Genomic DNA, 72,089 nt, shown 5'->3' with positions numbered 1-72,089 from the left:
TCCCTTGTTGCAAAGGAGGGTTTTTACCCGAGCAGTGGGAGGCAGGTGAACTGAAGATGCCACTGTGAGAGGTTGGTGACCAGTGTAGGGATCATTTGCCACTGGAAGTCTCACCTCCCAGGCGGCTGCCAGGATCGAGTTAGTGAAGGTTCCAGGTGTGAAGCAGCTGGCAACAGGAGTAACCTCAGTGGCAGCCACAAACCATCATAGCTTGCTGGCCACTGTCCTGGAGGACATGAAACTGATGTTAGCCAGGTTTTCAAAGCAACCATGGCATGAACTACCAGCAGAAGTTTCTCCCGGGTTCTCAAGATTTATGATACAGATGCCATCACTTTTCCTTTTATAGATATATTGTTCCATGTAGAAGTCAAGGTTGGTGCCACCCACATGGCTCCTGCTGCATGCTCCTTCTTCATTCACCATATATCAAGGACTCCACACATTTTGAAAGTTTTCCTTCTAGGGATTATTAAGTCAAAAGGAAAAAGAAAAATACAAAATAAGGGATCAGGGAAAAAAATAACAATCTAAAAAAACACAAAACAAAAATAATCAGACAACTATAAATCAGAGACACTGCAGGGGAAGGAGAAGGATCAAAACAAGGGTGGGAGGAGCTCAAGGGACTAAGATGATAGTGCATGGCTGAACTGGTAGTGGAAATTTTATGGGGACTATACCTGATATAAAATATATACAAATAAAGAAATTAATTATATGAAAAAAAAAGGAAGTTTTCCCTTCTAGTTATGATAGGAGCCCAGAGCAACTACGTATGGACCCTGCTCTGAATAGCTGGGAAAGCACAACTTATCATTTTAAACTAAGTTTAAATAGCTGCTTTTGTGTCCTTGATAGATGTATGACAGTAGTTCTTAACCAGGGGTGGTTTGACAATGTCTGGAGATAACTATGATTTGATAGCTGGGGATATGGGTGCCAGTAGTATCTAGTGGGTTGCCCTGTAGTGTACAAGACAGTGACCCCTCCCCACCAACAGAGAATTATCCAGCCCACACTATCAGTGGCACTGAGGCTGAGAAACCCATGTAATTTATATACATTTTGATAATATTTTTGAAGAGTTAGAATTCCCTACTAGAAACTTGCTAAAATACCAGTAATAATAATAGAACTTATCTAGCACTTATGATATACTACATTCTCTAAAAGTTTTATGTATATTATCTCAATTAATTCTCACAAAGATCCTTTTCTATTCTTATAACTTTTTACAGCAAAGGAAACATAGGTACTAAGACGTGGTAAGAACTGAATTTTGTACCCTTCAAATTCATAAGTGAAACCCTAACTCCAATATGATGATATTTGGAGGTCAGGCTTTTAGGAGGTAAGATTAAATGAAGTCATAAGGACAGGGTCCTAATCTGATAGGATTAGTGGCCTTTACGGAGAAAAGATTTCACTCTCTATATTTACTAATAAAGACATGTGAGGATTTTCTAGCCACCAGAACTATGGGAAAATAAATTTCTTTCTCTAAGTCACCCAGCATATTGTTATGGCCATCAGAGCTAAGATACATGACCAAGGTTACAAACTAGTGAATGGAAAACACAACACGAACCAGGCAGGGTGGTTCTAGAATCTATGCTCCTCACCACTAGCTTGTGCTGTTTCAATAGAATGCCTAATTTGAATAAATTTTTGTCCAAAATTGCTTTTCTAAAGTTTGCTCACATATTTCCATTTTCAGCACCATAATACTCCAAGCTAACCTCTTTATTTACAGTTGTGTTTTAGAGCTGTATGTTGTTTTCAACTTCTAAGCCATTTCACTGTATTCTCGTATATTGCTTCCGTATCTGTTCTAAATTCAAATCTTCACATAATGCAATGAGAGTTTATGTTTGTTTTAAAAGAATAAGAGCATATGAAGAGATCATTGGTTAAAATATATATATGTTGTAAAATGTTTGGTGCATTTTTCATGAATGTAACAATATTGGAACAGGTTATTACAGGATTTATCAATGTTTTTTAATTTGGGTCATAAAGTTGATAATAGTGAAAATGTTAGGACTTTCTGCTCACAGAACAGTATAATTATGTGTCAATACTTGGAATTTCTTGGCAAATCAATTATGCACTTAATAAAGGCATAATAAAGAGATAATGGTGGATAATATAGTTAATTTCGTATTTGATACAATATATTCTCAAATGCTAGTGACTCCACTGACAGTACATTTGTCAGCAAATATCAGAAAGCCTGACCACACTCAATTAAGCTGATAGAAGTCCATAACCTCACACAATAAGAAGTCCAAGGCTAGTGCAACTGCCAGGGGCATGAAGACCTGGCCTCTCTCCTTTCTGCTCTTGACATCATCAGCAGGAAGTCTCATTCTCATAATCTCTCCCTCATGGTCCCAAGATGGCTGCTCTATTTTCAGACTTCACAGTCGCATTCTTGGGGAAAAGTGAAGGACAAAAGCACGATTTTGACTTTTCCTTGGGAAAGGTTCCAACCTCCCCGTGTGTTTAGTCTATACCTCATTGGCCAAAATTAAATCACGAAGCCACTTCTAGGTGCAAAGGGAAATAGAAGCTGAAGTATTTGGCTCCCCAACTTTTACAGTAGAGGAAGAAGGGGGGGAATGTATTTAGGAGTCAATGTCGAACGAATCAACCTATATTATCTGGCACAATTAGTATTAACAACAATTGCTAATATGTGTGGAGTTGCTACTCTGTGTACTTTCTTACATGCTCATAGAATTGGAAAAGATCTTAGAGATAATTTTATCTCTGATAATGATATGAAATGATATCTTTGTGTCTCTTTTTAAAATGCTGATTTGTAAAGCAAAAAAAATTAATGGATTTTAAGCACAGGTCTATTATGATACAAATTTGGGTAATCTGAATAAAGGTATTTGTTTCAAAATCTAACTGCATAAAGAAAAAATTATATTTCATAGCTATCACACCATTTTTAGATATTTTCCCCATCTCCACTTTTTTGCAAAAGTTATAGAGTAATTGTTTTTTGTATCTTGAAACGGAACTGAAATAACACATGGAAACTTCTACAAATAAATGGCTGCTTCTACAATTGTCCTGAAAATTCAATCTGTTGGAAAGCTCTAAATTTAATGCTCTTATCTAGCTATCTAACTACTGTCCATTTGCTATCTCAAGGTCTACACGACAGGTAGCTTCTCTGTAAAAGAACATGGTCAGTCAACAGACTCCTGCCTGATAAGGTATCATCCTCAATAAAAGCTTAATTAAAGAGCTGCATATTGGGGAAAAGGATTGAAAGGATACACAACAGGAGACAAAGAGGCAGATAGTTCATGAAAAGGTGCCTGATGTTTATCATCAAAAATAGGTTAAATGGGCCTCCATGGTGACACAGCATGTTGAGCACAGTGCTGTGAAACTGTCTGCAGCCGCTGATTCGCTGGTTTGATTCCCTGCCAGCCGGCGAGGGTCCCACATGGCGTGGCAGACCTCTCCTGCCTCACCCGCTGCTCCCCTCAGCAGTGTACTTCGGTCCTTCTGCCTGTTCTGCTCCCTGCTCTGTCTCTGGTGAAATCTCTCACCCTCCCGTGCCTCTAGCCTGTACCCCAGTGCTTGTATGTATGTATGTATGTATGTATGTATGTATGTATGTATAAATAAATAAATAAATAAATAAATAAATAAATAAATAAATAAATAAAACGGTTAAATGATGATGAAATACCATCACATGTCCCCTAGACTAGCTCCAGATAAGGAGACTGGTAACAGTAGGTCTTAGTGAAGTCGTGGAGGACCTGGAACGCTCATACATTGCTGCTGAGAATGAAGAGTGGGACAGTTACATTGGACAGTATTCCAATAGCTCCCAAGTGGAAACAACCCAAACATCAATCAACAGAAAAATAATGGAATATTCATAGACTGGAATGCAACTCAGCAGTGAAAAAAGGAACAAATTACTGATCCATGCCACAGTGTGGATGTATCTCAAAACATTGTGTTGAACAAAGAATCCATGCACAAAAGAGCACTTAACTGTGTGGTCCTGTTTATATGAAGTTCATGAATTGGCAAGACTAATCTGTAGTGATAGAAGTCAGAAGAATTATCCCAAATAAATGGGGTTATTGAAAGGGGCACAAGAAAATTTTCAGTGGTGACAAAAATGTATGCATTGATTTTGGTGATGGTTACATGAGTGTATACATTTGTCAAAACTCATACAGTGCACGTAAGAGCTAAACATTTTCCTCTTTAAAAAATAAACATTTTTTATAAAAGAGATGTATGTTATTATTTAAGACCATGGCCAAAACCCTTTTACATTTGCTACTAAGTGGAAAATACAAGGAAGTGCAGCAATGGTTCTTCCATTTGTTTTACTGTTCAACTCTTCAAGAAAGCACTCAAATCAAAATAATTGTGTTTCTCATCTTGTTCTGGTCCCCTATGGAGGTAACCTGAGAAAGCTCCTTGGAGTTCATTACAATTGCTCCATTTTCAAGAAGTTTATCAAACTGCAGCAGAAGTGAGTCTTGGAAGATTTTTAAGGGATAATGTTCTATTCATTCCAACTCTCCTAACATTTTTCAGGGTTTCAAATGTACAAAACCTTGGAGCTGTCCCCAATTACTAGATGGAAATTTTAGTTTAGCCTAAAGTTCCTCCCTGAACTCTGACATAACTCTGAACTTTTTTAACAGGCTTAGATCTTCTTTAAGGATAAAAGATAAAGATTTGAGTCCTTTCCATATTTTATGCTTAAAATAGCCCTTGACAGTCTGGTCCTGAGGCCCTCGTGCTGGGTTTCTGTCTGACAATTGACCCAGAACTGCCTTTTATGAATGCTCACAGGCACTGTAACTGATGCTAAATGGTTAAATTGGTCTCAGACCCTAAGAGCACACACACACACACAAAAAAAAAAAGCGAGAGAGAGTAAAAACTTTACAAAACTTTTCTCTGAGACTTGCTTTTATAGACACATCAGAGCCTGAAGGCTTATGGACTAAGCTGAGATCCAAGGTCAGTCAGTTAGTGTTGGGAGACAAAATACACAGAATGTAGGTTGGGGGGTTGGGTAGGGTGTTGTACCTAGAGCCAAGGGGCCCCCAGAAATTCAAGCCTCCAGTTATGTAAAGAAAAGTTTCTTCACATGTGAACTGCCCTGTCTCTAGCAATGAACCTCAGTCAAGTCTATGGGCCATTCCTTAGCCAATAAAATTTAACTCCTTTGTTCTCAATCCCCATGCCCAAAACCTATATAATCTCATTCCCTTTTTTAGTCAGGGAGATAAATTAAAATTTGTCTCCCACCTTCTTGCTGATCAATTTGCAATAAAACTTTTCTTCTTTTTTCAGACCCTCCCATCATAACCTGTTCTATGCACATCAGGTGGTAAGCCCATGCCGCAGTAATAAAATCCTAGCACAGCTTAGAGTTCCACTACCCCCAAAACCCTGCTGTTAGGGCCTTTGTAAAAGTAAAAGGAATCACTCTTGAAACTCTTACGCCCTTAACCCCCTATCTAACTAGGCAGACACCCCAGATACTCCCAGCTCAGGTCCAGCTGGCCCTCTGCTAGCTCCATTCACCTGGACCAAGGAAGGAAGGACCTGAGTCTGGGCACCACATCTCTCCCAACACAGGCACGCTGACCCCTGTGAGCACTGGCACCCCTCTCTCCCTGTCCCCACACTCAGGGCCTGGCCACCACCTTCTGCCTTGAGTCCGTCAATCTCATCCACCCTCCCTCGCTCGGTAGGTCAGTCAGCCCAAGAAACCCAGGCTTCCCAGGTGACCCCACATTTTATTTTTTCCAATCCCAAGCAGTATTCGTGCATTTGCATTCCCTTTCACTGCTCCACCCCCCACTCTTTCCCAATTTCTGAAATTCTTCTGCTGTGCCTTCTCATATTTACACCAACAAAATGGCCTTTAGCCTCATCCTTCTTAGAAGTTCCCCTTACATCCTTATTCTCACTAAAGCCTGATCCTCCTCTGAGGAGATTGTTGTTTTGTCGTCCTCTGACTTCTGGGATACCAAGGACCTGGCAGTGCTGGAGATGCCGTCACTTTGCCCTCCCTAAAAACACCAACTCTGACTCCCATGTCATTAGACGACCACTCGGTCTTCTAGTGACCTCATCAGTCACCCCCTTAGTCTTTGAAAGATGCTAGCTCCTGGCTCTGTGTCAGTCTCTTCGTAACTACTCCTGGGATAATTCTTTCAGTATTCGCATGGGTGACTTCTACCACCGTTTCCTGTCAATCCCCTAACCTCTCAGTGATCTCATGCTCTCCACCCCACCGCAGCCTTTACTTCCGAAGCCACACCTGAGGCCTTCACTTCCGAGGCCACATCTGAGGCCTTCATTTCCAAGGGCACAACCGTGGCCACACCCGAGACCTCACTTCCGAGGGCACATCTGAGGCCTTCACTTCCGAGGGCCCAACCATGGCCACACCCGAGGACTCACTTCCGAGGGCACAACCGTTGCCACACCTGAGGCCTCACTTCTGAGGGTACACCCGAGGCCACATCTGAGGCCACACCCGGGGCCTCACTTCCAAGGGCACACCCAGGCCACACCCGAGGCTTTCACTTCCGAGGGCACACCCCAAGCCACACCCAAGGTTTTCACTTTCGAGGGCACACCCAAGGCCACACCCGAGGTTTTCACTTCCCGAGGGCACAACCAAGGCCACACCCGAATCCTCACTTCCAAGGGCACACCCGAGGCCACACCCGAGGTTTTCACTTCCCAGGGCACAACCAAGGCCACACCCGAATCCTCACTTCCAAGGGCACACCGGAGGCCACACCCAAGGCCTTCACTTCCGAGGGCACAACCAAGGCCACACCTGAATCCTCACTTCCAAGGGCACACCCGAGGCCTTCACTTCTAAGGGCACAACCAGGCCACACCCTTGAGCAAAACTCCACTGAGTAGCTTCTACTCACTGCCTCCAATTTTAACTGCCCTTAACAATGTTGTAAGAAAAAAAAACTTTTTCTTAATATCTCTTGTCATGCTCCCTGCTGACCTCTAAGTTGCTAAAATTTTTATTCAATATTTTATTAAAATGGCATATTTAATGACTATTCAGCAAGAATTGGTTAACTTTATCTCCCTCTGCAACCCCACCCCAGAATTTGTCACACAACACGCTAGTGATTTCAGGTATCCTTGATCACGAAAACCAACAGAAATATTTCAATGTCAAGTTTGCAACTAAAATCTAGACCATGGGAAAATTCAAAATTAAAAGAAGTATAAAATTCTCAAACAGAATTCCTTTGTGCACCCAATGAATAAATGCTGGTGTGTTGCCCGTCTGGTAATTCCTTTGGGCCTTTTCCTTTATGCAGTGTCACATTTATAAGTACCCACTTGTATAAATAAAGCCAATATTTTCACTCTATTTAATGTTCTTTTTCAGCACCACAAGGAAACCAGTAAATACAATTGTCAACAATAGTCAATTCTCAGACCTCAGAGGACTGAGAGGTTTGGGGATTGAGCTTGACCTACCAGTGGTGCACGCCACACCGGAGCACTCTTTCCTGACACCATTCTTCATTCGGTTTCTAGAATACCCTTCTCCACTTGCTTTGCTTCTACCCTAAAGGTTTTCCCACTTCCTGAACCTCTAAGACTCAGTTTTTAGGTTTCTTCTCTGCTCTTCACAATACCCCACGCTGTTGCATCCTGTCCATTTATATAATGGGTGACCCTCAGTGACTGTCTCCAGTGAGGCTGTAAACCCCTGACCGAGCAGACAGCTTCCAATCCCCACTTTCTGGACTCATGGGCAGTTCAAGTGTAACAGGTACAAAACTGAGTTCTTTGTCTTCCCCTTAGCCTGCTCCTCTAGAGGATTCCCAACTGAGATGACAAGACATTCATCCTTCCAGTTACTCAGGCCTCAAACCCTGGAGTCAGCCTTTTCTTTTGTCTTTTTGCCACATTATCTTATCACCAAACTCACGTACCTTCTCCACTGATCTCACACCAGGGTTAGTGCCATAGTTTCCAAATTGGTTTTTCTGTTTTCACTCTTGTCCCTTTCAGGCTTTGATCCTGTTGAAATGTCCAGCCCATACCATTACAACAGTCCTCTGCTGAAAATCTCCAGTGTTTCCCAGCTGAGCTCAGCCGTCTAGTGCCCCACCCCCACCCCAGCTAAATGCAGCCACATGAGACCAGGGAAGAGGAACCCAATCAACAGATAATAAACCATTGCTTTCGCCATATATGATAAGCCAACAGCCAGTATCATTCTCAATGGTGAAAAGCTGAAAACATTTCCATTAAGATCTGGAACAAGACAAGGATGTCCACTCTCACCACTGCTTTTCAATATAATACTGGAAGTCCTAGCCAGAGCAATAAGACAAGAGAAAGACATACAAGGAATCCAAATAGGAAAAGAAGAAGTTAAACTATCACTATTTGCAGATGATATGATAATATACATAGGGAACCCCAAAAACTCCACAGAAAAACTAATTCAACTCCTCAATCAGTTCAGTAAAGTGGCAGGATACAAAATCAACATGCAAAAGTCAGTAGCCTTCCTATACACAAACAATAAATCTGAAGAAGAAGAAATCAAAAAAAAACCATCCCCTTTATTATCAAAACAAAAAAAATCAAATACTTGGGAATAAATCTAAAAAAAGAGGTAAAGGACCTATACAAAGAAAGCTATAAAATACTGTTAAAAGAAATAGAAGAAAACACAAAGAAATGGAAAGACATCCCCTGCTCATGGATTAGAAGAATAAACATTATTAAAATGGCCATCCTACCAAAAGCAATCTACAGATTCAATGCTATTCCAATAAAAATTTCAATGTCATTCTTCAAAGAAATAGAACAAATATTGATGAAATTCATATGGAATGACCAAAAACCCCGAATAGCCAAAGCTCTCCTGAAAAAAAAAAAGAAGGGAATGGAGGCATCACACGCCCAGACTTCAAACTATACTACAAAGCCATAATCATCAAAACTGCATGGTATTAGAACAAGAACAGACACACAGACCAATGGAATCAAATAGAAAATCCAGAAATAAACCCACAGATTTATGGTCAACTAATCTTTGACAAAGGAGCAAAGACTATGCATTGGAGCAAAGAAACTTTGTTCAATAAATGGTGCTGGGAAAACTGGGTTGCTACATGCAAAAGAATGAAGCTTGACCACTACCTCACACCATACACAAAAATCAACTCAAAATGGATTAAAGAACTAGACATAAGACCTGAAACCATAAAATACATAGAAGGAAATATAGGCGAAACACTACGGGATTTGCACATCAAAGACATCTTTACAGACACATCACCCAAAGCAGTGATAGTGAAGGCAAAGATCAACAGCTGGGACTCCATCAAATTAAAGAGCTTCTGCACAGCAAAAGAGACAATAACAAAAACTAAGAGAAACCCCACTGACTGGGAGAACATTTTGCACACAACACTAATGATAAAGGACTGATCACAAAAATCTGCAAAGAGCTGATGAGACTCAACAACAACAAAGAAAATAATCCAGTCATAAAATGGGCAGAAGAGCTAAAAAGAAACTTCTCTGAAGAGGAAATGCAAATGGCCAACAGACATATGAAAAAATGTTCAACATCACTTGTAATCAGGGAAATGCAAATCAAAACTACCATGAGATACCATCTTACACCAGTGAGAATGGCACATATTAAAAAAACTAGCAACAACAAATGTTGGCGAGGGTGTGGAGAAAAAGGAACTCTCCTGCACTGTTGGTGGGAGTGCAAACTGGTCCAACCACTATGGAGAGCTGTGTGGAGATTTCTGGACCTACTAAACATAGAGCTTCCATATGATCCAGCAATTCCACTCCTAGGTATTTACCCAAAGGACACAGAAACATCAATTCCAAACAACACCTGCACCCCTATGTTTATAGCAGCACTGTTTACAATAGCTAAGCTTTGGAAACAACCCAAATGCCCAAAAATAGATGACTGGATCAAGAAGAAGTGGTACATATACACCATGGAATATTACTCAGCATTCAAAAAAGATAAACACATGCAATTTGCAGCAACATGGATGGCGCTGGAAGGGATCATGCTCAGCAAAATAAGCCAGAAAGAAAAAGAAAAATACCGGATGGTCTCACTCATAGCAGGAATCTAGAAAACTTAAATACGGGACCAGGAAAATGAATAATTATAAGAAAGTGAAAAGCAAAATCAACAAAAAACTATGAACCAGAGACACTCTATGGGGGGTGGGTGGCGGGGAGGGGAGGGATTGGGGTCAAAATAAGGGGGTTGCAATTGTATGGGGAATATAAAAATAAAATTTATTTAAAAAAAATAAAACCTGACCTTTTGTAATGTAAAAATAAATAAATAAATAAAATGACTTGACATAGAAAAAAAAAAATTAACCATTGCTTTCCGCTGTGAAGCTCTTGGTATGGTAATACCACAATTTAATACACTAAATACTTTATTCTTTGGTTTAATGACAGTTTCACCTGCTAAAAAGTAATCTCCATAACGAGAGGGATTTTGGTCTACTTTGTATACTCTGCACACCCAGTGCCTAGAAAAGTTCCTGACACATGATAGGCACCCCCTCTGCCTCTCTGTATATATGACAACTAAAAAGCATGCCCAGAACTTTATGTGAGAATTTCAGCTGATATTGCTTAGGATTCAATTCTACCTTTATTATTATAATTTCCTCTCCTACATTAAGATCATTATGTGTAATACAATTATCAGGTATGAGGTGTTTAAGCCTCACTAACTGAATGTGGTGTTGCATTTTCTTTAGCATAGCACATGTCAGAGTCCAGTCTTCTATTACGGCCTCTTATATATGGAAATAAGACTTTCATCTCATCCGCTATTATCAAATGTCCCCAGGACATTATTGCTTCTTAAACTTGATGGTGTATTCATACATTAAAATATTTTTTAACATATCCCCCACTCCACCAATGAACATTAGGTGGAATCTAACACTTAACTTGCTCATCTTCTCTTATATTTCCCTTATTCTCTCAATTTCCAATTATTTTTATTCTTCAGTGAATGTGAAAAAAAAAAGAAAATTTTTAGAAACAGACTTGCCAAATTTGTAGCAATTAGGACCTTTCCATACCAGAAGAACAAGATTTTTTTTTTTGTTCTACTAAAAATAACTTTGACTTTTATCTTCTTCTTTCATTCTTGATTATAACCACAGGATCTTTTTCCAACTAATTCCCACATTTTCCTCACATATCAAATAAATCTTTTGCACAGTTTGTTTTGCTTTTTTTGGTTAGCTTTGTATTTTTTGTCTTCTCTAATAATCTCTTAGTAGTTTTTAATATAATCTTTTACTTACCAGAGTTGTGTGTGAGATTTTGAAAATCTCAAAATGAATACACACAGTTCATTTTCCTTGATATATCTGCCACAATTCATTGCCAAATTCAACCTCTATTTCCTTCAATTATACCAATTACTTGATTTTCTCCATTACTGTCTCTTTATTTAAGAAGAATATCTTCTGTTGTGGGTTAGTAGTCATCGTTAAAACAATTAGAGTCTTGTTTAGGAAAGAAACTGTTATGCCAGATAACAGATTATAAATTTCAATATTTATGAATTTAATTTATGATAAAAATAAGAAAATTTAAACATATCTACAGATTCTTTTGCCTTAATGAAAGCATTTACAACCTCTTCTATCTTAAGTAGCCACAAAAGCAAAATATTTTACCATCCATTCATGATATGTGTTTGAGGAAGCTCAGGATTTCTGCTGATTAAAAGATTTTTCCTTCAGGGCCTCCCTGGTGGCGCAGTGGTTGAGCGCTGGGTTGGGAAGTGGCCCGCAGCCTCTGCGGCGCCAGTTCGATCCCCGGCTGCTCCCCGGCCACCGGAGGAGGGTCCCACATGGCGCGCAGACCTCTCCTGCCGCCCGCTGCTCCCCTCAGCAGTGTACCTCGGTCCTTCTGCCTGCTCTGCTCCCCGCTCTGGCTCTGGTGAATTCTCTCACCCTCCCGCATTTCTGACTGTACCCAGTGCTTGTATAAATAAATAAATAAGTCTTTAAAAAAAAAAAAAAAAAAAAGATTTTTCCTTCAGATCCACAGTAATTTTTCATGGACTAGAACTGAATAAGATGCTTAGTATTGGACCAGGACACCAGGTAAGACTTACAAGTAGAAAATCTACCATTTTGATAGAAAACAAAGCACAAGAGTTATGTCTAAATAAATCCAACTTCTTCTAGTCCAGACTGGACTCTTTAACCCAGAGCTTCTCTGCCACAGGACAGTATGGAATGACAACAGACCTTGCCTGGAAAGTGAGACCAAGAATTCCTAGGCCAAATCCAGCAGGATTTGTTTTTTTCTGATCTTGGTTTCCTTCATGTACAATAACAGCTTATTGGTAGTGCAAGGGTTAAGCACAGCACTGAGAAGCTATCCGGAGTTAGATCCCCTGCCAGCCAGGGAGGTGACCCACATGGCGCAGCAGACCTCTCCTGACTCTCCCGCTGTTCCCCTCAGCAGTGTATTTCAGTCAATCTGCCTGATTCTGTTCCCCACTCTGTCTCTGGTGAATCCTCTCACCCCCACACCTCTGGCCTGTACCCCAGTTCTTGTACGCATAAATAAATCTTTTAAAAAAAGAGCTTATATCATGTCAGCACTAAGGTTACTTATATATAAATTCTGTATAACTCAATATGTGACTGTTGGATAATGTTTGTAATTAATGAGAAAATGCTTGGTTTACAATGCTATTTCCTGAAAGCTGGAAAATTAGTCACTCCCTCCTCCATGTTTCCGTAGGTTTTGGCGTCTACCTCTATGATGGCCTGTGACTTTATGGCATGAGGTTTATGATGTTGAATAGAGCTACCAACATAAAATCCTGGTGCCCAGGCCCGCCTTCTTCTCTCATTATGATTGAAGAGTGGCTCTTCACCCTAAAATACGTCACCTGTGTTTTGAACTCCTGTCTTCTCAGGAATCTATTGCGTTTATCCTCATGCTGTGACCTTGCACTCTATACTGCATCTGTCCTATCAGTTGTTCGCATGCGTTAAGATACTACCATTATTTTATTCTCTCTTCCCCATTATTCCCTCCCAACATTTACCTGTTCTTCTCCTCAAAGGCAATGTTCTGTTGCATTCCCACTTTTTCATCTTCCTCCCTAGCCCCCTCCAGTCAGGATCACAACCCCGCAATGCCTCCAAAACAAAGCTGCCAGGACCCCATGAGTGCCTTCTTTACCCACTCTTTGTCTTCATTCTCTTGATGTTTCAGAGCAGTTGGCCACTGTCCCTTGGTGACAGTATTTTTGAGATACTCCCCTTCCCAGGTTTTCCCCAACTTCTCTGGCCAATCTTTTTCAGTCTCCTGAAATGTTCATCCTCCTCCCCCTGCTTGTTAAATGTTGAAGATCTTCAAGTTTCAGTCCTTGTCAGTCTTAAGTCTCAATCACTCCTGCACCAGTTTCTTCAATAATTGAGTCAATTATAACCTACCCCACTGTAACTTGCACATGTGTCTCTCCCAAGACTTCTCCAAACTCCAAACCCTTGTATCCAGCTTCACACCTGACGGTTTGACTGTCTCAGGAGCACCCCAACTCCGGACACCTCAAATCCAACTCAAATGCAGCCTTCTTCCAGGTTTTCCTTATCTCGGTGAATGATATAACCTTCTGACCAGTTTCCTCAAGCCCAAACCCTAGAATCACCCCTTCATCTCCTTCTTCTTCATCTTCCATGCCACCATCCATTTTACCTTCTGAATGGGCTGACAATCACTCTGCTTTGCTCCAACTCTACTGTCACCATCATTATTCATAAGGCTGCCATTGTTGTCTCCCTCCTGGACTTCCTACTCCCTCTCTTCAACATACAGCAGCCAGTGGGATCTCCCTGAAAACAAAGACAGCCCTGCTATATCTCTAAACACTCTGTGGCCTCCTGTTGTTCTCAGTACAGAGACCAAATCCTGGCTGTCCCTGCTGCCTCACCTGCTACCACATGCCCTTCCCCACACTCATGGCCCTCCAGATACTTGGTCTTTGGCATTGTAGGAGCTGTTCCCTCTTCTAGAAATGCTCCTCCCCTCCCCTTACTCTTCCTTCAGAGCAAAGGTCAGACTTCCCTGACCTGCCCAGTCAATTCCCCGACCATGCCTTGTCATGGTATCACATGGTTCCCTGCTGGATCCCTTCACACAGATGGAAAAATCACATGGTTCATTCTGTCATCTTACAAGATAGTAAGTTCCATGAGTGCAGGCATCAATCTGCTTAGCTCCCCACTGTGGCCACAACCTCAACTCAATGCAAAACACAATCTAGACCCCAAGTGAGGAAGAAAGCAAGCAGGTGCTCATTCAGTATTCTGAATAAATGAATGCATGCATAAGTGTTTGGGGATAACACTGGGCAATGAGCAAGTAGTAATATATAACACGCTAATAAACAATTTTTTTTTAAATAGAGGCATGTTTTATTTATTTATTTACTTGTTTGTTTGTTTTGTTTATACATGCACTGGGTACAGTCAGAAGTGTGGGAGGGTGAGAGAATTCACCAGAGCCAGAGCGGGGAGCAGAGCAGGCAGAAGGACCGAAGTACACTGCTGAGGGGAGCAGCGGGCGGCAGGAGAGGTCTGCGCGCCATGTGGGACCCTCCTCCAGTGGCCGGGGAGCAGCCCGGGATCAAACCGGTGCTGCAGAGGCTGCGGGCAGCTTCACAACCCAGCGCTCAACCGCTGCGCCACTGGGGAGGCCCAACTAATAAACAATTTTAAGATAAGCTAAACTGGATGGGGTATTAAAGAAGTGCTTAAATCTCAAGGCTTATCACATGAAAGTTTATTTCTGGGTATTAGATAATACTAAGGAATTATTGGTAATTGTGTTAGGGTGAAAATGGTCTGATGGTTATGCTATTTGTTTTCAGATATTTCCTCTGACTTTGCCCTCTGTGTTGTAACGCAGGGCACTCACTTCCCTGCATCCCTGACAGTACAAGTTGGCTCAGGCTGCCATCACAAAACATCATAGACTGAGCAGTTTAAATGACAGAAATTTGTTTTCTCAGAGTTCTGGAGACTGGGAGTGATATCAATTTCAGCATGGTGGGGCTCTGATGAGAGCTCCTTCCTGGCTTGGAGATGGCCACCCTCTTGCTATGTCCTCACATGGGGAGGGAGTGGGAAAGAGAGCGTCCTCTTTTTATACGGCCATTGACCCTTTCAGGGCCCACCCTTATGATTCCACTTGACCTTAATTACCTTATAACACTCCATCTCCAAATACTGTAACACTGGGGTTAGGGCTTCAACATGTGGATTTGGAGAGTGGAGGTGGAGAGGGGACACAATTCAGCCCATAGCACTTGCCTTCTGGTTTCTAGGGAGCTTCTGCCAATGGATACAGGAGGTCAGGACACTCCTCCCCTCCACTGCGTGTGGTATCTGGCAGTTCTCCCATGCTTCAGCTCCCACTAGATGACTTCTCCTGCCCTTGCTCCAGCTACTGCCAAACAAGTCTGAAATTATATTTTGTGGCAAAATTTAGGGTCCACCCCAGTGGAGTATGACCTCATCTTAACTTGATTATGTCTGCAATGTCCTTATTTCCAAATAAGGTCACATCACAGGTACTGGGGTTTAGGACTTGAACCAACTATTGACCCCATCATGGCACAATACTGGTTCCACCTGACCACAAGCTAGGTGACTTAAAACTGTGACATATTCTTTCACAGTTCAGGCAGCCAGAAGTCCAAAGTCAAGGTGACAGCAGAGTTGTTACTTCTGTAGGCTCTGAGGGAGCGTCTGTTTCATGTCTCTCTCCCAACCACTGGGGTGTTGGTTGTGAGAATCCTTGATATTCCCTGGTTGCTGGATGCCTCACCGCAATCTCCATTTCCATCTTCACATCACCTGCTTTCTGTGTCTTCCGTATCTCTGCATTCAAATCTCTCCTTTTTCTCATAAAGACACGCCAGTCTTGGGCCTCCCTGGTGGTGCAAGGGGTTAAGTCTCAGCACTATGAAGCTATCAGTAGCCACTGAAACATGAGTTCGATCCCCCATCAGAGAGGTGACCCACATGGTGCAGCAGACCTCTCCTGTCTCGCTCACTGTGCCCCTCAGCAATGTATTTCAGTAGATCCATCTGTCCTGCCCCTGACTCTGTCTCTGGCAAATCCTTTCATCCCCTGAATCTCTGGCCTGCACCCTAACTCTTGTATGTATAAATAAATAAATAAATCTTAAAAAAAAAGACACACCAGTCTTTATCATTGGATTTAGGGTCCACCCCAGTGGAGTATGACCTCATCTTAACTTGATTATGTCTGCAAAGTCCTTATATCAAAATAAGTTCACCTTACAGGCACTGGGGTTTAGGACTTGAACATAACACTCAACCAACTACAGGCCCCATCATGACAACATAATGGCTCTGCCTGACCATACACCTCCTTCTCCCTCTGTCCCTCCAACCCAAGGGATGGGAGCAACATTCTGCTACAGCTAATCTCGCTGCCTCACTAACCCATTTGTTTATATTATATAAAATATAAAAGTGGGGCCTCCCCGGTGTCGCAGCAGGTTGAGCACAGTGCTGTGAAGCTGTCCACAGCCTCTGCAGCACCGGTTCAATTCCCGGCCAGCCAGGGAGATTCCCACATGGCGTGGCAGACCTCTCCTGTCTTACCTGCTGCTCCCCTCAGCAGTGCATTTCAGTCCTTCTGCCTGTTCTGCTCCCTACTCTGTCTCTGGTGAATTCTCTCACCCTCCTGCGCCTCTGGCCTGCACGCCAGTGTTTGTATAAATAAATATATCTTTAAAATTTTTTTTAAATAAAATATAAATGTGCATGTATGTATGTGTATCTATGAATATTTGTAATGCCAAAGTAATTATAGATGCAATAACATGGGATTTTCTTTAAAATACTACAATAGGGAGTCCGGGAATATGGTGGCAGAGTGAAGATGCCAGACTCAACCCTTCCAGATACAACTATATGGTAGTAAAACAAAGAGGAAAAAAAAAACTCCTGAGGGAGAAACAGACAATCACAGCACACACTAGGAGCAACAGCCTGGTGAAAAGGGGTAGGGAAAGCTTTATGTGAACTTTGCTTGTAGTGATAAATGGGTAGTGTAACCACACAGCAGGGGGCGGCTGCTGTGCATGGTCCTTTCCAGCTGTTGACTCAGGACATCAGGACCCCTGGGACCTGGCACTGTACTGGATAAGGGGATGCATGAGTTGACAGCCAGGATGGAGGGTGCATAGTTGGAGTGTTGCAAGGGTGGGCTACAGAGTAAGGATTACTGGCTCGAGCCTGAGGCTTTCAGTGTATAATAGCTGGAGCCTCCATCAGCCAGAAGCAAGTCAAATCACCTGGATCTCCTCACAGGGGAGGTTATAATTCAATATCATTTGATAAAATTCAGGATCCTTTTATGATTAAAACCTGTAAACAAGATGGGACTAGAAGGAAATTCCTTCAGTACAATAAAGCTTGTCATATATCACGAGCCAATAGCCAATGCTCAATGTTGAAGGACTGAAAGCTCTCCCCTTAAGATCAGGAATGAGACGAAGATGCCCACTCTTATCATTCATATTTAACTTAATATTAGTGGTTTTGGCCAGAGCTATCAGACAAAAACAGGAAATACAGGGATCCCAAGTCAGAAAAAAGTGAAACTATCACTATTTGCAGGTGATGTATATAGCAAAGCTTAAAGATACCTTTAAAAGTTTACTAGAGGGCCTCCCCTGGTGGCACAGCGGTTGAGCTCTGGGCTGCAAAGCTGCCCGCAGCCTCTGCAGCGCCCGTTGGATCCCCGGCCCCCAGTGAGGGTTCCCACATGGCGCGCAGACCTCTCCTGCCGCGCCCGCTGCTCCCCTCGGCAGTGTATTTCGTCGGTCTGCCTGTTCCATTCCCGCTCTGGCTCTAGTGAATTCTCTCACCCTCCCATGCTTCTGACTATACCCAGTGCTTGTATAAATGAATAAATAAATCTTTAAAAAAAAAAATGTCCTATAAATTATTATTATTAAAAAGGTTACTAGAAGCAATAAATGATACAATCCCTATGGCAAGGGAATTAAAAACAGAAATAAACAATTGGGATTACCTCAAGTCAAAAAGCTTCTATACAAAGAAAGAAAATACAAGATGATTAAAAAGTGACCCTATTGAACTGGAAAAAAATATACAATGTGTAACTGATAAGAGATTAATATCCAAAATATATAAACAATTCATACAATTCAATGAATTGAAAAATAAAGGACCCAATTAATAAATGGGTAGCAAATATAAACAGACAATTCACCAAACATCATATCCAGAGGGTCAAAAGTTGTAATGAGAAAATATTCATTTTTGCTTCGAATAAAGGAGATGCAGGTTAAAACCACAATGAGATACTCATATTCATGAGAATGGCACATATTAAAAAGAGCTTCAACAAGTGTGGGGGGGATATGGAAAAAATGAACCCTAGTACACTGCTTGCTGGGGGGAAGGTAAACTTATGCAACCATATAGAAAGCAATCTGGATTTGTGTTAAAAAAAGGTGGGATAAAATTCCAAATGACCCCCCAATCCCCATCTTGGGCACATATTCAAAGTTATGAAACCATCAACAGAAAAATCCATATGTTCCACAATTTTCATAGCAGCATTATTTATAATAACTAAGACATGGAAGCAGCCTAAATGCCCATCATCAAACAACTGGACACCATGGAGTATTCCACAGCTATAAAAAAGGATGAAATACAGTCATTTTTGAGAAAATTATGTGTAGCAAAGAAGTCAGAATAATAAAAACAAATACCGCACATTTACATAGCAGACAATTTGATAACTTAAAATATTGTTTTAAAATAGTGGATATCAATAAACATCCTCTGAAGTTAAGGTAGATGAAAGAGTAGATAAAAATGAAAGAAAATTGGCAAAATGATGATAATGTTGATAATAAAATTGGGTGATGAACATATATGTAGAAGCTCATTTTATTATTCTCTCTACTTGTACGTATGTCTGAGATTTTTCATAAGAGAAAGAAATCTCAAAAGGGTATAATAAAATGGTGAGCTTTACCCCCTGTATGATTTTTTTTAAATAATAAATTTTATTTTTATATTCCCCATATAATTGCAACCCCCCCATTCTGACCCCAATCCCTCCCCTCCCGCCCCCCACCCCCCAAAAAGTGTCTCTGGTTCATAGTTTTTTGTTGATCTTGATTTTCACATTCTTATAGTTATTCATTTTCCTGGTCCCTTATTTAAGTTTTCTAGATTCCTGCTATGAGTGAGACCATCCGGTATTTTTCTTTTTCTTTCTGGCTTATTTCACTGAGCATGATCCCTTCCAGCTCCATCCATGTTGCTGCAAATTGCATGTGTTTATCTTTTTTGAATGCTGAGTAATATTCCATGGTATATATGTACCACATCTTCTTGATCCTGTATGATTTTTATACTTACATCTCTTAAAATATCCAGGATAGCATTCTTTTCTAATTTCACTCAGAAAACCTCAATGGTCTCTAGGACGCTATTGAAATATATTGACAGAACCACCCATTGGTCTCAATATCCAGTATTTCAATAATAAAGACAAAGTGCTTGTAAACTAAATTTTTGTGGGGAAGTTCTGTGACTAAGTTGAAACAATAGTGTAAAATTTATCCAGCTCCATCTCTTTTCTCTGTTTAGTATTAAACAAATTTTAGCCAACAAAACATCCTTGATGTCTTCAAATTATTAAAATGAAGTGTGGCCAGCTATTGTTGGAAAGAAAGCTCCTTGTATTCTTCCTTTCAGTCGAGGGCTTGTACTAAAGGAAAAACGCAAAATCTTCAATCAGGAGCTGAAAAATAAATTGGGTTTGCTAATGCTAAGATATTTTTTACTTCAGATCTTCCACTGCTCAAAGTATCTTGTTTTTAAGCCATATAATATCAATTGTATTACTCATAATTTCTGATCCTCAAAGAGGTGTGCTATTGGAGCATGCACAGAATTGTGTATTGTAAAGGAAGATCATGTTCTTACTAGGAATATTTTTCTTATCCTAGGATCTATTTTCAAATTAAAAATCCTTAGAGAAGCAAACCAAGGATACTCTATTATTAATCATTTAGCCTAAACTTTTTTTGTTGTTGTGTTTCAAGTGTGTCACATCAGAGCATTTTGAAATTTAAGACCATTAACACCATCAATAATGTTTTAAACTACATGATGAAAACTGTAATGGACCTGGATAAAGAACATTTTTTCTTTTCTCTAGGTTACAAAATTAGTCTAAAAAAACTCCTTTGATGTTTATTCCTATCAGAAAGTTGATGTTTCTTTTAAAATGAAATATTTCCTCCTTCCACATGACAGCGCTTAGTCTACTTTTTTATGGCAGGATAGTGTAAACCATTTAGCTGCAGTAGTTTATTATTAGAGATCCTGCATATCACTTAATAAATCTGATCTAGGGCCTCTCTGGTGGTACAGCGGTTGAGTGCTGGGTTGCGAAGCTGCCCGCGGCCTCTGCAGCGCTGGTTCAATCCCCGGCTGCCCAGCGAGGATCCCGCATGGGGCGCAGACCTCTCCTGCCGCCCGCTGCTCCCTCAGCGGTGTCTTTCGTCAATCTGCCCGTTCTGCTCTCCGCTCTGGCTCTGGTGAATTCTCTCACCCTCCTGTGCTTCTGACTGTACCCCAGTGCTTATATAAATAAATAAATAAATAAATCTTTAAAAATAAATAAATAAATAAATAAATAAATCTGATCTACCTGTCTTCAAGTTCCAGCAGACTCAGTGGCTTTCCAAGGTCATATGAAACCCTGAATTTGTTGCTCAGTGCCCAGAGGGCACTGTACACAGGAAGCCACCTTCTTCTACATCCTTTCAATCTCTCCTGCCTCCAGTCTACATATTAGAAAAGCATAATTTTGGATCAGATTTTTATATTGCTAGTCATCATTTAAAAGCTGTGCTTTTTGATGACTTCTTTGTGTCAGGCACTATTTGGCATTTAATTCTCTCAAACTTATGCAAGAATCCACATTTATTATCTCTGTTTCCAGATAATGAAACTAAGTCTCAGAAAGGTTAAGTAACCCGCTGAAGTCACACCGCTAGGATTTGCTAGAGCCAGGATTCAGTTTTCTCAAGTGGTGTTGGAAAATGCACGTAATCATTAGGCCACATTCCTTCCAAACTCTCTGGTGTATTCCTTCCTTGGCTAAGGGTATCCTGTATGTGTCCAGCACTTGGCTTTGCTTCTAAGTTAAGGATTCAGCGCTATTTTTTAATTGGATATTCAATTATTATTTCATCAAACTGGGAAAAACTCCAGACTCTGTTAGACCATAAAGTGTTCCATTTTAAATAAATTTTTCATGCTGGTAAAACTTTTTTAAAAATTATATTCTCCTTGGCATTGTCAGTAGGCAATGTAGAGTGGTTTGATAACTTCTAAACTTTGTGTTCATCTAAATTCTGTTCTCATTAGTCAGATAATTTTTAATTAACAAGAGAGTGTTGTTGTTTTTTTTATCCCAGATAGTCTATTGTATTGATAAGGAAAAAAATATGTTTTCACTTCCTCTTACTTATGAATGACAAAATTACCTCAAGAAGGGTCAGTTTTGAGCTGTCCAGTAAGGTAGTCACTGGCCAAAGGTAGTTACTGAGTATTTGAAATGTGGCTAGTTTGAATTGAGTATAAAATACACATCAGATTATTAAAACTCAGAAGACAAAAGGATGTAAAATTAGCATTTTATATCAATTACAGATTGAAATGAATGTTTTTGAGATATTGAAGTTAATAAAAGATATTGTTAAACTTAATTTCATTGCTTTCTTTTTACTTCTTAAATGCAGCTGCTCAAAAATCTTACATTACACGTGACTTTGTATATTTCATTGGACAATCCTGGGCTTCGTGATAACTCGGGGGTAAAAGAAAGTATTAGAATGAAGGAAATCAAGCAGTTCACAGCATATATAGTTATCAGCGAAAAGCATTCTTTTTTCAATATCAATGTGACGACAATTCTACCATTTTCTCAGAGCTCTGCCCTGTTAGATTGCTACTGTTTTCATAAGACCCATGGGGAAAGGCATTTCCTCTTCAGGAGAGATTTATTCTCAGACTGATTTTTCACTCTCAGAAATCTGGATGCAGGATGACATAACAAGGACAAAAAAAAAAAGCACCAACGTTTCTTGCATGGTTTTCAGAGCAGAAGGCTTGGTTCCCGGCAGCGGGCCCACGTGCAGCGCACCCCTCTCTGACATAGGGGTGATGGTTTACAGCACAGCAGTGCAAAGGCAAAGGGCACCCACGAGTTCCTTACATAATTCTTGGTAGCGTGAAGCCAAGTGTGTATCTGCTCTGGGGAATGGTCGGCAAGCTCTGACAGGCAGACCGAGGCCATCCTGACGATGTTTTGACAGTGTGTGCTAAAGGTTGTTTGTTTGGAAAAAGCCTAACCAGCCTTGTCCTCCCTCCTCCACCCTCTCTCTCTTTTCTCTTTTAAACACTCTGACATATTACTGAATGGCTTTGTTTTTAAACTGCCTTTGCCTTGCTTTGTGAAGAAAAAGCTTGAGTATTCTTTCCCTGTAGGACACAAGTATTATTTTTGGAGCAGAGGTTCTTAGCCTGATTTCTGTCTAAATCAATTTCTGTTTGCTGTGAGGTCGTGGTCTGGAGGGCTCTGAGTGAGCTCTGTGGGGGAAGGCTTCCTAGCCACCTGAGGGAGCGTGGGCAAAGATGTAAGGGCCACACCTAAAACTTCTCTGCTTGGGTCTCAATACAAGCATCCTTTGCATTCAGATTCTACTTGTTCAATTGTGCCCTTGGAGCAGCGCCACTTGCTGTGAAGTGGTGTGTTTTCACTGCTCTTATCACCTCCTGGGATGTCCAGAATCAAGCTGACGTCTCCCCCCGCCCCCCGTTCCCCCGCGCCCCCCCCCCTCCACTTTCTTAACCTAAGTATTTTAGGTCAGCCTCCTCCAAGCTATGAAAGCCGTATCTGAAGGATCTCTGCTAGCTGCACGGGGTACAGCTCGCTGTGGGAAGTCACAGCCCCCCGAGGACAACTGCTTGAGTCCTAAGGGCCTCTGTGAAAGTGTCTCAGAACTCAAAATTCAGAGCATCCCCTCCTGTAACTTACTCTGTTGTCAGGTTGCTAGACTCAAGGAAGAAAACCTCACCAGCTTCTCACAGTTCCTCTTTCTGTTCTGTTATTCCCTCAGAGTTTATATAGCTTGATCTTGTAGGAAATGTAAAATTAGAATAGTTTATAATTTAAACAGTTTTTTAAAAATTCCTTTTTTTTTTTTTTAATTTTCTATGTGTTTGGGGGAGCAGGAATGTGTGGAGAAAGACCCTGGTGGTGAACAAGTAGACCTGCAGGTGGCCCAGGCAGGTTTCCCTTTGGTGACCTTTGGTGTGCCCTTCCCTGGCTGGCTATACATAGCCAGCAAAGCTTCTTACAAGAGAAACCTCCTTCTGCCCCCTCCAACAATCTCACCCTTGGGCGAAGGGACTCCCTGTAAATCCCCGGGAAGTTACTGAATCTTTAGAAGAGCATCAGCCAGCTGGCCCTGAACCTGACCGCGTCCCTGTCAGGCTGCAGCCCTCCCATTCATCCTTTTCTTGCCCTGGGGTGTACCTCTGTGCTCAGGCATGGTTGACATGGGGGGCCTCGACAACCTGATCGCCAACACGGCCTACCTGCAAGCCCGACAGTCTTCAGATGGAGACAGCAGGGATCTGCAGCGCCGGTGCAGGGGCCTGAAGCTGCCTGGGCTGCAGTGCTGCGCCCAGCTCCGCCAGGCCCTACCCCAGGACTTCGACAGCCTGTGTGAGCAGCAGCCCATCGGTCGCCGCCTCTTCCGGGACTTCCTAGCAACTGTACCCACTTATGGAGAGGCCGTGGCCTTTCTTGAGGAGGTGCAGAGCTGGGAGCTGGCTGAGGAGGGCCTGGACAAAAGCAGTGTGCTGCAGGGACTCATGGCCACCTGTGTGGCCACCCCAGCCCCGGGGCACCCACACACTTTCCTCAGCCCTGCTCTGGTCACCAAATGTCAAGCAGCCACCACTGAGGAAGAGCAAGTGGCCCTGGTGGCACTGGCCAAAACTGAGGCCATGGCCTTCTTGCAGGACCAGCCCTTCCAGGATTTCCTAGCCAGCCCCTTCTATGACAAGTTTCTGCAGTGGAAAGTGTTTGAGATGCAACCGGTGTCAGACAAGTACTTTACCGAGTTCCGGGTGTTGGGGAAAGGCGGCTTTGGAGAGGTAAGTGTCTCTGAACGGCCAGGTTGAGGGGTGAAGTATACACCATGAAAGAATTTTGTTTTGCCTCTTTCCCCTCTTAAACTCAAGGGAACTAATTTATGTAGAAATAATTTCGGTGCCAATGTTCATTCCTCCCTCCTGTCACAGTGAGAATTGAAATGAGGATGGCACAGCGGAGTAAGTGTGGGAGTCACTAAGCACTTTCATCGTGGGGTCTACACCGGGAACACACTGAGATGTTCTGGGAACTTTGGACTATGATAACAACATAGATGGGGGACCTCCCGTTCCTCTTATTTGTGGTAATGGAGGAAATTTGAGAAAAACTTCAGATGTTTAAGAAAAAACTCTTCTTGACTGACGTTTTACACTACTGCTATGCCCAGGTCTTTGTTTCTCTAAGTAGAAAAAATATTTTTTGAGGTAAAAGTCACATAAAATTATCCATTAAGCATTTAAAGTGTCCATACTGTTTTGGAGGTTCGTCCACATTGCAATAGATACCAGGACTTCATTTCTTTTTATGACTGAATAATATTCTATTTTATGACTGTTCTATATGTCATTTATCCGTTCATCTTTTGATGGACCCAGGGTGTTTCCACTTTTGACTATTGTGAATAGTGCAGCTATGAACGAACATTCATGTACAAGTATTTGTTTGAAGACCTGTTTTCTCATTCTCTTTTAAATGCTCAAGAGTGGAATTGCTGGGTCATATGGCAATTCTCTTTTAAACTTTTTGAGGAACCACCACATTCTTCCACATTTTACATTCCCCACCAAGAAATGCATGAAGGTTTGAGATCTCCACTTCCTTGCCAACAATTTTCTTTTGTAATACTGCACCTTGTGAGAACAGAGTGGTACCTTGTTGTGATCCTAGCTTCTTCTTGAGAATCTTTCCTTCTTAGAACATCTCTTTTCTCAGAAGCTGTGTCTTTTAGGCCTCCTTGGTGGCCTAGGGTTAAGTCTCAGCACTATCACTGCTATGGCATGAGTTTAAAGCCCAGGCAGGGAGCTAAACCACATATGGTGCAGCAGACCTCTCCTGTCTCAAATGCTGCTCCCCTCAGCAGTGTATTTCAGCAAATCCATCTGTTCTGCTCCCCACCCTGTCTCTGATGAATCCTGTCACTCCCTCCCTACACCTCTGTCCTATACCCCAATTCTTCTACTCAAAAAAAAAAGCCTGCGTGTTTTTCCCCTTGCCTGATTTCTCCCCCTTTTACCCCCTTTATCATCCACTCTTCACCTCCTTTCCAGTGCATTCTACTTCAGTCTTCCTCTCCCTTTCTTTCTTTCCTAAGGTATGTGCCGTCCAAGTGAAAAACACTGGTAAGATGTATGCCTGTAAGAAATTGGACAAAAAACGACTGAAGAAGAAAAATGGTGAGAAAATGGCTCTCTCTGAAAAGGAAATCTTGGAGAAAATCAGCAGTCCGTTCATTGTCTCTCTGGCCTATGCCTTCGAAAGCAAGTCCCATCTCTGCCTGGTCATGAGCTTGATGAATGGGGGTGACCTCAAGTTCCACATCTACCATGTGGGTGTGCGGGGCCTGACCATGAGCAGGGTGGTCTTCTACTCGGCCCAGATGACCTGCGGTGTGCTGCACCTCCACTCCCTTGGCATTGTCTACAGGGATCTGAAGCCAGAGAATGTGCTTCTGGATGATGTCGGCAACTGCAGGCTGTCTGATCTGGGGCTGGCTGTGCAGGTGCAGGAAGACAAGCCCATCAACCAGAGGGTAAGTGACTCTATCTGCCTCAAGTGTGAGAGAAGGGAAGGGCTGTTCTATTCCCCGGGCGAACAGAGCCTTACATGCAATTCCTCTACGTTCTTTTTCCTAAAGCCCTTAAGTTGTCATCTTGCCTTCAGTGGAGTGGTGTAAGAGGATTACCTTAGTCAGTTATTTGGGGGCTAATTTGCTCTTCTCTCATTGGAGCCTTCTTTGTGAGCTGGAAATGGTCTGTGCTGAGCCACAGTCAAGGTCTAGGCAGCTTCCGCTAATAACCATCTCCTAGGTGCCATGTTCCTGAGGCAGTAAAGCCTTAATTGGATAAGAAAAAGAAGTAAGCCTTAACACTTAGCATATTAAAGTAAATATCTCCTGTTGAATGTGGAATGGGAATTAATATTGGATAAAGCTGAAATTTCAAAAGAAAATATATAAAAAAAATACAAAGGCAACTAATGTTAATTTGATTAATTTGTCCCCAAGTGACTTGTAGAGAATTCTTTTTTTTTTAAAGCGAATTATTAAAGTAGGGAGGGAACTCAATGGATTATAGTGGAAGGTTATTTGTGCTTTGGTTGTGTGATTTGGTAATAATATCTGAAAGGGATCATGATTTTATACTTCTAAAACACAAAGTTATAAAGCAGAGTTACTTCAGTTAAAAAATTTTTAAAAATCATAATTTCTCAATTATGTTAAGTGAACAACACAAAAACTTTGGAATTCTGACAGTTCATTACTATGAGTTTCTGTACACAAAATTGAGAGCTTCCCCAGGAAGACAAAGGCCCAAGTCAGGTTCTTAAATATTCACATAAAACTTTATTTTTATACTGTTTTGAAACTTGCAAGGCAAAAAGAACAGTCAGAAAAGGAAGTGAGAAAATTCATGGCAAATTTGGGAAATGTAAGAATTTTAGACAGCTGTAATGTAAAGGATGTTGACAAGATTTGTGGCAGGCAGATCATGTGAAGGCATGGAATACTTTCTTGTGGGGGACAAGGAGCCCTTGAAGGGTTTTAAGAATAGGACTGACATGAGTAAATTTGCGTTTTGAAGGTAGATGGGAGGCAGAGAAGCTAGTTAGTAGGCTAAGGAGTAGTCCAGTGTCATATGATGATGGTGGCCCATCACATCAAACAGCAGGATTGAAGAAATAGGAGTAAATTAGAGCATTTGAAAGGAGATTTGATGGGACTTCAGGACAGCTGGGTATGAGGTTAAAGGAAAGAGAAGGTCTCTAGCTCCAGTGCCCTGAAGGAGGAACAGAAATTGGCAAGTGATTGTATTGTACATGAAGATCCTGAACAACAAACAGGTAGAGATGGTGAGTGGACTTTTAAACTTATTGTTCCAGTGCCATGGAGAAAGGTCTGGGTTACACAAAGGGAGTTGCAATCATCATGACTTGGGGAAGCAGTCGGTAGCATTGAGTCCCTTGGAAAGCTGTGTTAAGAAACATCAAGCTTGGTCTCACTCATAGCAGGAATCTAGAAAACTTAAATAAGGGACCAGGAAAATGAATATAAGAAAGTGAAAATCAAAATCAACAAAAAACTATGAACCAGAGACACTTTTTGGGGGGTGGGGGGCGGGAGGGGAAGGATTGGGGTCAGAATGGGGCGTTTGCAATTGTATGGGGGAATATAAAAATAAAATTTAATATTTAAAAAAAAAAAAAAAAAAAAAGAAACATCAAGCTGGAGGCATGTGCCTTGAAGAGGTTAAAAAAGTAGAATGAGGGACAGGAGTGGCATAGTCATAGGGGTTGCATCAGCTAAGGGTTGATTTCAGCAGCATATCATAGAAAACCCAAATTACAGTGGATCAAGACAAACATTTATTCCTGTTGAGTAGTGAGTAGTGTAAAAATAAGCAGTGGCCAGCAGTGGCCAGCAGTGGGGAGGATGGTCACGAGAAGTGAAACCAGGGAAGAAAATGGAGTGAAATAAATTTGGTGCTGAGGCCAAAAACAAGAGGGAGAGTATTGATTCTCTAGGAAAGAAAGAGGGTAACAGATGGGGCAGTAACCAAGGAAGAGGGGCAACCAGATGGAGGACTTCAGTAACACGATCTCCTAAGTGGGTGGACAAGTAGGTTGGGAAGGAGGCAGAGTGTTTACCTCCTTGGGACATCACTGTGGAGCAGGAGTCTTGTGAATCCATGCCTGTTTATGCATGGATTCATGCTGTTTAGGTTTTACATTGTCAACTATGCAGAATAAAAATGTTTCTCCTAAAGTGTCCCTTATGCTAATTAGTGATATAGCACCACCTTGATGGTGGCTGAGGAGACATAGGGTCATCTCTCCTTTATAAATCCCTTCTCAGAGAAAATTTTTAAGGACATTTCTTCCTGTGCTGTTTAAGAGCAGGTGCCTGTGTGTACCTGTTTTGGAACCTGCGGGAATCTTTCAGGAGTCTTGATATTGTCCACTCTAACAAATGTGTTTGGTAGAGAAGTTTATTGTTTAGAAACTTCTGGCCTTTTCGCCTTTCCTGAGTCCCTCTCATCCCCTGAGACCAAACTTCAGGGTTTAGACCAATTGCCCCAATTCAAGAAGTTTTATCAGTCCCCGGGCCTGCCACTATAACCCAGGGGACCAGCAGGAATAGTTGGGGGAGAGGGAGTAGAGTCAAAGAGCAAGATTGGAAGCCATGAAAAGAAAGACAATTGAAAGGAAAGCTTCTCTTGACTGCTTACCCCTCCACAAAGCTAAAGAATTCCCTACTTACTGTAGCTACCACATAAAAAATTGGGTTCAAAAGTGGATTTAAGGTTAATATATTCACAGTATTTCATAGAAGAAATGAAAAATGACATATTCACAGGACTTCTGTAACCCCTAACATTCATTTCTGGTGTCAAGACACAGGCACACCTCACAAATTTTGCAGGTTTGTTTCCAGACCACCCCAGCAAAGCAGTGCCACAAGAAAATGAATTTTTTGGTCTCCTGGTGTGTATGTTTATATTGTACTATAGTCTATTAAGTATAATAAATGTGATAGCATTATGTGAAGGAAAAAAATTTATTTACCTTAATTTAAAAATACCCTATTGCTAAAAAAAAAAAATGCCAACCATCGTCTGAGGCTTCAATAAGTCATAATCTTTTTGCTGGTGGAGGGTCTTGCCTCAGTGGTGATAATAGCTGAGTAGTCAGGCTGGTAGTTGCTGAAAGTTGGGGAGGATGTGGCAATTTCTTAAAATAAAGACAGTGATGAAGTTTGCCAAGTCCACTGGCTCTTTCTTTTACTACAGATTTCTCTAAAGCATGTGATGGTGTTTGATAGTATTTTAGCCACAGTAAAGATTCAGTATTAGAGTGAAATTTCTCCACCCTTGCTCTAATCAATTAAATTTATGTAATATCCTAATCCCCTTGTTGTCATTTCCACAATGCTCACAGCATATTCACCAGGAGTAGATTCCATGTCGAAAAACCACTTTCTTTACTCATCCATAAGGAACAATTCCTCATTTGTTAAAATTTTTGATGAGATTACAGCAATTCAGTTACCTCTATAGGCTGCACTTCTAAATTCTAGTTGTCTTGCTGTTTCCACCAGCTCTGCAATTACTCCCTCACTGAAGTCCTGAACCCCTCAAAGTCATCCAGGAGGGTGGAATCAACTTCTTCCAAACTGTTGTTAATGATGATACTTTGACTTCCTCTCATGAATCAGAAAAGTCTTTACGGGCTTCTAGAATGGTGAATCCTTTCCAGAAGGGTTTCAATAGACTTTGCCCAGGTCCATAGGAAGGATCACTACCTATGGCAGCTACGTCTAACAAAAAAATGCATTTCTTAAATAAGTCTTCAAAATTGAAATTATTTCCTGATTTTTGTGCTGCAGGATGGCAGTTGGATTAGCAGGCAGGAAAACGACATTCATCTCCTCACACATCTCCATCAGATCTCTTGAGTGAACAAGTGCATTTTCAATGAGCAGTAATATTTTGAAAGGAATCTTGTTTTATGAATGGATTGTCTCAACAATGGGCTTAAGCTGTTCAGCAAACCATGTGGTAGACAACTGTACTCCCATTCAGGCTTTGTTTTCCCTTTTAAAGAGTACAGGCAGAGAAGATTAGCATAGCTCTCAAGGGACCTAGGATTTCCAGAGTGTACATAAGTTTTGGACTCAACTTAAAGTCACAAGGTGCATTAGCCCCTCACAAGAGAGTCAGCCTGCCCTTTGAGGTTTTATTTTATTTTTTTTTATTTTTTTTTTTTTTAATAGAGGCATGTTTTCTTTCTTTCTTTCTTTGTTTTTGTTTATACATGCACTGGGTACAGTCAGAAGTGCGGGAGGGTGAGAGAATTCACCAGAGCCAGAGCAGGCAGAAGGACCGAAGTACACTGCTGAGGGGAGCAGTGGGCGGCAGGAGAGGTCTGCTAGCCATGTGGGACCCTCCTCCGGTGGCCGGGGAGCAGCCGGGGATCGAACCGGCGCCGCAGAGGCTGTGGGCAGCCTCGCAACCCAGCGCTCAACCGCTGCGCCACCGGGGAGGCCCCCCTTTGAGGTTTTAAAGTCAAACACTAACATCTCCTCCTTAGCTATGAAAGTCCTAGATGGCATCTTCTTCTATTATGAAGTTGTTTGGTCTACACTGAGAATGATAGTTCAGTGTAGCCACCTTCACCATCATAATACTAGATCTTCTGGAAATCTTGCTGTAGCTTCTCCACCAGCATTTGCTGCTTCACCTTGAACTTTTATGTTATGGAGATGACTTCTTTTCTCAAACTTCATGAACCAATCTCTGCTAGCTTCAAACTTTTCTTCTACAGCTTCCTCATCTCTCTCAGCTTTCATGTAGTTGAAGAAAATTGGGGTCTTGCTCTGGTTCAGATTTTAAGGGAATGTTGTAGCTGCTTTGATCTTCTCTCCAGACCACTAAGACTGTCTCCATATCAGCAATAATGCTGCTTCATTTTCTTAACACTCCTGTGTTCATTGGAATAGTATATCTAAGTCCCTTCTAGAACTTTTTCTTTGCTAACTTTTTGGAATGAGAAGTCTAGCTTTCATTTTATCTCAGCCTCTGACACACATTCTTCACTAAACTAAGTCATTTTTTTTTAATTTTATATATTTTTACATCATTTTTCATTGTTGTACAATGTATATGCATTTTCATCTTGGTTATAGTCCCCATAAAATTCCCACCACCCGTGTTTTGAATCTACTCCCTTTTCTACCCCCACCCCTTGCAGTGTGTCTCTGGTTTATAGTTGCCTATTGATTTTGATTTTTACTTTATTATAATTAATCTTTTTCCTGATCCCTTATTTGGGTTTTCTAAATTCCTGCTGTGAGTGAGACCATCCAGTATGTTTCTTTTTCTTTCTGGCTTATTTCACTGAGCATGATCCCTTCCAGCTCCATCCATGTTGCTGCAAATGGCATGAGTTTATCTTTTCTGATTGCTGAGTAATATTCCATTGTGTGTATTTACCACATCTTCTTGATCCAGTCATCTATTTTTGGGCATTTGGGTTGTTTCCATAGCTTAGCTATTGTAAATAGTGCTGCAATAAACATTGGGGTGCAGGTGTCCTTTTGAATTAATGTTTTTGTGTCCTTTGGGTAGATACCTAGTTGTGGAGTTGCTGGATCAGATGGAAGCTCCATTTTTAGCAGATTGAGGAACCTCCACACAGCTTTCCGTAGTGGTTGGACCAATTTGCACTCCCACCAGCAGTGCAGGAGAGTTCCTTTTTCTCCACATCTTCCCCAACATTTCTTGTTGTTAGTTTTTTTTTTAAGATGTGCCATTCTCACTGGTGTAAGATGGTATCTCATTATAGTTTTGATTTGCATTTCCCTGATTACAAGTGATGTTGAACATTTTTTCATACGCCTGTTGGCCATTTGCATTTCCTCTTTGGAGAAGTTTCTTTTTAGCTCTTCTGCCCATTTTTTTTTTTTAAGATTGTTATTTATTTATACAAGCACTGAGTACAGTCAGAAGCATGGGAGGGTGAGAGAATTCACCAGAGCCAGAGTGGAGAGCAGGACAGGCAGACTGATGAAGTACACTGTTGAGGGGAGCAGCGGGCACGGCAGGAGAGTTCTGCGCACCATGTGGGACCCTTGCCAGGGGCTTGGGATCAAACCAGCGCTGCAGAGGCTGCGGGCAGCTTTGCAGCCCAGAGTTCAACTGCTGCGCCACCAGGGGAGGCCCTCTTCTGCCCATTTTTTGACTGGGTTATTTACTTTGCTTTTGTTGAGTCACCTCAGCTCTTTGTAGATTTTTATGATCAATCCTTTATCATTAGTGTTGTGTGCAAAAATTTTCTCCCAATCAGTGGGGTGTAACACTAAGTCATTTCTAACTTTTGATTTAAAGTGAGAAAGGGGCAACTCTACCTTTCACTTAGAGACCACTGAGGCATTACTAATTGGCCTAATTTAAATATTGCCTTATCTCAAGGGATAGAGAGATTCTTGGAGAGGGAGAGAGACAGGGGATTTGCTAATCGGTGTCAGAAATTATTTCTTGATAATAACAGCTATTAAGTGTTCCCCAAACAATTACAACAGCAACATGAATGGTCACTAATCACAGATTATCATAAAATAGTGAAAAAGTCTGGAATATTATAAGAATTACCAAAACATGACACAAAAACACAAAGTATGTGGTGCTGGGGAAATGACACCAAAAGACTTGCTCGACATGGGGTTATCACAAATTTTCAATTTGTAAAAAACAAAATATCTGCAAATCACAATAAAGCAGGAGCAGCAAAACAAGGTGTGCCTCCAAAGAATTACAGTGAACTTTCTGAAGACGTTAAAAAGGAAACCCGGCTGATCATGAGTTTGCTATCGGCAATGACTTTGTGCAGTCCTTCCAAAGGAGACACAGCGACATGGCTTTGTAGACTTGGCTTGATTCTTATTCAGCTACTCATCAAATCTTGTGTAAGTTAGGATTGCTTTCTGTTACACATAACAGAAAACTAGATTTTGATAAGGATTCAGCAGCTCCACAATTTTAGGGCCAAAATTCTCTTGACCTCTTCCTCCTGTGACAAAAAGATTTTGCAACTCTAAACATCAAGTCTGCATCACAGGAGAAAAGAAATTGGGGAAAAGGAGCAATGTCAACAGAATCTGCTTCCTCCCCATTGGCCAGGACCCTGGAGCATGTTCACCTCTAGCTGCAAAAGAATGAAAAATAGAAATTTTCATTTCTAGCCTCTGTTTTAGGGGATGGTAAAGGAAAAGGGGAGTGAGATTTGGTATTGGGAATGCCCACAGAACTATCACACCAGCTCCCAGGAAAAGAGGAATATTGATAAGGACTAGGAAATCTGATTCAGCTTCTTAACTCATGCAAGCATTAAAAATAGGAAATAAGACCTCCTTGATGGTGCAAGGGGTTAAGACACAACCTATGAAGCTATCTGCAGCCACTGCAACATGAGTTTGATCCCCTGCCAGGGAACAACCCACATGGTACAGCAGACCTCTTCTCTCTCTCCTGTTGCTCCCCTTAGCAGTGTATTTCAGTCACTCTTCCTGTTCTGTTCCCCAGTTCGTCTCTGGAATCCTCTCAACCCCCACAACTCTGACCTGTACCTAGTTCTTGTAAGTATAAATAAATAAATCTTTAAAAAAACAACTAGGAAATAATTATTTCAATGGAATGGTAGGCAGAATTCTAAGATAATTCCAATGACCCTTTCTCCTGTATTTGGGGACATATGTGAATATGATGAAAGGTCACTCCTCTACTTATATGACTTTATAGAGCAAAAAGGATTTTTAAGATAAGGTTATTATGCAGTAATTAACTTTGAGTTCATCAAAAGAGAAATTATCCAGATGGACCTAACTGAATCACAAGAGTGATGGGTATATGGGTTAGAGATCACAGATGAATAAGTTTAGCGAGAAAGGTCTGTAGAAGGCTGAGATAAAATGAAAGCTAGACTTCTCATACCAAAGCATAAGACGGCTTCAACACATCTTCACTGTTTTGTGGATAGAGGAAGTCATGTGATAAGGATTGTGGGTGGTCTCTAGGAACTGAGAACTCCCAGTGGCAGATAGCCAGCAAACAAGTGGGCACCTCAGTCCTACAACCACAATGATCTAAGTTCTGCCATAACCATATGAATTTGGAAGAGGATCCTGAACTTCAAATGAGAATGCAGTTTGGCAGAATTCTTGACTTTAGTCTTTTGAGCTCCTGACCACAGAACCCACCATGAGAGTTTATCCAAGAGGATTATTTTAAACTACTAAATTTGTAGCAATTTTTTGCATTGCAATAAAACACTCATACAAATTGCTAATTATTAATGAAGGAAGGTAGCTGGGGAAAGATTTTTTGCATCAAAAATTAATGGGAAAGCAACAAAGTGCTGGATATTGTTAGAAGGACAATGTTTTCCTTTTCGACAGGATTCAAAACACCTACCACCTTTTATAATAGAAATTGAGAATTCATGCTTCTTCCAAGTAGGTAACACTTCTCAAGGTATGAGCTGGAGTATCACAAGCCCTTTCAAACTACTGGGGAAACACTAGGTGAAGATTGCTCTACAGACAATAGGGAGCCACTGAAGGTTTATCAACAGAAAAGTGGCATGACCAGAGTGATTTTTGGGATGATGACTCTGACACTATTAAGATGAATTGAAGGATAAAGCTACTGAGATTGAGGAGGATTGGGGACAAACAAAGAACTATTGAAATGAGCCACACATGAGGCAATGAGACTTGAGATAGGCCTTGAACAGTGTTATGTGCTGAGTTCATCCCCTAATCTCTCACTTAGGCTTCAGCAAGACCCAGATCTGTACTTACTTAAAATGTGACTGTCCTCAGTGAAGGAATGAGGGGGGCACAGAATCACTCCTGGACTGTGGTGACTGAGGACAACACCCCAGAGGAAGAAAGACAAGGGCACCTCAGCCCAGATTTAGAAAGTCTGAGGCAGACATGTGAGGAGAGGCAGAACACTGGTCTGGGAGATGGAAAACCTGGATTGCTGTCCCCCAATATCGCTGGTTCACTGCCTCTCAGACTGACCTCAGAACATATTTAATCTCTGAGATTTTATGAGTCTATGAGATCGTCTTTGAATTATTAGGAGGAAAAAGACTTGTAAATGCAAAAGATTAACATGGAATAAATTACTATGATTTGCTTGACTAACAGTCAGAGTTTTTATGGGGAAAAAAGAATGTTACTTAAGAAAGTGAAACTAAGGGTTCACACAATAAAAAGTCCAGGTGTTTGAAGAACCCCAACTCTGCCTTCCTCAGCAGAGAATGGCCACATTCTCAGGGTTCTGGCATGGAGGCTCCCTGCACCTCCACACATACCCTGCCACTGATACTTACCCCTCTCTCTTTATGGAAACTTCTTTATAAATAGTTCCTTCATAATTCCTGGGGAAAACTCTTAGTGGACAACTCTGGTCATGTGCACAACTACAGCCAGTGCCATTGGTCACGGCATTGTCCTTTGTGGGATCATGGGGAGGATCGACCCCACCTAAATCTCAGGACTGAGAGGAATGTGTTCTCCAGAGGAACACAGGGTAGGAAAAGATATTAAGCCAAAATAGTGGATGCCCCTAGTACCCGCTGTGACCTCAATGGTTTGGAAAATTCAGAAGATTTTTAGGCCCTTAATCAAGGGATGGTGGGATCTAGAACCTTTACAAAAAGATTCTGTAAAGTAGTGACTATTATTAATTCCATTTTGTATATAGAGAAATTGAGACTCAGAGGTTAAGTCACCCATCCAAAGTCACCTTGCTAGTATGTAATAGGAATCCAGGCTCATCAGATTCAAGAGCACTTACACTTTCAGCTCCACCTTGTTGTGGTCACAAGGGGAGGAGAATGTCACCTTTGGTTTTTAATGTTATATAAGGCTCTCCACTAGGTAAAACTCAGATTTAGTGCATGTGATGGTATTAGCGTATCTTTCTCAGTCTGGTTTGATATGAACACCAGCCACAAGCCTGGTTGAACCTCTGACAGAGTTAAGACTTCAAAAAATAAGTACACGCCCCCCACCCCCCCGCCCACACATACACACACAACTACACAGGGGTTAATGTGGCTAATATCTCAGAGCTAGGACCCCACATAGACATGAGGTGATTAAATGTGGTCCCAGCTACTGTTCACATTCACTTATAAAAACGTGGTCAATGAGATGACAAGCAGACAAACACTTCCGCTTGTTCTTGGCTAATATCAACATGCACCAAATAAAACCAACTCATCACTTTTTAAAGACTCTGGGAAAATATTATAGTAAAATCTGGCAACGGGGTTCATATCAGGACGTCTCAAATTCAGCATTTTATGTGAAAACAGTGACCTTCAGATTTATGTACCATCAATCCTTAAAACTTGCTATATTTTTAGAACGGAAATGAGGTTGTCAACAGTGACCATAGGTTTGTGATATGTTTGGTCATCTTGTCTGCCTTGAAGCTTCTGGCCAACTCCTCCCATTCAGAGGGACAATGGATGACAGAGGTTGGGCATTGAGCCTTTATTGTACTGAATGTAACCTAGAGACATACCAAATAAGTGATGTTTAAAAGATCTCTGAAAGTATTTCATTGGAAGTTAACACCTATATATATCTCACACATCTTGACCCTTTCCCCAGTTTTTGAGAAAAAAAAAACCTAATTTTTGAGAAATTAGTTCTGAGAACAAATTTAAAAGCTATTCTGGTTACTTTCTGGTCTTACATTGGTCTCCCCTAAAATTATTACCACTATCACTGATTAGATTTAGTTCTTAGTAACTTTTCACCATTACAAAGCTTTCAAGTTTATTTTCAAAATATTTATCACTACTGAGGACATTCAAAAATATTCATACAGTCTTGGCATTGTTTTTAACATCCCTTTAATCAAAAAGTATTTATTCATTCAACATGTTTATTGGCTTTTCACATGCTGACTATGCTAAAGCTGAGAAATAGAATGATGGACAAAAATGGGCATCATTTCTACCCTCATGGAGTTTACAGTCTAGTGGGGATGACAGTACTTACTTAATAAGAATGTAAAATTTCAGTTATGAGAAAAGCTGTGAAGACATGGTACATAAGGCTCTCTAAGGAAGATTTGACTTCACATGTGAGGATCGCATGTCTTTCACAGGGGAAATACAACTTATTTAATATCAGAAAGACAGACAGGAATTCACTCAGCAAAATAGCTGGGGTATTGCCTTAGGCTGGGTTCCCAGAAAACAGACTGAAACAGATTTACATGTGGAAGATTTCCGAGGAGCACTCTCAAGAGCTACATGCATGAAGAAGGCAGGGTTGGCCAGAAGGAGCCACTGACTCACAAGGCGGTGAAACTAAGACCTCAGGCGATCCTTCAGGCAGTTCTGGAGCTGGGCTGGCCCTCAGAGTTGCCCAAATGAAGGGGGCAGTTTGAGCAAGGCATTTCCCTGCAGCAGAGGGCAAGTCTCAGAGGGGGTGCAGCTGTGAGTCATCAGTCAATGTTGCCAGCCAAAGCTGGTTACATAATTCTTGGGGCTCATTGCAAAATGAAATGTGGGGTCTCTTATTCAAACATCAAACAAAAGCTTCCTCCTTTCTTCTATGCTCAAGTCAAGGTGTTTTGTTTTTTGTTTGTTATTAATGTTGTGCCCCTTTACCCTCAGAGTTAGTGGAGCCCCTCACAGACACCCAGGGCCCCACTCCACCACAGGACCTGAGGAAGAGTGTGCCTGACCCCTACCCTGTCTGCACCGGGGTAGAGCAGATATATGGAGTAGGGGGCAGGGTGGGTGGACAGACAAGCACCCATCTCTGGGAGGCAGGAAGGTGGCCAGAGACGGCACTGTGACTGACCCTGGGCTCAAAGCCCCTGGCACATGTTCATCGCTTCACTGGACTTAACTGACAAAGCACAAAGTTTGGCATTTGTCAAGACAGCCTGCACACAGCATTAAATGCCAGCACCGGCTGCACTGAGCACAGGGCTCTGTTCAACTGCCTTGGAGGTCAGCCTGGTCCCAGCAGCTGGGGAGTGAAGGCCAGAACCCCGAGAAGTGTCTGGGCTGAGTACCCCACAGCCACTGCAGGGCAGGGTGTTTCAGACAGTGGGAAGCGCCAGTGCAAAGCACCTGCTGCTGTGGGGAAATGAAGAGAAGCCAGCATATGAAAGCTCAAAGCCAGAGGAAATGTGGTTCACATGAAGCCAGAGAGGTGGGAGGGGTCAGACCAAACCCAGATGACAGACCATAAGAAGGACTTTGAACAGATTTTACCAAGGGGGCAATATGCTTAGGTTTCTGTTTTGAAAAACTTTCTCCCTCTGAAGTGAGCACAGGTCAGGTGGATGATGGTCATTTGTCATCTGGGTGAGAGGTGGTGGCAGCTCAGCCCACGGAACAAGCAGGGGAGCCAGAGAGCGCACACTGGATGAATTGAGACTTCAGAATGACTTGGGCCTACACATGGTTTGGGTAAGGGAGAGAAAGGTGTCTGGAGTGACTTATTAGTGAGGTTTCTCAGGAACAGACTTGGCCTTGAGTTCGACAGGAAACTGGGCAAATAAATGCCTGCCTTCCTGAAGCCCCAGGACAGGGAAGAGACCAACACGGTAAAAAGGCAGTGAGAACATAGTGAGAGCAGGGTTGTGGAGTTGGATGCATAGGCAGGGCACCCAGTCCACCGGGTCAGGGGGTCAGGAAGCGCTTCCAGTAGGAGATGGCAGCCAAATGAACTCACAAGGCAAATAGAAGGTAGCCCGGGGAAGAGGAGAGGGAGTAGGCCATCAAAAGGATCAGCATTAGTCAATGATCTCCACTGAGGGTGAATTTGCCACTCCCAAAGCCACCCAGGAATGTTTGCTAGTGTCTGGAGACATTTTGGTTGTCATGGATGGGGAAGCACTACTGGCACCTGTCGGGTAGGAGTCAGAGATGTTACTAAACATCTTACAATGCACAGCACAACCCTCTCACCACAAAGAATGATCTGGCCCATGTGTCCCTAACGCTGCAGTTGACAAACCCTAGCCTAGAGCAAGAGACCTAGGGCCTCAGTCATAGAATGGGGGGCTCTGTGGCTGTCTGGAGTGTGGGGTCATGGGATGGGTAGTGACAGAGGTGCAGCTGGAGAGTTTAGCAGATGTCAGGCCTTAGGGGACTGGAGGAGAAAGACGAGGGCATTTGAATCTGATGCTAAGAACACTGGGACCATTGATGGCCTTGAGGCAGGGAAGGGACCAAGTCAGCATTAGAAGGATGGCCAGAAAGAGGAGTTGAGATGAGGGTAAAAGGGGAGAGAAGCAGAGGATCTGGGAACTGGGCAACCCAGGGACCAGAAGGTTGCTGCCTATATCAACCTTTCGTTGTGTGTCAAGCTATCTGACATCTCATGTTGGAAGATCCAAGTTTCTGTTCAGATTAAGTGCCACTAATAAAATATGTCCTTTGGGGAATCCACGAAATGGAAGGAGCTCATGTGACAATCCTGCTTCTGCTTCTGCATAGGTTCACCCCTGGCTTGGAGTGTTGGCCATGGGGACAGTGAGGACCGAGGACAACCTGCACTCATTGCATCAAGCCATGTGGCTACCTTCTTCTGATTGGCACATATATCCACATAAGCTGGTCCTAGACCTGTACTTGACCCCAAACAAGTCATGTTTCATCTCTGAGCCTTGTTAATACCGCCTGGCTCTTAAGATTGATGAGAAGATTAAGAAACAAGGTAGAAAAATGACTTTTTTTTAAGCAGACAATCACTTGGTTTGCTCTCCAGAAGTGGTTGCTGATAGTTATTATATCGGAAGCTGAGCACCAGCCCTCCCCACTGTTGCTTGGCTTCCGCCTCACCTGACAAGCATAATGGCTGAGCCATGAGCCTTGTGGCTGCACTCTGTGCTCTAAAGAGGCACCAGAAACCCAAGGCTGCAGCCAGTGGGCAGTGGGCGAGGGCATAACTAGCTTCTGGGCTGAGTCAAATAGCCACGTGCAATTGTCTTGCTTCCTCACAGTCACAAGGAGCTACATTTGTGGTCTTATTCCCAGCATCTTGGAGGCATTATGGAAAAAAAGGCCTTAAAGGGCTACAGATAGATTCAGAGGGTCATGAAAGCATTGAGGAGCACACCCCAGTGAAAGAGTCACAGCTATTGCTCTTTGACCAGGTGCCAGGCCCATCTTTCAATCTGATGTAGTCTTAGTGGCTTCTGAGTTTTTCTTTTTTGTGTAGCCGCCTATGAGACAGCCAGTGCTAGGTTCACACCTATTGAGTTATATGCCAGGCTTTTGAGAGCCACTCAGTGTGTCTAACACTTGAATCTTTATGGGTCCTATGAGGTAAGAGCTGTGAGATTCAGAAAGGCTGAGTAACTGGCAGGAAGGCAGCCAGTTAATAATTGGTAAAACTGAGATCTGTCCCCCAGCAAAATGACCAGACTGTATAGCTGCAGAATGCATTATTGCCAGAATCTCTCTTTTGAATCCCCTGTGGGGCTCTCTGAAACAGGTGTCCTCCCAGGGATGTCAGGGAGAGCAGGAAGCCACTCTGGTGAAGCTCACTCTCCCTGCCCAGGAAGTGGCTGGCAGAACGAGATAGGTTAGGCAGCAAAAGCAGGCCCTGGTGCGGCCAAGCACTTGTAGTTGGGGAGGTTGCAGCCTGGGGCCCAGCACATGGGCGGAGCCTCTGGAGCTAAGTCCCCTGGGGTCTCAGGCTGCATTCCTCCGAGGTCTGCAAAGGCCACCACTTAAAGGCGCAGAGAAGCAGCTGGGAATGAGAACAAAGCGGCCAGGCCCCCCTCGGAGGAAGGAAGGAGCGAGCCCCAGGAAACAGCTGATAGCGCTAAGCTCAGCTTGTTTTTTTCCTCTGCTCAACAGTTCTCCTGCCACGGCAAACAAAAGATGTACATTCTGATTCCCTCTTCTGTTTGGATTGTGCTGTCGAGTGGATCTGGTTTGTGATGAGCCAGAGGGAAGAGGCATCCGCGGGCGGTTTCTTGCTCTGCTGGCCAGTGTGTTGGGCCTCTGCCACCAGGAAATGAACAGAGTTTCCTTTTCTACTTCTTTTTCTCCCACCGGGATCTTCAAGTCCAACCTAGCCTGGCCACACCAAGAGCAGACAAGATGCATATCTTTTAATGATAGAACTTAAGGTTGCCAACTTTTCAGAGTCAATAGGTGCTGGATATTTACCAGTGACCTTGACCTAGAAGGACCTGCAGGCGCATGCCACACACTCTTTCTTGTGGACATGTGGAACTATTAAGATGTGAGCTGTGCCTGCTCAGCTCACTGAAAGGCCCTTCCCTGTTCTCATCACTGCCAAGGTCACGGTTCACTGCCCTTCAGAGACACATGGGAGTTCTCAGAGTGCAGGATCCCTCAGCCTGGGCTCTGTCACGTGGCCCCACAAGGACAGGAGTGAGTGACAACTATAGGGTAGTGGAAGCCAGAATCTAACAGCTAGTGCAGTGCAGTGCAGTATCTGCACAGGGCCCCACAGATTGGCTCTGATCCTGCTCCCACTTAAGTGTGTCTACTTTCTTCAATGTCTACACAGCTATAGGTGACAGGTGGCTCTGAGCCTACAGTGACTAATAAGTCTCATGTACTGATTTTGGGTCATGGACTCTTGCTGCCCCCAGGGGGTGTGTGAGGGGTGGGGGAGTCAGTGAGGAGTGCAACCACTGCCTAGCTTCCTAAACCCTGTGAGGTCTGATGCTGGATGCCCTGCCCTGCTGGGTATACTTGTTTTGCCCGACCAGATGTTGACTATGCGGGTCTGCCAAAGGGCACTATAAAGCCAAAAGCAAACAAAATGAAGGAAAAAAAAAACCTCCACTAAGAGTTCCGCGGATGACGGCTGGGTGTTCCCTAAAGCCCCGAGGATGGCAGTGTTGGAGGTTCTGGTCACAGGAACTGAAAGTGACTGTTTTGATGGCCCCCGAGACTGATGTTCCAGGGCCCTTTGTGACCGCAGGAGTTACTGTGCCCTCGAGAGGTCAGCGTGGCCCGACCCTGCCTTATGCAGCTTGGCCGGCTCTCTCCTCCCACCCCGCTCTGAGGAGGCAGTTCATATGCAGAAGACAAATGGCATAAAGGGCAGGCAATTAATTTTTTCAGCTGGAGGCTGCAATGGAATTTGGGCGCTCCGACTCTGGCGTGCACTTTTAATTCCATTCTTCTCCTCTGTGAAATACCTCCACTCTTCAAGGAGGTTGTGGCCTTCAAAATTCCATCACTGACATTTTCTGTCTTTAGGGCCAAGAGGTAAAGTCAGTCCTGAAAATTATTTGGACTGAATCTAAGGCTGCCGTGCATGCTGTCTCCTGCTCTTTCCACTGCACCAAAGGGCTATAATGTTGTAAAGATTGCAAACCAATTCTTCATTTATTTCTGTGGGGAGGGAACAAGGTGGTCCCAGAGCATGGTGCAGGATCTGGTCACCACCTCCCAGCAGCCTCTGTGGGCAAAACAGCCCAAACAGCCCAGTGAGAAGCAATACATGGAGAACTTCTTGGGACAGGAAGGGGAGCCGTAGAACCAAGAATGGACCAAGACAAGAACTTAGTTCTTGGCGGATGGGGAGAAAGAAGGAGGGAATTTAGTCCTGAAGGGAACTTGGAGGGTAAGAAAAAGCCACTTCACCTACTTCCATAGATGCAGTGTAATGTAGTACTCAATGCACAGGTTTGTAGGTGAATGTGGAATGGGTAACCTGGAGCAAGATTTTAACCTCTCTGTGGTTCAGTTTTCAATTTGCCAAAATGGGGGATAATAAAATCTCTGTCACATGGGGTTATTAGCAAGATTAAACAAGAAATTCACATATAACACTTAAGAAAAAGTTTAGCATGTAATAATCAATAAGTATTGTCCATTGTTATTTTCAACTTTTCTCCCAGCATAACATAAAATCCTCTGCTCAAGACAAAGCATGTTCTCCACCCCTTCCCTCTTTTACTGAGCTACTGATATTTATCCAGTGTCCTGATTAGTGATTTGAATCCTTAACGTCACTCACCCCTGAAACTTGTTCATTGGAAGAATGCCACATAAGGAGCAAGCTCACAATAAATGTTAGTGACTAGAGCTTACCAATCACCACTGTCTGAATTAAATTATTTGGATGTTGTTTATAGTCTTGCGTCAAACCTCTCCCATCACAGCAGAAGAGACTGAACCAGGAAGAAGCTTTTCTGGTAACATATGGCCCAACTAAGAGTTTTGGAATAAAAGCCTACATGCAGAGAAACTTCAGCCCCTTCCTCACCTCACCTCCCAGAATGAGAACAAGCAGGCTGTCATGCTGAGGTGAGATAAGGATCTCCTTCTGGGGAAATTGAGCATCCTACTAGAAAAGGCTTCCAGATACTTGCTGGTAGTGTCCCCACTGAAATCACTTGGCAGTGTCACCCCACAGCAAAGACCAGCAGTTGACAAGCTTCTAGTCAAGTTTTGGTGCTGTACACTTATATTTCAACAAATCGTCAAACAGCATTTGTCATTTGAAAACAACCATCCAAAATTAAAGACAATGCCAAAACAAACAGAAGAAATAAATTTATAGAAAACAGAAATAATGCTGGAGTAGAAAAGTTTGGTTTTTTTTTTTTATGTAAGATTAATATCTTTTGAGACTTAAGGGAGGATATTACTTCCGTGAAACAAAAGCCCATAAAACAAAGGCCACTGTGAGAAGAGCAAGGACATTTAGGATTAACAAATGCATAAATACGTTTGCAAAGCAGCATGGATTAATCTCAAAAACATTGCATTAAAAGAAGTCACCCAAAAAGAATACCTATCATGCAATTTCTCTTGTATGAATTCCAAGAACAGACAAAACTAATCTCTTATAACAGAAATCAGAAAGTGATTGCCTGCGAAGTGGAGAGAATTGGCTAGAAAGAGCCACAAGGGAACTTCCTGAGTAGATGGGACTGTTCTAAATTTGTTTGGCATAGTATTTACTTGGATTTGTTAGATTGTCAAAATTTATCAAACTGAATATCTAAGATCTAGCTCCATTATTCTATGTTAATCATATGTCAATATAAGACATATTTGCAGAAATGAAAAAGTTCAGTAGAAGGATTGAGCCATCAGGTTCAGCTGTCAGTTTACAGAAAACACAAAGAACAGAAGAACATGTTAAATGACACCACAGGGATGGTCTTAGCAAAATCGGACTGTGGGAAGCTTGACAGTTTAGCTTGACAGTTTAAGTGGGTACTGAGGAGGGGAGAGGGGAGACAAAGAAGGAATTTACATATTCAAAGAGATTTAAGAGACATATCAATCAGTCATTTATCATATTGTATGAACCTTATTTACATCCAGATTTAAAGAAACTGTTTAGAGGACAAGTGTTTTTTTTATATATATTTTTTAAATGTCACATACATAGTGAGCATTATATTTTTATTTTGTAAAGATTTATTTATTTATGCATTGTATTAATTACTGATCATTAATTGCATTAATATAATTAATATATTAATATGTATTAATATGATTAATAAAGTACTGGTCATGAATTATATTAAATATTGGTCATTTTATTAATTAGCTTATACTCAATCATCAGAGAGCTAACCCTCTTGGAACTGGTGGCAATATCTTTTATATATTTCAAAGTAAACTCACTCCCCTTTGCCTCAGTCCTCAGCACCTTCACCTTGTAAGCCTCAAATCTCATATTTATGGCCAATCTATGTGCAAAGGAGATTGGTAGGTGGAGCACTTAGCCTTCTAGTCTCTATAGCAGAGGGATACAAGGGAAAAGAGAACCTGGGGGTAGGTTTTGCTACCTTGTCATACAGTGCTTCTTGATCTCATCCACATATCCCTTGCCAGCCTCTCCTGCCACCATTTCATCCCAACATATCTTAGATTCCAGAAAAGTCAAATCCCTTAAAGTTCCCCGATTCCATCTGCACATGCTCATTAACCTTCTGTGTGACATTAACCTTCTGTGCTCATTAACCTTCTGATTCAGCCCAGCTGTCACTGTTCAGTGAAGTATCCCCAATACACACACACACACACACACACACCCTCCAGCACCCCTATGCTTATTTCACACTCCCATTATGATGCCTTTTACCCTACTTTATTAAATTAACACTTTGACACATGTCTACCAGGCTGTTTATCATCAAGGGCAGGGGTCCAGGAGTTATATGTCTTGTTATCCCTAGAACTCACTACAGGACATGGCTCAATATTTATTGAATTGTGGACAGAAAATATCTAGTTACCATCTTTGCTGTTCTTTATTTAGCAAATGTTTGTTGGACATGCACCAAGGCTCTGGTGTCAGTTCCTGGTTTGGAGACTAAGGTGAGTTAAGACTATATCCTGGGTCTCAGGTCACTTTTGTCTGGCAACTGTAAAGCTGGACCCGTCGCCAAGACAACAGATATAACCAGGACAGTCCCAGGCAAACCGGAACATTTGGTCACCCAAATTATATATCAGCTTCTATGAAAACAGTAGTGCCGTGCTGACTCATGCTCAGCCAGTCAGACCCCAGTCACTTCCAGAATTTTCTTGCACTGGCCAATTACTACTCATTAGTGCTTGTTTTTCATTGTTGTTAACATCAAAAATTATCCACAAAATTAAATGTTCTTAAGAGTTTACATATATTATACCCACATGAAAAAACATAACTTAAGCAATTAGACATAAAATAATCATCTATGATCAACTAAAATACTTTCCTACCCATTTTGAAACTGAAATGCATATTTGGTGGGTTTTTTTATTTCCAAATTTATTTTTGATTCATGTTTTGTTTTTAATTTTTAATTTTTTACATAATTTTTCTATTTTTAAACAATATTTGTTTCCCTCAACCTCCTCAGGGAAATGCGTATTTGTAATCAGTGTGTAAAGTCCTTTACATATATAAATTTCTCAATGATAACAATAGACTATGGTCTATTGTCTTTATTGATGGGCGTTTGAGTACTCCCAGCTTGTGACCATTATGAATAATGGAGCTGTGGGCATCTGGATACAGGTTCCTTTTTCTTTCCTCTGAGCAATGTATTTGAGGTACAGACTCCAAAATAAAATAAATGGTTGAAGGGCAGGAGCAGTTGACAAGTCATATTTTCTATTGCTCTATGTCTTACTCTAAAAATCTCGGTCAATTACAAAGCACATCTGTTTCTCACATCTCTGTCAATAATTTATATTTTCATTTTAATGTGCAAACAGAAATTTATTGTCACTTTAGGGTGTTACATGGTTTGCATTTTTTCACTACTGCAGAGACTACATATTAAACTTTTTTTTTTTTTAAAGATTTTTTTAATTATTTATACAAGCCTGTGCACAGGCAGAAGCGCGGGAGGGTGAGAGAATTCACCAGAGCCAGAGCGGGGAGCAGAACAGGCAGACAGACGGAGGACACTGCTGAGGGGAGCAGCGGGCACGGCAGGAGAGGTCTGCACGCCATGTGGGACCCTTGCCGGTGGCCGGGGATTGAACCAGCGCTGCAGAGGCTTCGGGCAGCTTCGAAGCCCAACGCTCAACTGCTGCACCACCAGGGAGGCCCTACATATCAAACTTTAATCAAGAGACACTTAGTTTTTGTGGAAACATTGTAATGTAATTATAATGCATGCTTTAGATAGTCATTAAATACTTGTTGAATGAATGAATGTATCAATTCATATAAACAAAAATACAAACTGAAAGAATTCCTTAAATTTATATGAATGATCACAAAAAGAAAAATATGGCACGATTCCACTTATATGAAGTATCTAGAATAGTCAAACTCAGAGAGACAGAAGATAGAATGGTGGTTGCCAGGAGCTGTGGAGGGAAGTCAGTGAGGAGGTGTCCTAAAACAATAGCTTAAGTTTTGCAGAATGAAGAGTTCTGGAGATTGATTGCACAATGTAGATGTATTAAATGTGCTTGAACTTTACACTTAAAAATTAAGATGGTAAATTTTATGTGGTGTTTATTGTACCACAATTAAATATGTACACATAAGTATATCTATATCTAGCTAGCTAACTATAAACTTCTTTTAAAAACCTAGTGGTCACTTGAGTCAAGCTTAAGAAAAAATTCTATGCACTATTCCTTTTGGTTGGACTGGATTTCTCTTTACTGGATTTATCTAGCAGTAAATTCCCAAAACAACCAGCCCAAAGTGAAAGAGGAGAGGCACCCATTGTAAGTTCTCTGGGCCTTTTCTTTTTTTAAAAGATTTATTTATTTATGCATACAACAATTGGGGTGTAGGCTAGAGGTGCAGGGGTGGGGTGTGAAAGGTTTCACCAGAGACAGAGTCGGGAGCAGAACAGGCAGATCTACTGAAATACACTGCTGAGGGGAGCAGCGGGCAAGAAAAGAGGGATCTGCTGCACCATGTGGGTCAGCTCGCTGGCTGGGGATTGAACTCATACTGAAGTGGCTGGCCACAGCTTAAGAGCTTGATAGTGCTCTGTCTTTAACCCCTGCACCACCAGGAAGGCCCAGTTCTCTGAGCCCCTTAGAAAACTTGGAATTGTTCCTTTGGCCACATCCATGCCAATGAAGGGGATGTAGCCATCAAGGGGATGTTCAAAATGGAATGTACCACAAATGCTGCCACGGCAACATTATGTTACCCTGCATACAGTGGGCATTGTTGTAAACAAACAAGTAAAAGCCAAGATTCTTGCCCAGAGAATTAATGTTACATATTGAACAAACTAAGCACCTTAAGAACCAAGACAGCTCCCTGAAATGTGTGCAAGAAAAGGAGCAGAAATAAAGGAAGCTAACGAGAAAGATACTTGGCTCAGCTGAAGTGCCAGCCTGTTCCACCCAGAGCGACACACTGTGTGAGAACCCACAGGAGGAGCCTGAGCTGGGGGAACCCATGCCCTATAAATTCATGGCATGATAGGTATGAAAGCAAAATAAAGTAAAAGACGTCTGGACTATAAAAGAATCCTATCCACCCAATTTTCAATAATCCGTAAATAAAAAGCAGAGCCAGAATTTATGGGATCTTAGAGATAGCCACTTGAACTCTTCACATTAGGTAAGGTGAACAGACTTAGGAGAGGTGACTGTCCTGCAGGGCCGCCATGACCATCTTTTTTGTAATACGCTCCAGCCAAATCCTCTTTCTGTCCATTAATCGTAATGGATCATATGGCCCACGTGGATTGCACCAGAAACGTCTGGGAAAGTGAGGAATAGAATAGGCCAAACACAATAGGTTAACAGCATTGCCATCCCAACCTAATTAGAGTTCACGTAACAAGATACGAAAAGGAGAATGGTTATTGGAAGTCCATCCTCAACATCTGTTCCACTCACATTAATGTTTTTGTTTGGCTTTGCTTTTTGTTTGGGGTATTGCAGGCTGGAACCCATGGTTATATGGCACCTGAAATCCTTATGGAAAAAGCGAATTATTCCTATCCCGTGGACTGGTTTGCAATGGGATGCAGTATCTATGAAATGGTTGCTGGACGAACACCATTCAAAGATTACAAGGAAAAGGTCAGTAAAGAGGATTTAAAGCAAAGAACCCTGAAAGAAGAGGTCAGATTCCAGCACGATAACTTCACAGAAGAAGCAAAAGATATTTGTCGACTGTTCTTGGCTAAGAATGCAGAGCAACGCTTGGGAAGCAGGTAAATCACCACGTGATGCAGATAATTACTGATGTCAGCATTATCCAGAGGGATTTGGAGACTATCTTGAATTAATGATAAAGCCTTGGGATTAAGTAGTAGCATTATTTTTCTTTTATTATTTGCCTGTTGTATAGGTCAGTATTGCCGATATCTTCAAACATTATGAATACTTGATACAATTTATAAGATATATTTCAAACTGAAAAAGCAAAGTACAAAACAATATACATTAAAAGAAGAAAGAGAATACATGATTCAAATACTGGTGTAGACTATTTCAAGGAAAATAAATAAGGAATGTATATGATTGTTGCCGCTATGAAAGGAAATTATAGGCTGGTGACAGGGATGCAAATGAGGATTTCATTATATAACCTGATTATCTTTTGAATTTTGAACCATGTGAATAAATTATTTTTAAAAAGTTATCAATACTGATTGTCCCAGAGCTAGAAAATTCTTCCCCTTTTAAACATCTTCATAAAATATCACCAGTCAACAGATATCTAGTGAGTACAGATGATTTTGCCAACTATATATAGAGTAGAAATTAGTTTTGAGAACCTTCATGTTTTACTGCTTGCAATGAAATAGTAAGATAAAGATATTTTGGAAGGGAAAAAAAAAGCAAAGTTAACCTGTGAAATGACCCTTAGCAGTGGGACACTGTGTTACTTAGGGAGAAAACCAAAAGTTTTAGAGCCACAAACATAGCCACATTCCAGCTCTGCTATATACTAGTCATTTTACCTCAAGCAATTGAATTTACTGAGTCTCAGTATCCTTATATCTGTAATGGGCTTCTATGTATGATCGTTTATGTATTAACCTGACTAGGCCACAGTACTCACATATATCATAAAACTTTATGTTAGATATTTCTGTGCAGGTTTTTCTGAGGTGAAGAACATATAAATTCATAGGCTCTGAGTAAAGCAGATTACAGTCCATAATGTGGGTGGGCCTTATCCAATCAGTTGAAGGTGGAGAAAAAGACTGACCTCTCAGGAAGAAGAGGGACTTCTGCCAGTAGACCCCCTCTGAACTTAAACTTCAACTCTTCTGTCTCCAGCCTAACAGCCTACCTTGTGGAATTTGGACTTGCCATACCACTACAATGGCTTGAGCCAATTCCTTAAAATATGTAAACCTCCCTCTCTATTTCTGTGTTTGTGTGTCTGTGTCTCTCCATATATGTATACATACACACACACACACACACACACACACACGAGCTGTCAGAGAAGAAAAACCTTTCCTCTACTCTCTTAGGTTTGGGAATGAAAGCCTGCAGGTTAAAGCAAAAAAGAGATTAGCAAGAGAAAAGACAGATTTTTATTTGTTCCCATGCATAGGAGGTCACAGAAAACTGTGACTAGGAGATGGTTAGAACTGGAGGCTTCTATACTATCATAATAAAGGAGGAGGTGGGGAAGAAAAGCACACTTACAGGATAACAAATGACTTCTTAGGTATGGTGGGGAGGAAGGACGCCTATGCGGAAATAAATTACTTTTAGGAAAGATAAATGGATCCTTGGGAGAACAGATAGGAGATGTGATAGCTTTGTAACAACTCTATTTAGATGTGGCAGTGCTAATTTCTGTCCCTGGTGGTAAGAGGCCATCGTCCCTGTTTCTAAAACTGAACCTTCCTGGGAGATGATTCATCTATGGAGTTCTTTTGGGAAGCTCTGATTTTAAGCAAATAAAGGGAGGTCAAAATTTACATCTTGGACTCTCAAATGTCATCAGCACAAAATGAATTTAAATCCATGGGGTCCACGTTGTGCTTTCTGGACCCCTTCAATATTCGGTAGGTTCTGTTTCTCTGGGAAACACTAACTAATACAGAGGGATATTTTGGGGTTTAGATACAGTTTGTAAATTTATATGTAATATATGTTAGGAATCATTCAATAGGTGAGAGCAATTATTATTAATGTTCTAAGGGGAATATCATATAATTTCACTAAGCTATGGCTTGAATGTCTTAAATTACTTGGATAAAATCTTCAAAATCTAAAAACATCTACACATATAGAAGTTAGAACCATAGAGTAGTATAACTGATTTTTAATGTCACACCAGAACTAAGACAGCTCAGTCACTAACTCTTCCAGGCGGTCACAGTGGAGGCTCTAGAACAGGCTGTCTTAGCTCAAAATATTTGAGCATGGAGCTTTTCATTTCTGACCTGACTTTTTAAAGGAACCAAAAAATGCACTGGTAATAACTTTCAAAGCTTGGCAGATAACCAAACTATGTAATGAGTATTTGAAAGTATAGGGTACTCTACATTTATGTGAATTAAAATGTGAAACTGATTTTTCTGTGTAGATTCCAACATTGCTGTATTAATATGTTCAGAATAAAATGTTATGGTAACAATTGAAAGGATATAAAGAAAATCATCCCATACCTCTCTGGGTTCTTCAAAGCTGGCAAATCATCACATGCGCATCAGAAAGACTGATAAGAGAAAATGCCAAAAAGAAGTTTCATAACAACATGTGCACTTCCTCTATACATGGGAGAGACCCAGGAAGGCCAAGTAACCCACCTATATGGCTTCAGACACCTTCTTAAATAACCTCAGCTAAGACAAATGTCTTGAGGGGAGGGGAAAAGTTAGTTATGGGAGGTTATCAGAGAAGACAGGGTGAGCAAAGGTAAAACTACTAAGCAGATTTAAGTTCTGCCTTCTCCAGCGAAAAGAGTGAAGGAGATCAGGTCTTCCCAATACAGTGAGGGAGAAGCCTTTACAGAGAGAGATTTTCCCCTGCATAAGTAAATGTCTCCTTCAAAAAGTCCTTTCTATGAAACAAACCTTCTTCCATAGAAGACCTTCTTTCGGGGTGCTAGATTTTTGCTCCCCTACACAAACAAACCCCAAAGTGTCCATGACTCAAAGCTAAGGAATTATTTCTCATTCATACTAAGTCCAGTGTGGGATCACCTACTCTGCAGGGTATCTTCCTCTGAGCACAGATTCAGACACTTAGGCTGCTTCCATGGTACAGCTTCATTGGCGCCAGTGCCTTCCAGCTGTCATGGTAAGAGAAAGCTCAGAGAACCTAAGTTTTTCAGAAGTGACCCACTTCACACATGACTTCATACACACTCAGGCCCTGCCCCGCACGCAGGGTGCTGGCCAATGGTGTACCCAGGAAGGAGAGAACTGGATACAGTGACCACAGACCATCTCTGCCATCCAGGCTGTCGAGGGCAGGGGGTATAAGAGGGCACAGCAACAGTGGCCGAGAGTGGGAGAAGTGAACTGTCTCTCTGGACAGTTCCCAAAAGGGAATGTCATCCACATGGTGTGCTTGCTCAGTTGTTTATAAGTACACTTTAGGTATATAAAATTAAATATTGGGGACCTCCCTGATGTTACAGGGGGTCTCAGCACTATGGAGCTATCGGCAGCCACTGAAGCACAAGTTGGATCCCCAGCCAGGGAGCTACCCACCTGACACAGCAGACCTCTCCTGGCTCTCCTACTGCTCCCCTCAGCAGTGTATTTCAGTCAATCTGCCTGTTCTGATCCCCACTCTGTCTCTGGTGAATCCTCTTGCCCCCTGCACCTCTGGCCTGCACCCCAGCTCTTAAATGCATAACTAAATAAATCTTAAAGAAAAAAAGTTAAATATTGACAAACTTCTTCAGGAAAAGCCATCTTCAAGCCCTGGATCTTTGCTTGAAGCTAATCCATCAAGCAAAACCTTTTTATAAGGCATCTGTTGTGATGACTGTTTTGAATAAAATTGTTTACAACATTAGTGAAAAGGCATATAAAAACCAGCTGTTCCATGAAATAGAAAACCTTCCAACATTTTCATTCCAACTCTCTGTGTTTTTAAAAAATTCATTCATATACGATAACGTTTGATTAATATAGCGGGTGTCCTCCAGAGCTGCACCATGGCCCCGTGTGTCCTACAGCCGAAAGGCCAGGTCCCCGCCCCTCCAGCTGTTTTCACAAGCATTTGAAATAAATTAAAACTCTTTCTTCTTTTACACATCCCTGCAGAGGATTTTCTCTTTGCCCTCCTGGGTCTGTGAGCTAATTTTGCAGAGAAGTCAAAAGCTTTCCAGAGCATCTCACGGGAGCTCCAGGTAGTCAACTGTGGTGTTTCCGATAAAATGAAAGATAAAGACCTCTTGGGTATGTTGCAAGTTTTATTCTGATTAGTCAATGCAGCAGAATGAGAACAAATAATCACAAGTTTCTGACTGAAGTGCTTCGCCAACACCCAATTTCAGGCCAAGACCCACTGTTCCAGGCAGACCAAACCCCACATGTCATCTCGTGTATGGGCAGGTAGTACATTTTCTTCATTATAAGAAAATCATTGTACTTCGGTGTGTGTTTTAACACAAGAGCCTCTGTTCATGCACTGACAAATATCCTGCTCCTGCAAGCAGGAGTCTTCCTGCTGCTGCTAGTTTGGCCAAAGATGCTTAATTAAGCAATCACCTCTCCTATTTGTCCCAAGTGCACTGGGTGTTAATGGGCAAATGAGCCCTGCTGGGGAAAGATTCAGGAGCAAAATAAGTTTCATGCTATTTTTATTTATGGAACTGTAGTCACTAATGCAGAAGATCAAAGTGATCAGCTCTGGATGGCCCAGAAATAAGAATAGGGGCCTCCCTGTGGTGCAAGGGGTTAAGACACAACCTATAAAGCTATTTGCAGCCATGCAGCATGAGTTCGATCCCCAGCCAGGGAGCAACCCACATGGCGCAACCCACAGACCTCTCCTGACTCACCTGCTGCTCCCCTCAGCAGTGTATTTCAGTCAGTCTGCCTGTTCTTTCCCCACTTTGTCTCTGGTGAATCCTCTCACCCTCTGCACCTCTGGCCTGTACCTCAGTTCTTGTATGCATAAATAAATTAATCTTTTAAAAAAAAAGAAATAAGAATAGAAGGAATCGTGGTTGGAAAGCCTAGCCTTTTGAGGTTAGCTCAGCAACGCCAACATTTATTGGGAAACGGCATAAGGAACATCTAGTTGGGGATGTTAAGGAACACAAAGACGGTTTTACAATAGACCACGGTTCCCTTGCTATTAGTAACGAGTTGCAAAAGGGCTGTGGTCAGCCCTCCCGATGGACAAGGTGAGGCCATCCAGGCCTGGCTGCTTGAGATGTTAACTTGGAAACTGTTCATCCTGATATGAAGACTGGCCTGGCAAGTTTCCTGGTCTAACAGAGTCCCCAGGTGCTCTCTGTTTATTAAAGCTGCACAGAGTCACTTTAAGGTGTCCTCCTGACCTCTGGGACAGGGTGTTCATGCTTGCCAGCAGCAGCATCAAGGTAGCACTGGCACCTGGGCCCAGTCCAATTCCTTTGTTCTCTTGGAGACACAGGTCTGACATTCATTCTTGATCTACTTGGATGGAATGGTAACTCAATCTTTGTTCTACCACATTTACAAATATCTCTGATTCTTCCTCCTTCCCCCAACCCCAAGAAAATCCCTCTGATACCTTTAAATAGTGAATGTTGCCATGTAAGTTGTTATGCCTCAATAAGCCTAACTTGTTTTAAAAATCCATCCTCAAAGCTTCAACTTTGAAGGAACCCTCCCCAAGGCTTGCACTCTACAGGATGGAAGGCATGGAGACATTGGTCAGTAAGTTCTAGTGGATGGCAGACCTACATTTTCCTTTTGTTACCTGTTGGAGGCTTGGTGGCTTTTGGAAGAGAAGAGACACATGTAGTATCTCATGATGTCCCTCTTCATATCTGTCTTTTATTTGGGTCCTAATAGGAAAAATCCAGGAATTCTGGAAGGGGTAGAACTGAATCAGAACAATCTAGGGAATGGCTGGATCACACAGGCCTCCAACTGAGTTTCTATTTAATATAGTTATATTTGATTATGATTCTTTCCTTTGAAAAATATAGCTGTATTTTCTGGCTTTCTCAGATGCATAGCTATTTATAAACATGTGGTTCAAGATGCAGTTAAAACAAGGTTGTTGTGATAGTTGAATATGGTCACATAAATGAAGAACTTAAAGTGTTAGGCTGAGAGAAGATTCTGAATAACCGTAAGTTATTCTCATTATTGTTATTATACTGCATTTTTGTCTCTAATCATCTTACTGGGTGGAGTCAGCCACTGTCATCACCTGACATAAGGGAAGTCTCTGAAGGGGATGTATGAGAGAATATCTTCAATCCTTTTCTTAGAACCTTTTTGATTACAAGAACAGAAAAAAAGAAATATCAAGAATGTGATTCATTTTTATTGAGATGGATTTATGGCAGAAATAGACTTCTTCCAAAAAGAAGACATTTCTTACTCAGACCACTGTAGTTATTTACATAAAAGAAAAAGGAAAAAATCACTTGAATTTGATGTGACAAAACAGCCACCTCTTTATTTTTTTAAACCTGGAATTACAAAGAATAAAGAAGTGGTTCCCAAAGATCCCCACCTCCAGGCTTCCATGTAATCCCTTTCCTTAAGGGTGGTCTGGACTTACTGACTTGCTTTTAACCAATAGAAAGTAAGTGATGAAATGTCACTTCCACTATGGGCAGCCACTGCAACACAAGTTTGATCCCCAGCCAGGGAGGTGACCCACACGGCACAGCAGACCTCTCCCGACTTGCCCGCTGCTCCCCTCAGCAGTGTATTTCAGTCAATCTGTCTAGACTGCTCCCCATTCTGTCTCTGGTGAATCTTCTTACCAGCCCCCTGTACCTCTGGCCTACACCCCAAGTCTTGTATGCATAAATAAATAAATCTCTAAAAGAAAAAAAAAAGAATGTGCCTTTTGTAACTAGATGTCTCCCCCCCATGCCACCCCCACCCCCACGCACATCATTTGCCTTGGGGGAGCCAGCTATAATTTTATATGGCAAGTGCATTGTGAGAGGCTATGACCTGCCAATAACCGCATGAGTGAACTCTCAAGCAGATTTCCAGCCCTCCTACAATCCCACTCAAACTTCAGATGAGACCACAACCCTCACCAACATCTCTACTGCAACATCTTAAGCAAGACCTTAAGCCAGAAGGAGCATCCAGTTAAGCTATGTCTATTTTCTTGACCCACAGAAACTGTGAGAGAACAAATGTTGTTTTAAGCCGATAAATGTTGGAGCTGTTTGTTCATAGCAATAGGTAATTAATACAAGAAGTTACACAATTGGGAACATACAGTTTCCCCCTAATTGTAAGGTAAATATTGAAATAATTTCTAGCATAGGAAGGAAAGGTTGATAACAAATAACATTGAGCACTGAATGTATTATACTCATTAGTGCGACTGAAAATTACTGATGAATTTTTTTTTAAGTCTTTAAAGATTATTGTGGCAGGTAGATGAGAACCCTTAGAAATCCTAAAATATGCCTACCTTATTCTATGTGACCAGAAGTCAGAGCAAGAGGTAGTGACTGGAAGTCACAGGCAAGTAGGTTCTGGCCTCACTGAATTTTCCTGGTGTTTGGATGAAACACCGAGAATAAAAGTCATGTCAACTACCTAACTCAGTAAAAATTACAGTTACATGAGAAGGTTGTCTATGAACAGTGAAAATGCCACTGTCTGTTAATGGTAGAGTTTGGGTATGTTTTTTAAGTTGCTGTTTTTCAAAATTATTCTTTAAGTCAACACATTGTCTTTGCAATTAAGATGAAACACAATGTAGGAGAGAATGCTACATGCTACTTATAGTTCAAACATTTCCTATTTTGGTTGGTTACTGTGGCTCAGGCTGACAATCTCCTTTCTTCACAGAGAAAAGTCTGATGATCCCAGGAAACATCCTTTCTTCAAAACCATTAACTTTCCTCGCCTGGAAGCTGGCTTAATTGAACCCCCATTTGTGCCTAATCCTTCAGTGGTTTATGCTAAAGACATAGATGAAATTGAAGACTTCTCTGAGGTTCAGGGGGTCGAATTTGATGACAAAGATAAGAAGTTCTTCGAAAGGTTCGCAACAGGCGCTGTCCCCATAGCGTGGCAGGAAGAGATTATAGAAACGGACTGTTTGAAGAACTTAATAACTCCAACAGGCCTGCAGGTTGTAGGGGAGGTAACTCACCCAAGTCCAGCGTGTGTTTGTTGTTGTAAGTTGTTCTCTCTACCAGACAGACAGCCGGAGTCTCAGCTGACAATTTCTCTGTTGTTCCGAACATGAACATCTGTTGAAAGAGACCGGACCAACCAATTACAGAACAGTCCAAAGGACAGGAGAGCGCTCTGCTGGTAAACCCTTCCTTCCTTCCATCCTTTCTTCCCTCCTTTCCCTTCCTTCCTCTCTCCTTTTATAAAGATGAATAAAGTCTCCATTTTCACTGAGAACTTAGAAAAGGAACACTTAGGTTTATTTTGATAAACTAAAAAGAAGGAGCCCTCCACCATCATGTCCCTGAAAATTACGCAGTCTTAGGAACAGAGATTGGAACTTTGTGGTGTACTAAGAAAATGAGCCTTTGCAATTCTTAGTAAATAATCATTTCCGTTTTTCTTTGTTTATATCCTTTCTTCCTTTTATCTTTCTGTATCTCCTGTGCTTCTAGACTTATGAAAAGGATGTTTGAAGATGGAAATAAATGTCTTGATTTTCCTCCCCTACAAAGGAATGAGTTATAATGGTTTGGCAATATTTGAGATAACGGGATACTTTTTAATTTACTGAAATTTTCTTTTTCGTATTTTGAAATAGTCTATTATTATAATGCTGAAGGATTTTAAATGGAAACATACATGAGATATGTGAGTTAAAGTATTCTGTAAGTTGAGTCCTTTTAGTAATATGCTACAAGTTGCTTACACATGCAATTCCATATGCCATTGGTTTCCAAACTTTGCTGAACTTTGGAATCACCTAGAGATCTTTTAAAAATATTAATGTCTGGCTCCCTGCCCCAGATTTAATTGACATAGGGTACAGTCTGGGCATCTCAAGTTTCAAAAGTTCCCCAAGTGATTCTAATGTACAGCAAAGTTGGGAAACCATTGCCATGTAGATTTCAGTGTAATTACAATATGGGCCATTGTTTTGGTTGCTTAAAATTGCTATCATGAATTTGGACAGCAACTTTTCAGATGTCAGAAAAACATGTAATTTTGGCAATTGCAGTGTAAACAAAACTGATGATAATCTATTCATTTTGTTGATTTTCTTGTCTTTGAACATGTTAGCTCCTCTCACATACCTTAAAGGGTAGTCTCATGACTGTTTCGATACCCAAAAGAGAAATAGGAGCTTAGCAACTGATTTGAACAAATGATGGCTTTCATTTCGGGTGACCAGCAATTTTTTGCAAAATTGGCACTTCTCAAATGCACAGCCGAGAGAGAATTCTATGGCTGACAAAAATATTTTTAACACAAATATAAATCTGAGTAATTATGTATTTTTTAAAAAGATATATGTGGGCTAAGGAAATTTCACTTGCTCCAGGACTGAGACAATCATTTGAAGTCATTTTCAATGTTTCGTCCCTTGAGCAAGGGATACAAGAGTTACAAATAACATTGTTGTTAACCGGAATTTTAGTAAACCAGAATTCAACCAACAGGGATCATCAATCACAGTGTTAACTGTGTCTGGATCAAGTGGGGAAAAAATACTCTTGGAGTTGAGTCCTGGGTCAGTGCACATGTCACTCAGCCTCTCGCTCCTCCTTTGCTTCAGTGTGTCCCTCACTCACTCCCTCCTCTCCCCCTCCCCCACCTGCCATGCTCCAGCTTTACCCTGGAGACACTGCAGAGTCCTCAGTTACCACGCAGGATACAAGTGTTTTCAGCAGATTCTTCTACCTAAGGCAAGAAAGTATATTAAAATTTGAGAAAATATAGCACAGTTCCTTTTTTTTTTACCAAATTTTTTACATCATTCTTCCTTTTTGCACAACGTATGCTTTCTCCTCTCAGGTATAGTCCCTGCAGAATTCCCACCACCCATTCACCCATGCACCATCACCATACTCCCTAGTGCTCTTCCCTCCCCTGTTTTGATCCTTCTCGCCCTTCTCCCCCCCACCAGAGTAACTCTGGTCCCACCCAATAGTAAAGCCACTTTCTGTAATGTGGTTCTTGGCTGCCTTGATCTGAAGGAGGATCCTATGTTGCTACAGGAGGGACTGAGTTTATAGCACAAATCTGCTTGAAATTTTTTTCCTGATAATTGCATGTGGTATCAAGGAACAACAACAACAAAAAAAACCCAGCTAACAGGAAGGAAATGGAGTAGTTCTAGCAGCAGCTTAGAAAAGTAACTTATGTTGCTTCCTCTTTGTAATGTGGCGGGAGGCCATGGGGTAGTTGAAATGAACAACCTGGTGATTTTAAGCAGATTTAAATATGATAAGCACCAGATATTTAGAGACCAATGAAATGATTATTTCATATTGCCCCTGACACTTAAGTCTCTTTATCACAAGAGGGCTAAGAAGTAACCCTTTGGTTCCCCTCCTTCCTGCTCCAACTGTTAGTGGTTTTTATTACTAGCCCATTTAAACAAAAAACTAATTCACATTTGAAAAAAATCCAATTAGCCAAAACATCGCTGTGGTGGCGGTCTTAGGATTTAGCTTTGTAAACATCAGACATTTAACAATAAGATCTTTTTGCATTGGTTCCTTACAGTGTCCACTGCTTTTAATAAGCTTTAAATACAAATCTTTGTCTCATCTCTCAAAACTACCTCAGGAATATAATTAAAGAAGTTAACGATATTCAAACAATCACCACTTAAGTATGTGTTCACGTCTCATTACACAGGAGCCCTATACAGGGTGTTGGGGATCCCACAGAGAAATAAGACAACCCTCTAAGAAAAGGCATGTGGGACCGTGCAGATGCAGACTCCTGTTGCTGTTATTATTCACATTTTTTTAAAATGAGGAAACAGTTCATAGTGGTTTGTAGCTTGTCCAAGGTCACAGCTTGCAGGTTTGCTGTAAAGGCTTGACATAATGTATATGCAACACGTAGCCTGCAATCATAGTGCATAATCAATTGAAGTCCATGGTTAGTAGCAGCTGGTCCAATGATTCTACATCAGAGGACAAAACTATTAAGGGCTGAGCCCGGCCATCTTCATTAAGAGTCACAGGAGGCAAAAGAAGGAAGGGGGCTGGGTCCCTGGGAGTGGTTGAAAAGGAAAGCTGGGCACTGCAAAAGAAAATTCTAATGAGAATAAATGGAGGTATTGGGGTCCTCCCAGGCCTCTCCTCACAACAGGCCAGCTCGGGGACCCATCTGGACCATATCAAACTGAAGGACAGACCTAAACAGGGAAGTGAAATGTTGGCAATAGAGAGAAATAACCAAATGCAAAGGAATATGTGCTGTTTGTGGGTGGGAGTCAAGTAAAGACTGAAATATCACACAACCGGATATCTCAAGGGAAGGAATTTATTTCTGAAAAGGAATGATGCTTGCTTATTTTTAATAAGTTAAAATGAGGTTATGTTTTTACAGAAAATTTCTATCATTGGACAAAGGAACTGAAAACTGTCCCCAGGTCAGGCCCTCTCTCACCAGTTTTGGACCCAGCCACCACCACCACAGATGTAAACAAAAAGGACTTTGGTGCAACAAAAGAAAAAAAAATGTATTTATGTTAACTAACAGGGTAGAGAGGGAAGGAAGAGGGAGACGTTTCAGTTCTGACTAATGGTGCCAGGTGTAGCTGCAGCTACAGGAAGTGGCAGGGTATGGCAGGAGCCTGCAGATGCTAAAATTACTCATCCCCTTGTGGACAAATGCCCAGTCAAATCAGCTCGGCCCAAAGCAGGGCAAGTGAGAGCCTAAAGTTTGCAACAAGTCTAAGGTACCTCTGGTGGGGAACTGTTACAGGGTGGAAGAGGTGCACCCCAGGGCCCCCAAACCTGCCTTCTCTAAATAGGTTCTGCCATCCATCACATCAACACAAGCCAGATAAGACCTTTAATGGAAAGGGACTTTAATACAATTAGTGAACAATACATAAAAGACAAAGAATATAATTTCTAGATCAAGCACCCGACATTACCCGTCCCCTCGTGGGTAAAAGTCCACCCAAACTGGATTGGCCCAGAGCAAGGCCCAAAAGCCTGCCCCAAGTCTAAAGCACCTTCTGGTGGAGACCCATAGGAAAGGATCAGAAACACCAGACAAGTCTGGAAGGAAAAGAGAAAAATCAAGATAAAAGCTGCCATTGTTATCCTCCCCATGGGTCTCTCACCCGCATCTGTCTCAAGCAGTCCACAACCAAAAGGTAAACACAGTTTCTTCACGTGTCTCTCTGGCTCTCCATTCTGCTTCCTTCCTTCTCCAGTCTCCTCTCCAGCTTCTTCTCTGCCCTGCTCAGCTCCACTCTCCTTTGGGTGGGCAGGGAACCAAGAACTTTCCCTTTTCCTGGGGAACACCCTGTTACAGAACCACAAGAAAGGGCTTAGGCAAGTCCCAGAAAGCTGAGACAGACAGAGAGCACGAAAGTACAAGCAGACAATCCACAATGAGGTCAGGATAACAGTTGCCATTATATCTGCTAAGGATCAACCTCGCCGCATGTCTGTCACCCACTTACCTCTCTTCCGTGTATCTTCTTCAATCTGTCCCCTCCAAGTGTCTCCTTCCAGCAGTACCAGCGTGCAAGTGAGAACCAAAAAAGCAAGAGAGTGTCCCTCACCTGCATTCCGTGTTACATAGGTGCACCTCGCCTCTCAGTTCCACCCCTAGTTCCCAACAGCTCCCCACACAGGAAGTCTGGCTCATGGAATACGGGGACTTGTAATCCAAGGTGGCTTCATCTAAGTGGGGACAATGAAAATAGTGCCTGTTTAATGCTCTCCCCCTCTTTTGTGGAAATGTGTCTGTTACAATTCTTTTTTTTTTTTAAAGACTTATTTATGCATACAAGAACTGGGGTACAGGCCAAAGGTACAGGGAGTGAGAGGATTCACCAGAGACAGAGTGGGGAGAAGAACAGGCAGACTGACTGAAATACACTGTTGAGGGGAGCAGCGGGCAACACAGGAGAGGTCTGCTGCACCATGTGGGTAGCTCCCTGGCCACGGATCGAACTCGTGCTGCAGTAGCTGTGGATAGCTTCATAGTGCTGTGCTTAACCCCTTGCACCACCAGGGAGGCCTCATCTGTTACAATTCTTTGGAGAAACATTGGTGCTTGCCATGTGCCAGGCTCTACTTTGGTTTTGGAGGAAATACTTTATTTTGTCTCTCTAGGATTTTTAGATTGGAAAGTGCTTTTATTCTCCCTGTATATCAGTAAAACTTTCTCTTTTTAGGTAGAGATAAATTCTGGTCTTCCCATTTTTTCCCCCAAGCTTTCTGTACTGAATACATCCTTCTTTTAAAAATCAGGGAAAAGTATATTATTGAATGTGTCAGGGCATAAAGGAAATCAGCCCATACCCTTCTGGCTTCTTCTAGGTTGGCAAATAATCAAACAAGTATCAGACATAGTGATAAGAGAAATATTGTATAGAAGTTTAATAATAACATGTGTAACTTCTGTGTGCATGGGAGAGACCCAGCATGACTGAATAACTTGCCTGCACAGCTCAGACACCACCCTAAATAACTTAGCTAAGACAAGGGAAATTAGGGGGAGAAAAGGGAAAATAAGGGCATTTTGGGGAAAGCAAAGGAATGCAGATTTAAGTTCTGCTTTCTCTAACAAAAAGAGATAAGGCCATTAGGTGTTCCAAGGAGTGGCTCTTACTAAGTTCACAGATAGATATCAAAAACAACTTCCACCCAGCCTTCAGATCTCCTCCTATGAAATAAACCTATCGCCAAAGACATTTTTGGGTGGCAGATTTTTGGTTCCCAATAAAAGTAAGTCAAGACAGGGGACTCCCTGGTGGCACAAGGGTTAAGTCTCAACGTTATGAAGCTATCCAGCAGCCACTGCAGTACAAGTTTGAACCTCGTTGAGAGAGCTAACCCACATAGCACCGCAGACCTCTCCTGTCTTGCCATCTGCTCCCCTCAGCAGCATATTTTGTCAATCTGCCTGTTCTGTTCCCCGCTCTGTCTCTGGTGAATCCTCTTACCCCCTTACCTCCGCACCTCTGGCCTACACCCCAGCCCTTATATACATAAATAAGCAAATCTTTTTAAAAATATATAATAAAGCAAGACCCGTTATAATGGGATCTGAGGCGGGGCGGGGGGGCACTCTCAAGCTGACTCACAGTGGCCAGTCTCCCTCCATTCCTAGGACCCCTTCATCCACCCACCAAGGGCACCAGCCTTGGTACTTGGGAGTAAGGCAGGACTCAGGTGTCAACCAATAGAGTTGACTGGACTGGACCCTATCCAGTCCCCTGGATAGAGTCAGCAATTACTGCCTAAGGTTGGGCCAGACTAATGGCTCCACATCCAGACCATGAACTGTGGTTGGCAGTGTCAAAGTTCTGATCAAGCTTCAGAAAAATGAAACAAAGGACGATATAGCAAGCTTTTCATATGCTATTTCTTATAAAGATCTTGCTTTATGAAGTAGTTGATATTTGAAAAGAGGAAAAATCAGAGACCCTATGACCACCCGTGTGTGTGTGTGTGTGTGTGTGTGTGTGTGTGTGTGTGTGTGTGTGTGAAATTTTACTGACTCATGAGTTCTCAAAATCTGGGAACCCCTGGACTAGATGACCTTGAATGGCATGCCAATTCTGCAGAAATATTTGTGCTTCAGGGAAAAGATACATTGTCTAGAGGAGAATCTGCAGACTTTTTCTGTGAAAGATGAGATAGTAAACATTTTAAATTTTGCAGATGGCAACTACCTAACTTGCCTTTACAGTGGGAAAGCGGTCATGAACAAACAGGTAAAGGAAGGAGAGAGAGTATGGCTAAATACCATAAAATTTTATACAAAAAAAAAAATGGTTGATGGCACTGGATTTGTCCCAATAGTTTACTTATTTTAGTCAAAAATTAAGATTTGTCATTAAACTGTGTTATCTCTATCCTGTAGGACCATTTTGCAACACTATAAGTTTTAGATAACTAATGGGAATGCAAAGTAAATTTTGTCTACAATCTTTATAGTTTTGGAGATCTCGGAGATCTCTGACCTTGACTTCTAGATTACTATCTTCTCCCTCTGTCTGCCCTTGGCCTTCCTCCTCTGAGTATCTGTGTCTTAATTTCATTTCCTTAAAGGACACCAGTCATATTGGATTAGGACCACCATAACAACTTCATTTTAACTTAATTACCTCTTTACATGCTCTAACTCCAAACATACTCACAGTGTAACGTACCTAGGGGTTAGTACTTTAACCTTTAACATCTGACTCAGCTGGTACTACCTTTAAGTCAGTTTTCTATCCATTTACTAATTCATTTCTATATTCCTTTACTACAAATAAATTTAAGCCTTAAAGAAGATGCCTTTAGGGCCTCTCTGGTGGAGCAGGGGTTAAAGACAGCATGCTATCAAGCTAAGGCAGCCACTGCAGCACAAGTTTGACACACACCCCCTCCCCCCCCAACCAGCCAGGAAGGTGACCTACATGGCAGAGCAGACCTCTTCTGTCTCGCCCTCTGAGGCCCTCAGCAGCATATTTCAGTAGATCTGCCTGTTCTACTCCCCACTCTTTCTGGCGAACCCTCTCACCCCCTACCCGTGCACCTCTGGCTTACACCCCAGTTCTTGTATGCATACAAAAATAAATCCTAAAGAAAAAATCCTTGAACTAGTTGTACCTCCAGTTTCCTCATTAATGAATTAAATAAAAATCTTTCACATATATTCTTTCTTTCTTTCTTTCTTTCTTTCCTTCCTTCCTTCCTTCCTTCCTTCCTTCCTTCCTTCCTTTCTTTCTTTCTTTCTTTCTTTCTTTCTTTCTTTCTTTCTTTCTTTCTTTCTTTCTTTCTTTCTTTCTTTCTTTCTTTCTTTCTTTCTTTCTATTATCCACTAACACAACCCAGAATGTAAACAACCATACAATGAAGGAAACTGAAGCATAATTTTGAATTCTTGTTTCATAGGCAAAAATTCTCAGCTAGGGGCCTCCCCGGTGGCGCAGTGGTTGAGCGCTGGGTTGCGAAGCTGCCCGCAGCCTCTGCAGCGCCGGTTCGATCCCCGGCCACCTGGCGAGGGTCCCACATGGCGTGCAGACCTCTCCTGCCGCCCGCTGCTCCCCTCAGCAGTGTACTTCGGTCCTTCTGCCTGCTCTGCTCCCCGCTCTGCCTCTGGTGAATTCTCTCACCCTCCCGTGCTTCTGACTGTACCCAGTGCATGTATAAACAAAACAAACAAACAAATAAATAAATAAAACATGCCTCTATTAAAAAAAAATTTAAAAAAAAAAAAATTCTCAGCTAAAACCCTTTCTCTTTCTGTTCTTTCATGGAGCACACAGCAGAGCGAAGAGGCCCGGACGAGAAAGCTGGTGCTCAGGAGGGATGGCAAGCCTGGAAATGAGCTCTGGTGGCAAGCCCAGGAATTTGGTTGAAGTGCATGGAGCAAGCTGACTATTATATATTTTTAAACCAAGTCTCCTCAGCTTGTCTCTCCCCTGTGCATTGCCAGCTGTCATGTACATTCCTGCCTGGCCCACAGGCGCTGCAGGCAGCAGGAGAAGCCGTCAGCAAGGGACAGCAGGGACAAGAAAGCCAGAGTCAGCCAGAAGAGCCAAGGAGAGCTTTCGAGTTCACTGTTTAGTGATGTGTTAATACTCCCAAGAAATCAGTGCAGATGTGCACACAGAAATCACACCCAGAAGAGGGGGCACTATTTTAGTGTCTCTGTATTAACATCTCCCCTCTGAGGTTTGCCACTTAAAATGCAAGATGTCCAGTTAAATTGGAATTGTAGAAAACAACAAATTCTTTTTCTAGTAAAAGTATGTCCCAAATGTTGCATGGGTCATGCGGGCACTAAAAGTTACCTGATGCCAACAAATACAGATAATTGTCACAGGTTAATCTGTGGTCAGGATTAAAGGATATACAGAAAAACTCCCAGTACAGTCCCTGGCACAACTGGAGCTCCTTCTGCATTGCCTGAACCTGTCAGATCTGTCCTCCAAGACAGACTTTGAATTTTCTTTGGCAAGTCCACATGTGCTCTCTCTCACCCAAAGAGTTGGCCAGACAGGGTTATCAGCTTCATCACCACTATTAATATCAATTCTTTTAGAAAGACTTATTTTGGTTATTTATGCATACAAAAACTAGGATATAGGCTAGAGGTGCGGGGGAGGGGGAAAAGGGGAGGGGGCATGACAGGATTCACCAGAGACAGAGTGGGGAACAGAACAGGCAGATCTACTGAAATATACTGTTGAGGGGAGCAGCAGGCAAGACAGGAGAGGTCTGCTTTGCCATGTGGGTAGCTCCCTGGCCGGGGATTGAATTCATGCCGCAGTGGCTGGGAAAAGCTTGATAGTGCTAAGACTTAATCCCTGTGCCACCAGGGAGGCACCCTATCAATATCAATAAGAATCAATAAGAACAATGTAATGAAGCCTTCCATTTGTTGAGCACCTACTATATGCAATGCGCTGTTTGGTATATTACTGCCAGTGCTTAAAATCACCCTATAAAGTACATTTTATCCATGAAGAAAGGAAAGCTCCGGAGTTTAGTGGGCTGTCCAAGTACATAGTAAGTGCTGAGTAAACCCAAATCTACCTGACAACTCTTGGCTATGAGATTGCTGGTTTCCCAAGGTAGGGGCTGCTTCTGTCCCTTTTCCTTACGGTGTCTCCTATGGGGCTCAGAGTAGAGTTAATGGACCAAGTCCAAAGAAGAAATAATTTATACACACACACACACCTATAAACATACATTTATTATATATTATATGTAAGTATATATAATTTATATATATAATATATATGCTAGACCTTAAATGGTCTAGGAACGCAGGGACTAAAGTGAGGTGAGAAAAATACCTCGGGCAGCACTCACTCTCGGGGCAGGCAGACGGCATCAAAATTTGCGCAAACCTAAAGCCAATGCCTCTTTCCATGTTGTACCAATTTAGGCCTACTTCTGGTCCTGTGGACTAGACAAGTCAGGTGTAGATTCTTAGAAAAATCCCTTTGAGGGACCTCCCTGGTGGTACAGGTGTTAAAGGCTTGGCGCTGTTGGGCTGTCGCCAGCCACTGCTGCACGGATTCAATCCCCTACCAGGGAGTGACCCACATGGTGCAGCAGACCTCTGCTGTCTCGCCTGCTGCTCCTGTCTCACCTGCTGCGTGTCTCATTACATCCTCCAGTTCTGCTCCCCATTCTGTGTCTGGTGAATCCTCTCACCCCGTACCTCTGACCTGCACCCCAGTTCTTGTATGCATAAATAAATAAAAATAAATCTAAGTCCATTCATTCAATAAATATTAATGGAGGCCTTACCATGTACTAGACCTCAGTGTAGGAATTGGGAATCAGCCCAAGACAGAATATGCCCGAGCTGACTATCTCCCTCTTTGCCTGGATATTCTATTAGCAAATATCAGTTGATAATTTTTCCTGCTTCTCTTGTTCCCTTTTATTTGATGTCAAGCACCAAGAAACCCAACTCCCATGCAGTATTTAGGAACCAGAAATCAATTTCCCCTCTTTCTTTCCTCTTTAAAAAATTTCTTCCAGGTAGAGATCATGCTTAGCGAAATAAGCCAAAAAGAAAAAGAAAAATACCGGATGGTCTCACTCATAGCAGGAATCTAGAAAACTTAAATAAGGGACCAGGAAAATGAATAACTATAAGAAAGTGAAAATCAAAATCAACAAAAAACTATGAACCAGAGACACTTTTTTGGGGGTGGGGGGTGGGAGGGGAGGGATTGGGGTCAGAATGGGGGGTTGCAATTGTATGGGGAATATAAAAATAAAATTTATTATTTAAAAAAAATTTTAAAAAATAAAATATAAAAAAAAAATTTTTCTTCCAGGTTTAAACTTAGTTTCATTCTTCAAGAACTTGTGAAATTCAGACTAGTAAAGTGCTTGCAACAGCTCCCTAAAAGTGGAAAGTTACAGGCAGCTAAAAGACACTTCCGGGTTGGATCTGTCTAACAGATGCCAATGCAATGAAGAGGTGAAGGCCACTCTTGTCATAACTAGTAACAAAGCAGACAATGGTGAAATAGCAGCTCCACCGAACAAGCATTTGGATGCCCTTGTGGGCTCCGAGCTTCCCAAGGAGTGGTGTGCCCTCAGGCCCTCTCCTCAGCTTGGTGGCTTTCCAGACCAGGCCCATAAAACAGCACAGCAGATACTTGGGGGCAGAACTTTGCCCAGACATGTGGAGTCTCAATAGTGTTACTGTCAGTGCCTTCATCAGCAATATTCCCTGTCATAACTCAACATTAAATCAACTCCAAGTCATGTAGGTCCAATAGGCAAGGTGACCTGCTTCTCCCTCCCACAGTCCTGTCTTAGGCATTTTCTCATTCTCTGTGCCCTACCCCATTGTGTGCAGGGGAGAAGAAAGGATAAGAAATAAATCTGTCCATTTGATTTTGCAACAGGAATTTAAGAAGACCGAAACCAATAGCTGATATCTGGTTTCTTTGAGGATTTAAATGACTTGTCCCTGAAATAGAGCCCGGTTGATGAGTGATGACTTTGCCAAGGACCAGTAGAGTCTGCCCCAAGTTTTGGTTCCATTTGCACAGTGTGGGCAAGACTGTATCAGAAAAAGCAACTAAAGAATCCAAACTGTTGCCTATGGGGGACACCAGGCAGAAAGTTGAGAGATGCCAGGAAAGCTGTGTGCAAGTACCCCTCCATCCCCACCCCCATCTGAGAGCCAGGGGCTAGCACCAGGCCAGAACAAAAGGGAAGGAATGCAGAGAGGGGAAACACTATGTAATCCTGCTACAGAAGTGTTACACACTATCCTGAGAACTTGAACAGTTTCTCAGCAGTGGGAATTCAAAAAGGAGATGAAACTAATGAGGGTGTGGCTTGGTAACAGCACTTCCCTTTAGAAGGATCTTCCTTCTCCTTCAAGCACTGATTCAAAAGCAAAAAATACAAAATGCACAGAGCTAGATCCAAGTGTCTGCCACAGGCTCCTGAGAAAGACTTCATTCTGAGGGCAGTTCTGTCCTCTTGGCTCAAATGCCACCTCCAAGCACCTGCCACAAACCTAAGACACAGACCCAAAGCCACAATTAGGAGCTGTTGGATGTCATAAAGAAGAATTTGGAATTCCCTATTGCCCTCCAAATTATCCCTTTTTAAATTGTTGTTTTGGTTTTTTCAAGAGAATAAATCCACTTCTATTTATTGGCTTTTCAATAAGTTTAAATCCTTAAAGGGAAAAGCATCACACAGATTCGTGTCCCATGGCCTTAGCAGGAAGGTTGCTTCAGAATTTGGGGCAAACCATGCCACTGTGTCCACAGGAACATTACCTTTCCCCAGATTACTCTAGTTTTACTCAGTTTGTCACCAGGAGTCATTGTGGTGTTCTCTGCTTTGTACACATAAGCACACCTCTTGCCTAGTTAGAATTCAGTTTAACCTCAAGCAAAAAAAAAAAACCCTCAATTTTGAAAAGAGCTGTATGCTCCCTCTGGTTCCAGAGACCCCTCTTGTTGCCAGTAAGAGTGGCCTTGGCCCATACCCTTCCAGCCATGTTTTAGAAGTCCTGATCCCGGCCATCCTCCACAGGGCCCAACGGAAAGAGACCTTTTTAAAAATTTTAAGTTTGGAGGATCAGGCATTGGGGTGTGTGGTTGGGTAAATAATAACTCCCAAATATATCATGTTCTATAAATGGTTGTTTTATAGAAACTCTGCAGATGTGATTACTTCAAAAGTCTTCAGTAGGGAGATATTCCCGCTTAATAATCACAACCATCCTAAAAGAGACTCAGGGAGGGTCTGTCCATGCAGAAGGTTGTGGGTTTCAGGGGAGCAGTTGCCATCGATGGAGGTATGACACTGGAGATGGAAGAAGGGGTCACAATTCAAGGACTAGAGGAAGATACAAAACTGAAAAAGGCAAAGAAGTGGATTCTCCCTAGAGCTTCTTGAAGGAACCAGCCCAGTCAATATCTTGACTTTTAACTCAATAAAACTGTGAATTTCTGGGGGCTGACCTTGTGGCCCAAGGGGTTAAGTACAGCACTGTGAAGCTATCAGCAGTCTCTGCAGCATGAATTCCATTCCCAGCTGGTCAGGGAGCTACCCTCATGGCACAGCAGACCTCTCCTGACTCGCCCTCTGTTCCCCTCAGCACTGCATTTCAGTCAATCCGCCTGGTCTGTTCCCCACTCTGTCTGGTGAATCCTCTCACTACCCCCAACCCCACACCTCTGGCTTGTACCACAGTTCTTTCATGCATAAATAAATAAATCTTTAAAACAAAAACAAAAACACGTGAATTTCTGGTCTCTATAGCAGTAAGAGAATAAATTTCTATTGCCTTAAGTCATTGAATTTGTGGCCATTTGTTCCAGTAGCCACAGAAAAACTAATGCAAGGTCCAATGTGTGTGTGTGTGTGTGTGTATTTTGTGTGTGTCTGTGTGTGTATAGAAGAACTGGCAATGTAGGCCAGAGGTACAGGGAGTGAGAGGATTCACCAGAAACAAAATGGGGAGGAGAACAGGCAGATTGACTGAAATACACTGCTGAGGGGAGCAGCGGGGGAGACAGGACAGGTCTGCTGCACCATGTGGGTTAGCTCCCTGGCTGAGGATCAAACTCAGGAGGTAGCCATGACAGTACAGAGACTCAACTCCTAGGCCACCAGGGAGGCCCTCAATATATTTTTCTGTCCATGGAATTTAAGAATTTGCTGAGGCCTTAGGAGAGTCAGGAAAACACAGGGGTCAATTATTTTGTAAAGGAATAACTATGAATTTCACCAATGAGTAAATAAGCTTCCTGTTCTCTGACTCTACCCTGCCCTAGGCTTTCTAGTTTTAGACTTTTTGAGGGGGAAAAACATAAAGGAACAGAAAAATATATGGCAGCCTACCCAACAGCCACCTCTACTTCCACACAAATGCCAAATATTGCTCAGGAAAGCCCATGTTCTCGCTATGGGGATGAATCATGATTAGTCCAACACCCTCTTTGCTATGATTGGTCTAGGCATGGTCATGTGACCTCACCCTGGCCAATAAGAAGTAAGCAGATGCTTGTCGGGATGATTTGGGGGTGAATTTTTATCTTGACCTAAGTAAGAAAATCACATGAAAGAAAGTTCTCTTGCCCCCTTCTTATTTTTAATGTATAAGTTCTATTTTAAGAGGGCATTGATGCCTGTCTTAAGACCACAGGGTTTGAGCTTGAAGACAGGAACTAAGGCATGAGGGTGCTGGGCTATAAGATGGAAGGGCCTGGGTTCTTGATGATGTTACCCAACTGTCAAACCTACCAAGTGACCCTTCTACACGAGATTTCTTAAGAAGATTATAGACTTCTTTAGGATTTTGATTTGTATTGACAGCTGAATTTCTGATTATGTGCAGCCAAATTTTTTATCTAAAAAATGAAAGGGTGCGGCCTCCCTGGTGGTGCAAGGGGTTAAGATGCAGCACTATGAAACTGTCCACAGCCACTGCAGCACAAGTTCGAGCCCCAGCCGGGAAGTGACCCACATGGCGCAGCAGACCTCTCCTGTCTCGCCTACAGCTCCCCTCAGCAGTGTATTTCAGTCAATCTGCCTGTTCTGTTCCCCACTCTGTCTCTGGTGAATCCTCTTACCCCATTCCCCCCCTGTGGCCTGTGCCCCAGTTCTTGTATGAAGAAAGAAAGAAGGGAAGGGAAGGGAAGGGAAGGGAAGAAAGGAAAGGGAAGGGAAGGGAAGAAGGAGGGAGGAAGGAGGGGGAAGGGAAGGGAAGGAAGGGAAGGAAAGAAAGAAGGGAAGAGAAAGAAAGAAAGAAAGAAGAAGGAGAGAGAGGAGAGAGGAGAGAGAGAGAGAGGAGAGAGAGAGAGAGAAAGAAAGAAAGGAAAGAAGAAGAAAGAAAGAAGAGAGAAGAGAGAGAGAGAGAGAGAGAGAGAAAGAGAGAGAAAGAAGAAAGAAAGAAAGAAAGAAAGAAGAAAGAAAGAAGAGAAAGAAAGAAAGAAAGAAAGAAAGAAAAAGAAAAAGAGAAAGAAAGAAAGAAAGAAAAGAAGAGAAAAAAAAGAAAGAAGAAAGAAAGAAAGAAAGAAAGAAAGAGAGAAAGAGAGGAAAGAAGGAAGAACAAAAGCCAGAGTGACGCAGGTCAGCCTTTACAGAAGTGTATGTCAAGTCTATGTTGCTGCCAGAGCCTCCAAAATGAGAGATCCTGAGGTCTGGCTAGAGGACTCCCTGCAGGAGCAGGGTGCATCCCCCACCTTTGACTGGCAGAACTGCCTCTGCCCTC

General features: G+C 42.1%; 1 protein-coding gene and 1 pseudogene across 1 annotated transcript; one reads left to right on the top strand and one right to left on the bottom strand.

Moving 5' to 3' along the window:
* The first annotated feature begins 23,768 nt into the window (after positions 1–23,768).
* Positions 23,769–56,925, top strand: GRK7 (G protein-coupled receptor kinase 7). Its single transcript, XM_037525863.2, is given in 5 exon segments — positions 23,769–24,380; positions 25,691–26,128; positions 48,511–48,785; positions 56,547–56,788; positions 56,791–56,925. Coding segments are annotated over 5 exon segments (1,659 nt in total). The 3' UTR covers positions 56,883–56,925.
* A 12,108-nt stretch (positions 56,926–69,033) lies between these two features.
* On the bottom strand, positions 69,034–69,368 carry LOC119256926 (60S ribosomal protein L35a-like; annotated as a pseudogene).
* Positions 69,369–72,089: the final 2,721 nt, after the last annotated feature.

Source organism: Talpa occidentalis, unplaced genomic scaffold, assembly GCF_014898055.3.
Source record: "Talpa occidentalis isolate TD23 unplaced genomic scaffold, MPIMG_talOcc4v2.1 talOcc4.4, whole genome shotgun sequence".
NCBI lineage: Eukaryota > Metazoa > Chordata > Mammalia > Eulipotyphla > Talpidae > Talpa > Talpa occidentalis.
This window is presented reverse-complemented; position numbering and strand designations above follow the sequence as displayed.